Source organism: Phoenix dactylifera, chromosome 1 (assembly GCF_051530095.1).
Source record: "Phoenix dactylifera cultivar Ajwa chromosome 1, Ajwa_hap1_PhDact_Kaust_v1.1, whole genome shotgun sequence".
Classification (NCBI taxonomy): domain Eukaryota; kingdom Viridiplantae; phylum Streptophyta; class Magnoliopsida; order Arecales; family Arecaceae; genus Phoenix; species Phoenix dactylifera.
The window spans coordinates 66,476,910-66,548,998 of record NC_143190.1 but is presented as its reverse complement, the minus strand read 5'-3'; the positions used below and the strand labels follow the sequence as shown (position 1 = coordinate 66,548,998).

Below are 72,089 nucleotides of genomic sequence, written 5' to 3'. Positions count from 1 at the left end.
TGCCCGACCTAGCTCAGATGCCTGATCAAGCTCGGATGCTCCGGTTAAGTCTGGAACACCTCGCCACGTCGATGTCGAGCTCGACCTCGATCTCCATCAAAGATCCCGACCAAGATCGGGATGCCCCGCTGAGTCGACAATGAACCCAAGCTCCCTCGATTTCAGGGAGACCTTCAACGATGGGCTAGTACCTACGCGGACCCCCGTAGTGCACGACCCAGGGGTAGTACCCACGCGGACCCCCTGGTATGCAGGCGCACCCAAAGCGGACTACAGGCCAAAGAGCACCGCTGAAAGCTAACTTTAGAGTAGAGTCGCTTACCTCAACATAAGATGCCCGACTCCGATGGTGCGAGAGGTATATCCTACCCAGCACCTACATCATTGTGCTTACTTGCTTATATTACATGATGGCCAACGAAGCCCCGACTAAGGCCGGGATGCTCTCCTGAATCGATCACGAGCCGAGGTTCCCTTGACCTCGCACGTAATCTCCTGACCGAGTGCGGGGAGCTCCTCACCGTCAATCTCCGGCTCAATCTTGCTCCGGGCTCCCCTGGACGAGGGCTTTGCCAAGTCCGAATGTCGACTCAAGCCGAGACGGCCTGTAACGACGACCTCGAGCTCCGCCCGATGATGCTCTAGCCGAGCTCCAAAGCACCAACTCACTCATCATGAGCCCTAATCCTACCTGCTGGCGCATCGACTGAGTTCGAGATCAAAGGCATGAAAGCTCCAACGATATTCCGACCTCGGCCTATGTTATCTTCGGAGTTCGAGCTCAAAGCTTCGGCAATCTGAAAGCCGAGCCCAAGGACTTGGCGAAATTCTTTCAGAAGATAAACCTAAAGGCCTAGCGGAACTTCTTCGGAGTCCAAGCTCAAAGCTTCGGCAATCTGGAAGCCGAGCCCAAGGACTTGGCGAAATTCTTCCAGAAGATAAAGCTAAAGGCCTAGAGGGACTTCTTCAGAACCCGAGCTTAAAGACTTAGCGAGTTCTCCTAAAGTCTAAACCCAGAGCCTTAACGTGATCCTTCTTAGAGCTAAGTCTAACAACTTGGCGAATTCTACCGGAATCTAAGTCTAGAAACTTAGCCGAGCTTGAAGACTTGAAGAAATTCGCCAAAGAGGAATCCAACTCAAGCAGCCAAAATAAAGGTTTATCCACTACGCAAACAGAAGCAGGCACGAATTTGGAAAAAGGAAGCTCTTCATTGATAAAGGCCCGAAAGCCAAGTACAAAATTGAGGTTTCACCGTATTCAAAGACCGACCTCACTTACAAAAAAGAGAACAAAGAAAAAGAGGAGGCTAAGTCCTAAGAGGCCGCGGCTTCATTGGCACCGACCTCGGGGTCGTCCACGATGATCACTTGGGGGTCCTCGGCAGGAATTGGCTCGGAACCTTCCATGGCGGCCTCAGACAGAGCTTCGCTAGTGGCCTCGGGAACGCCCCCGGCAACTTCCCCAGAAGGAGTCTCTCGAGCCGCATCAGTCTCGGCCTCGGCGGCCTCCTGCTCGGCCTCAAAAATTGCGGGGATATCAAGCTCGCTCTCCGCACCAACCCCCATCCTCGGCCGAATGCCTGTAAGTTCGAGTTGGGGGCAGAACCGTTACATCTGCCTTCGAAAATTCTCGAAGCCGTGGAGGAACCCGTCCACGGCCTCCTCCTCCATCAGGTCACGAAACTCTTTCGACCTCTTGAAGAGTTCCACCGCGTTTTGGGCCTGCTCCAGCGCCCTCTTCTCTTGGGCTTCAAGCTGCTCGACCTTCAGGCGGAGAACCCCGTCCTCATATTTGTGGCCGGCGGCCTCGGCGCGGGCCTCGGCTAGACGCGCCTCGGAGGCGCGCAACTCTGACCTCGCCAGAGTATGTGTTGCCAGATAGACAACCCAAGAGGGGGGGGGGGTGAATTGGGTTTTAAAATAATTTTGCAATTAAAACATTGTGGATGACTAATTAATGCTTTACCAAGATGATTAATTAATTGCTATGTGCTGTGAATGAAATGAGAGTAAAAGAAAGAGACAAACAATCACAAACACAAGGCTTTTATAGTGGTTCGGAGCTAACCCTTGCTCCTACGTCCACTCCCCAAGTCTCACTTGGGAATTCACTATAACCCCTCGGATTACAGCCGGTTGTTTTACAAGCTCACAACCAAACTTGTTGTTTTACGAGCTCACAACGAACTCGGTCGGTTTTTCCTGGCTCACCGACTAGAACCACCCCGATTGTTTTCCCGGGATCACAATCGAACCCTTACACGTTGGTTTTACACTCGGCTCACCAACCAACCTCTACACCCTTGATTCAATCCCCCGATTGAATCAAGCAAAGACAAGATGGAAATAATGACAACAAACAGAAAAACAGAGCTTCTCAAAAGCAGATAAATAACAATATAAACTAGAAAGAAGTTAAGAGCCCTCAAACACGTTTGAGTTGGAGTAGAGTAGGGCTTCTTGAACTTCGGGTCTCCTCTTGAATGTCTGGTCAACTTGAAGGCAGGAGGAGACTTCTTTAATTACTGGGAAGAGGTAGCTGGATGGAGTTAATGGCGCTCTTCCTTCTTTTTCGTTGAAAATCAGGTTGCAGAGATTGAATGCTTGATTTCTTTGAGTGGAATAGTAGTTCTCTGCCTTGCTACAGTCCTCTGGGAATATTTAAGCCATTCTCCACGGAAACTAGCCGTTAGACACCTTTTTCTGCCCGTTCTGCACACTCTGCACAACCTGACAATATGTCCGTTGGGGGTCGGAGTCGACTCGCGCGATCAGGAGTCGACTCGGCTGTAGCGGGAGTCGACTCATGCTTTTCTGGAGTCGACTCGACAACTGTTCTGGATTTGAATTAAAGTGGCCTCTTCGACTGGGAGTCGACTCGCCAACTTCTGGAGCTGACTTGGCATTTTCGGAGTCGGCTCATCCCATGAAGTCCACGGAGCCAATTTTCAACCTGGCCCACTCGAGTCGACTCGACAATCCTGGGAGTCGACTCGGCGCTCAGAGCCCGAACTCCCGATCTTCTGTCTTTTGGCTCGTCCAGTCTTGGAGTCGACTCGGACTGTTCTGGAGTCGACTCGGCTCTCAGTTTCCGAAACATGGCCTTCTGCCTTTTTGGTGTAGCGCTGCCTTGGGGTCGACTCGATCTGTCTGGGAGTCGACTCGGCTCTCAGAGACAATAATTCGGTCTTCTGTCTTTTTGGGGTCGCGCTGTCTCGGAGTCGACTCGCGCATTGTGGGAGTCGACTCGAATCTCAGAGTCCGAAAACTGCTCTCTGACTTTTGCCTTGTGAACCACTGAGAGTCGACTCTCGCTTTCTTTGGAGTCGACCTACCAACCATCGGAGTCGACTCGCGTTCCACAGGAGTCGACTCGAATCTCAGGGTCGAAATTCGCTCTCTGACTTTTCTGTCTGTAACTCCTTGGAGTCGACTCATACTACTCCGGAGTCGACTCGGTAAACATCAGAGTCGACTCGCGCACTTCAGGAGTCGACTCGCTGACAGATTTTGAGTTGATGCTTTCTGCTCGTCTGTCTGTTCTCAGTCGGAGTCGACTCGTAATGATCCGGAGTCGACTCGAGCCCGTGCCAGTGATTCTGATACGCTTGGAGTCGACTCGTAATACTCTGGAGTCGACTCGAGTCTCAGACTTTGGTTCAAACTGACTTCTTAACTTATCCAAAATATTATGAACCAAGTCTAGAAATACTTTAGACAAGATTTTCACTGAAACACTCAATTGAATTCATTAGTAAACAAGAGATATACTCAGATGCTTTGAGCTCATCAAAATCAAATAGGATTATGATCAATCACTCCACAATCTCCCCCTTTTTGATGATGACAAAACATTGAGTATATGTAAAGTGAATTGCTCAATAAACAAGAAAATAAAATCCATAAATGAATTCAAGTGTCTGGTTATTTAATTTATCCAAGCTTGAAAGGTGTGAAACAATAAATTTTGGAATTAAAGCTCCCCCTTTCATTTGGAATTATATAAGCCTTCATATCATGCAATCAATTGTTTGGCTTATATATATTTAATGATTTAGCTTTCTTAAAAGTTCAGATTCTCTCCCTCAACATATGCATTCAACTTTGTTTTGATTCTCTGAATTTTCTTTTAATGCATTGAAGTTTTTGAACTGAAATTTTTGGTTTTTAGAGGAAAAATCTGTCAATTTGTTCTTGAGTAGGATTCAGCTAATTTCTGAATATCCCTTGAATAGATTCTGGAGATTACTCCATTAGGAGCCCCAACAGAGAGATAATGAGCCTCGAGGTACCAAATCCACTAAGAACAAATTATGGTTTAATTTTTGATTCTCATTTTGAGTTCTTTTATGTTGATTCCATTTACATATCTACTAAATATTTCTCCCCCTTTTTGTCATCATATCAAAAAGGAGGTAAGCAGAACAAACAATCACTTAGAGATCAAATTGCACACAATTGAAGAGAATATGTCTACTCATTGTATTGATGTGTATGTAAATACATTTTAGAATACAATAAGTAAAGCAAAAAAGTACATGTCAAAATAACACAAAATGATCTAAGGCTTCCTCGAGGAGGATGCGGGTCCCCGGGGCATGCGCTCTGCAAGTAGTGTGACTGCATTGGTGACGTGCTCGAGCTGTCGGATAATGGCCGAGGTGGCCCTGCTATATGTCGTATCGAGCTCGGTCACCGACTTCTGAAGTGTGTCCAGCTTGTCGATGAGCACATTCGCCAAGCGCTCGGCCCCCTGGGTAGTGGTGCCCATATCCTGTCGGACGTTATCGCGCATCTTCCGAGTGGTGCTCGAGACTTCGCTCATGCTATGGAACTGGGCTTGGACCAGGAACCGTACATTGTCGATCTCTTCCCGCACATGGGCCGTCATCTCAGTCACGGCTGTCAAGGAAGGGACCAACGCTGAAGATGGTGCAGGAGAGGGAGCAGGCACTGAACCCCGGAGCTCCCGAAGTAGATCATCCCGCAGGTCTCTAACTATCTCCTGGCGCAACTCCCGGAGCCGCTCAAGAGCGATCCGGACCTCCATGGGCTGAGGAGCTGAGGAGGAGGGTCCGGCTGAGGTGGTAGGAGCAGAAGTGGAGGGAAAGTCAGGATAATCTGAGTCTGGCTCAGGACTAGGGGAATGTCTGGTGGTATGTGTGGAGGTGGAAGACTTCCTAACCCAGGTCCCCTCTACCTTCCGAAATCCCATCCTGTGTAGGGTCCCCGGACGCATGCGATCTGTCCATCGCAATGCGCGAGAGGGTTCCCCCTCAGGAATAGGGATCTCGGCCTCCCTAAAGATAAGGGTGAACATCATGCCATAGGGGAGGGTGAGCCTAGATCTATCTAGTGGCTCACATAGGTATCTATATATCATCTTGGGAAAGTTTATGGGGGTATCCTGAAGAATGTAGTACATGAGGGCTAGGTCCCTCTCAGACACAAAATCGAACCGTCCGGTCTTTGGGAACAAAGACCGAGAAATGATGCTCAAGAGGAGCCGCATCTCAACTGAAAGTGAGCTGGCGGACACCTCATCTAAAGGGGACTGGGGTGGATGCCCTAGAATGGCCGTAAGGGCCTCAGTCCTATCTTCGGGGTGTGTGGGAGCCACCCCTAACTGTGGAAGATGGAGGATTTGGGCTATGAAATCCTCGGAAATAAACAATGGGACACCGGCTACGGTTCCCTCTATTCCCCCATTCTCCCTATGGACAGTACCATAGAACTCTCTAATTAGGCCAGGGTATGTGGGGAGGTCTAGGGAACAAAAGTACTCTAAACCCTGGGCCCTAAGTCTATCTCCTATAGTGAAGCCCTCCCGGGAGAGATAGTCGAAATCGACGTATCTCCCGGTGGAGACCGCCTTCCCGGCACATGGCCTCGAGGGAACGGCCCTCGGCGGGGAACGAGCCGGAGGTTGTGGCCTCACGGGGTCGTTCCGAGCCTTGGAACGCCGCTCGGCACCGGTCGCGGAATGGGGCCTCTTCCGGCTTGGGACAGTGGCTTTGCGAGGCATGGTTGACCTAGAATGGTATGAAATCCTAATGGACGATGAAGGATCAACGGGAAAAGGACCTAGGGGCGGCCGGAGACGTTCTAGGAGTCGGCTCTAGGGTTTTGAACAGTGGCGGCGGTGAAAATAAGTGTTTTCTAAACGATGGAGTTAGGATTAAAAAGTCAGATCTCGACTGCGAGTCGACTCCACTGAGTCGCGAGTCGACTCGACCTCGAGTCGACTCCAAAATATGCGCGAGTCGACTCTCCTTAGGCACCTGTTGACCTCGAGTCGACTCCTTACTGTATGCGAGTCGACTCCCCCTCTGCTGCTATTGTTTTCGAGTCGACTCCCGTAAATGTGCGAGTCGACTCCCCCTTACGAGCCGACTCTGAAACTTACTCGAGTCGTCTCGAACTCTGGCACGCACCTAAAAATCATGCTATGTTCGTGCCGAATGAGGGAAAACCACTAAGTTATGATCTGATTTGATGATCATTGTAAAGAAACTCTAAATTAACCACAATCTAATCATCAAAATCAATGAACTAGTGGAAAACACCACTAGCATGGATCAATCACTCCTAATCCCCTCCTAAGCACACTAAATCTCTCTTCACTTAGGGGTTTTGTAAAAATGTCAGCTAATTGATCATCAGTACAAACAAATTGTAGTGTCACATCACCATTCAGTACATGATCTCTTATGAAGTGATGTCTTATCTCAATATGTTTAGTTCTTGAATGCTGAATTGGATTCTTAGTTAGATTAATGGCACTTGTATTATTACAATAAATGGATATTTTATCTTGTTTAATGCCATAATCTTCTAATTGTTGTTTGATCCATAAGATTTGAGCACAACAACTCCCGGCTGCAACATATTCAGCTTCAGCAGTAGATAATGCAACCGAGTTTTGTTTCTTGCTAAACCATGAGATTAAGTTTTCTCCTAAAAATTGACAAGACCCGCTGGTACTTTTTCTATCAAGTTTACATCCAGCAAAGTCTGAATCTGTGTATAATTTTAGGCTAGATTCTTTAGAATACCATAAACCTATATTCTTAGTTCCTATTAGGTATTTAAAGATTCTCTTAACTGCAATTAGATGTGATTCCTTAGGATTAGACTGATATCTAGCACACATGCAAACACTAAACATGATATCAGGTCTACTTGCAGTAAGATACAATAAAGATCCTATCATACCTCTATATAGTTTCTGATCTACAGATTTACCTGATTCATCTTGGTCTAATTTGCATGATGAGCTCATGGGGGTGCTGATTGACTTGTTCCCCTCCATATCAAACTTTTTAAGCATCTCCTTGATATATTTGGCTTGATTGATGAAGATGCCTCCTTCAGACTGTTTGATTTGAAGCCCGAGAAAGTAGTTCAGCTCTCCCATCATGCTCATCTCAAATTCACTCTGCATCAAATCAGCAAATTCTTCGCAGAGGCGATTGTTAGTAGCACCGAAAATAATATCATCAACGTAAATCTGCACTAATAACATATCTTTGTTTTGCTTTTTCAGAAATAGTGTTGTATCTACATTACCCCTAGAGAACTCATGTTCTAATAGGAATTTGCTAAGCCTCTCATACCATGCTCTAGGTGCTTGTTTCAAACCATAAAGTGCTTTGTTCAATTTATATACATGATTAGGGTATTGATGATTTTCAAAACCAGGAGGTTGTTCTACATATACCTCCTCATTAATATACCCATTTAAAAATGCACTTTTTACATCCATTTGAAATAGTTTGAAGTCCTTAGAGCATGCATATGCTAATAATAATCTAATAGCCTCAAGTCTAGCTACAGGAGCAAAGGTTTCATCAAAATCTATACCTTCTTCTTGATTATAGCCCTTTGCTACTAGTCTAGCCTTATTCCTTATGACAATTCCATTTTCATCAAGTTTATTTTTATAAATCCATTTGGTACCTATAATTGGATATTCAGAAGGTCTTTCAACTAGATTCCATACTTTGTTTCTAGTAAATTGGTTTAATTCTTCTTGCATTGCATTTATCCAATTTACATCTTTTTCAGCTTCTTCTATGCGTTTAGGCTCAAAATGTGAAACGAAAGCTAGATGATTGTTTAAGTTCCTAAGGGATGCTCTAGTCCTAATAGGTTGAGACGGATCATCTAGAATTAATTCCTTAGGATGCCCGTGAGCATACCTCCAAGCTTTAGTTAGCCCATGATCTACTATAGTCTCTTGGCTTGATGATGCACCTTCAATTAATTTTTGACTGTTATCTTGTAATGTCATCTCGTCAATCTTTTCTTCAAGAATTTCCGTATCATCATCAAAATTAACTCTCTTACTAGAAGAGATATCACTAGAATCATCAAAGACAACATGTATGGATTCTTCTATAACTAGGGTTCTTTTATTAAAGACTCTATATGCTTTACTAGTTGTAGAGTACCCTAAGAATATGCCCTCATCAGATTTAGAATCAAATTTTTCTAGATTATCTTTCCCATTATTATGAACAAAACACCTACATCCAAAGATATGAAAATAGTTTACCTTTGGTTTTCTGTTTTTCCAAAGTTCATAAGGTGTTTTCTTTATAATAGGTCTCAATAAAACTCTATTTAATATATGACAAGAAGTATTAATGGCTTCTCCCCAAAAGTACTTAGGAAGGTTACTTTCACATAACATAGTTCTAGCCATTTTTTCTAGAGTTCTGTTTTTCCTCTCCACAACTCCATTTTGTTGTGGTGTCCTAGGTGCAGAAAAATTGTGTGTTATCCCCTTTTTACTACAAAACTCATCAAATAAATAATTTTCGAATTCGGTACCATGGTCACTTCTAATAGCTATTACTGAAGTATCTCTAGCATTGGTTACTTCTTTATGAAATTTCTTGAAAACTGAAAAAGCTTGATCCTTATGAGCTAAGAACATGACCCAAGTGTATCTAGAATAATTGTTGCCCAAGGTGACAATCCAAGAGGGGGGGGTGAATTGGTTTCTTTTAAACTTTTGGTGCTTTTAAAAACTCTCTTAATTAAGTGTGGTGGATGCTTTCTTAAGCTATTTGAGTGAGTTAAGCTAATGCAATAATAGAAGGTAAAGCAAGTGAAAATAGAGACACAAGCACAATACAAACACCACAATATATAGTGGTTCGGTGCTCTCCTTAGCACCTACGTCCACTCCCCAAGCGTACCCTTGGGATTTCATTATAATCACACGGATTACAGTTGGATTGTTTTCCGGGCTCACAATCCAAAAACCTAGTTGGTTTTACGGGCTCACCAACGAACCTATACACTTGGTTTTGCGGGCTCACCAAGAACCTTGTTGGTTTTGCGGGTTCACCAACGAACCTATACAACTTTGGTTTTACGGGTTCACCAAAAACCTTTGTTGGTTTTGCGGGCTAACCAACGAACCTTTACAAAGTGTTTAAGCAAATGAAAATAAAAGATTTAACTCCTAAATGAGCATATAAGACAATATGAACAACAAAAAAGAGTTTAGAAGGAAGTTATCGCTTTGAAGTTGCTTTGCTCTTCTTTGTCAAGGAAGCTTCACTCTTCAATGGGGGAAGGAGCTCTTGATGCCTCTTTGAATGTGCTCAATCCTTTCCTTTGATTCTTGGATGAAGCTTCTTGATGAAGGAGATTAGGGCTCTTTAGTATTCTTGTGTATTCTTTGATAAACCTCTCAAAAGATATTTCTCTCTGATGAATAGTGCCCTTTAAATAGCCTCCCACCTTCTTTGGTCAAGCCCCATCCGTCAGATTTGAAAAACTAGCCGTTACAAGCCTTGGAAAGGACAAAAAGTACATCTGCAGAACTAGCCGTTACTGTTCAGCCCGTGGTTGGGTCGGCTCATCCTGTCCTTGGGTCGACCCAACTTGACCTTGGGTCGACTCAAACATTCCTTGGGTCGACCCTCTCAGAGAACACAGAAACATGAATTTCAAACTTCCTTCACTTGGGTCGACCCAACCATTCTTTGGGTCGACTCAAAGTCTGCTTGGGTCGACTCAACTTCTTCTTGGGTCGACCCTCTCAGTATTCCCAGAAGATCAATTTTTGTCTGTCTTTCTGTCTTCAATTTGGGTCGACCCTCTCAGAGTTTGGGTCGACTCAAAGTTTACTTGGGTCGACTCAACTTCTTCTTGGGTCGACCCTCTCAGTAATTCCAGAGAACCGATTTCTGTCTGTCTTTCTGTCTTGCCTTTGGGTCGACCCTCTCAGGGTTTGGGTCGACTCAAGCTTGGGTCGACTCAACCACTGTGTGGGTCGACCCTCTCAGTAACTCCAGAGAGCATTTTTCCTTGGCATTTTGAGGTTCTTTGGAGGTTGGGTCGACTCATGCTTACCTTGGGTCGACCCAACTCACTGTTCATTTGTGCTGTTTTTTTGCAGGAGTGTGCCAGATGATTCCTTTAAGTGCCGGGGTCGTCCCAATCAACCTATGGGTCGACTCAATTCACACTTTGCTGCATTCTCAAGGTTAGATCCATTCAAATGAACAAGACCATATATATGTTTTCAATTTAAGCATATGTACTGAGAGTAATAACCTTATAAATGAAGTATCAATTTAACTTATAGCATGCTTTAAATAATAACTTGTTAATCATCAAAATAACACTATCATCCTCAATCTCCCCCTTTTTGATGATTACAAAATAAAGAGTATAAGCCTATTGATACTTGTCTTTAGAACCAGTTTATGAAAGGGATTGAATTTCAGAATTTCAGCTTTTCATATATATAAGTGAAATCTCCCCCTATATCATTCAAATGTTGCCAATTTGACTTTTTGAATTGCTCCCCCTTTCATTTATAATTCATTAGCAATGAAACTTCAAGAATTTGAGATAAAATGTGAGTTTCAGCTTATGTATCGGGGTGCGAGAGGTGCGTGCCAAATTCTGAATTTATATGTGCCAAATTCTGAATTTTGATGGAAATTTCTGATTTAGTCAATTTCATTGTTACAACTTGCTCCCCCTTAGATATATAATCTTTCTTATATGATTTTCAATTTGTTTAGCCCATTTATTTCTCTTTTCTTTTCATAACTTCTTTACTCACTCTTTCTCATAAATGAAATACTCTTTCTTTTCTTAGAGTGAATACTTTATCTTTTCGTCTCCCCCTTTATACTCTTCCTTCTCTTCTCCTTTATATACTCCTTTATATACTGTTTCCTCTTCTCCCTTTATATACTACCCTTTCCTTCATAACTTCTTTTATATACTCTTTCCTCTTCTCTTCTCCCCCTTTTTGTCATCATCAAAAACATAGATATGGGAAAAGATGCAATAACGAAAAAGCTTTAGACTTCATTGATCAAAATAGGAACATTTTTCATACATTAATTCCCAAAATAAGTACAATGTTCCTCAATCAAGAATTAAAGATATGACGGAAAAGCAAGATACATAAGGAAAAAAGCAAGATACATATAAGAAAAGGCAAGATACATTTGAGAACTAGATTTCTAGCCTAGGCTCTAAATATAGATGCTAAGATCAGCCTAGGGAGAATCTAATGGCTGGGATCTAGTCCTCATCCGCCTAGCATAAGTAGCGAGGGGAGGTCGAGCCTGGTGAGACTGGGTCTGGCGTGGAGCACGTCGAGCTGGATGACTCTGTGCCGATATCTCTGACTCAGCAGCCTGTGGCACAGAAGGTCCATGTGTCTCTCTCTCTCTCCTGAGTGCTCCAATCTGCTGCCTCAGATCACTGATATCAGCAGACATGACATCCAAGCGGGCGTCCAATCGGCTCGTGAGCCCGTCAGTAATAGTCCTCGCCTGAGCTGTCATGAGCTCTGTCATCCTGCTCCAGAAGTCATCCGTATCTGTCGGAGGAGCAGATGACGATGGTCCAGCCTCTGAGGGTGCAGTAGGATGATCCATAGGCTCCTCATCCTCACCCTCTGGTGCCTCTCCCTCTGGTGCCTCACCCTGAATGCCTGCACCAGTATGTATCCACTGCCCGTTCACTTTCTCATAACCCATGCGTATGAGTGACCGTGCAGTGTACGTGTCTGTGGGGTGCAGATTCTTGAATGCTTCCTCCTCGAGAGGTAATCCATGCTGACGGAAGATCAGTGTAAGTATCATGCCATAAGGCAATGATACCCTGTTGCTGCTTATCACCTTTCTCATTTGCTTCAATATCATGGCCGAAAGATTTAGGGGAATCCCTCTAATCATGCACTCCATAACTGCAAGATCTTGCTCTGAGATGAGATCAAATCTACCGGTCTTCGGAAATAGAATTCTATTTATCATATTTAGCAACAACCTCATCTCGGCGGAAAGAGAACTAGCTATTACCTTCTGAGAGAAATCGAAGTTCTCATTTTCCATGATCAGCTGAAGAGCTCTCATCTTGTTATCTGATCTTTCCGGAGTAGCTCCTGTGCAAGGTAGGTGTAGTAGCTCACTCAAGCTCTCCTCGGATACCCGGATCCGAACACCTCTAACATCTGAAACAAGCCCTCCCATACCAGTTTTGAGGAAGGCGTAGAACTCTTGGACTAATCCGGGGTATATCACCACATCAAGGGAGCAAAGATACTCCCATCCTTGTCTTTGGATCCATTCCCAAATTCGAAATCCTTCTTGGTTGAAAAACTCCGAATGGATCCTTCTTCCGGTAGTAACCGGCCTCCCCGCAAATCTTGCAAGAAGCACTGAGGGGGAAGGAGGAGGAGGGACCTCCGCACGTGCCTCACGTGGTGGAGACACGGGAGAAGGCTCGGTAGGGCGCCTTTCCTCTTGTTGAACTCGGCTCACTCTTCCGGATCTTTTGGCTACGGCTCGTTTGGGACCCATTTCTCCAAGATCTTAAAGAAATCTACTGTTTGGAGGAGTTTGGTGGAGATTGGAGAGTGGGGACCAAGCTTTTTGGAAGAAGACAAAGGGCAAACAGTGCCCTAGATGTGCTCTCGGGCCCCCTTTTAACAGTGGGGTCCCGACGTTGGGTCGACTCAAGAATTTTCTTGGGTCGACTCAACGTTGGGTCGACCCATGTTCTGGGTTGGGTCGACCCAAGTGCAGAAATTTGTTTTCTCTTCCTTTTTGCTTCTAAAAAGTTTTTCTTGCTTCCAATTCTTATAAGCTCTTTATGGAACAATGATACATGAGTAAGGAATCTATAGATAACAAGTTTGACTCATGTTTCATGGGATTTTTGAAGTTAGAGGAATGTATCATGAGACTACTAACTTCCTTCCATATTCATTCAATAAAAGGATCACATATACCTAATTCCCTTCTGAGCATACAGAATCTATCTTCACTCAGTGGTTTTGTGAATATATCGGCCAATTGTTTTTCCGTGCATATATGCTCAATGCATACATTTCCATTTTGCACATGATCCCTAATGAAATGGTACCTTATTTCTATGTGTTTGGCCTTAGAGTGCTGAACTGGGTTTTTAGTGAGATTGATAGCACTCGTATTATCACACTTGATAGGAATATTATCTAGTTTAACTCCATAATCCTCTAGTTGTTGCTTGAGCCATAATACTTGAGCACAGCAACTACCAGCAGCTATGTATTCAGCTTCGGCTGTGGATAGTGCTACTGAATTCTGCTTTTTACTAAACCATGATACTAAATTGTTTCCTAAGAATTGGCATGTGCCACTTGTGCTCTTTCTATCTAATTTGCATCCGGCAAAATCTGCATCTGAGTATGCAAGCAAATCTAGACATGAGTCTCTCGAGTACCATAATCCAATGGTGGTGGTTCCTCTTAAATATCTAAGGATCCTCTTAACTGCACTTAAATGTGACTCCTTAGGATCCGATTGATATCTAGCACATATCCCTACACTAAAAACAATGTCGGGTCTACTAGCCGTAAGGTAGAGCAAGGATCCAATTAGTCCTCTATAGAGCTTAATATCCACACTTTTCCCTTTTTCATCTTTGTCTAGCTTACTAGTGGGATTCATTGGAGTGCCAATTCCCTTATGATTTTCATTACCAAACTTCTTCAATATTTCCCTTGTATACTTAGTTTGATGAATGAAAATCCCTTCTTTGGTTTGTTTGATTTGTAATCCTAAAAAGAAACTTAGTTCTCCCATCAAACTCATCTCAAATTCTCCATGCATTAAGTTAGCAAATTCTTTGCATAGAGTATCGTTAGTGGCACCAAAGATTATGTCATCTACATATATTTGTACCACTAATAGATTTTTGTCCTTTTTCTTGAGAAATAGAGTTTTATCTACATTTCCTCTACAGAAATCATTATCAATCAGAAATTTACTTAGCCTATCATACCAAGCCCTAGGTGCTTGCTTTAAACCATATAATGCCTTATGTAATTTAAACACATGATTTGGCAATTCATGATTTTCAAATCCTGGAGGTTGTTCTACATATACTTCCTCCTCAATAATGCCATTTAAGAATGCACTCTTCACATCCATTTGATATAACTTAAAGTCCATAAAACAAGCAAATGCTAGAAGTAATCTAATAGCTTCTAATCTAGCTACAGGAGCAAATGTCTCATCATAATCTATTCCTTCTTCCTGATTATATCCCTTAGCTACGAGTCTAGCCTTATTTTTTGTAACTACTCCATTTTCATCTAATTTATTTCTAAATACCCATTTTGTTCCAATTACTGAATTATGCTTTGGTCTTTCAGTTAATGTCCATACATTACTTCTTTTAAATTGATTTAATTCCTCTTGCATGGCATTTATCCAGTTAGTGTCTTTTTCAGCTTCTTCATATGTTTTAGGTTCTAATTGTGAAACAAAAGCAAGATAATCATTTAAATTTCTAAGAGAGGATCGAGTTCTTACCCCTTGAGATGGATCACCAATAATTAAGTCTTGGGGATGTCCATGTACATACCTCCATTCTTTTGGCACGTCTTGGGGTTGTGGTGGCACGCAATCCTCTCCTTTATCTTGATTTGGTGCGTCATCAATTTTTAACTTCTCAAAGTCGATAATTCCTGTATCATCATCAATAGAGTTTTCTTTCCTAGCAGACTCACTATCAGACTCATCAAATATGATATTTACCGACTCTTCCACTACTAAGGTTCTTTTGTTGAATACTCTGTATGCCTTGCTAGATGTGGAGTATCCTAAGAAGATACCTTCATCTGACTTGGCATCAAATTTACTTAAGTCCTCCTTGCCATTATTTAAGATAAAACATCTACAACCAAACACTTTAAAATATTTTGCAGTTGGTTTCTTATTCTTCCAAAGTTCATAAGGAGTTTTCTTAGTTATAGGTCGTATTAAAACTCGATTTAAAATATGGCAAGAGGTGTTTATAGCTTCAGCCCAAAAGTACTTTGGAAGATTTGACTCACACAACATTGTGCGTGCCATTTCTGCCAATGTCCTATTTTTCCTTTCAACAACCCCATTTTGTTGAGGCGTTCTAGGTGCTGAAAATTGATGTGATATTCCGTTATTAGTGCAGAATTCCTCGAAGTGTTGATTTTCAAATTCCGTGCCATGATCACTTCGAATTGCTACCAATGTGGATTTCTTTTCATTTATTATTTTATTATATAATTTCAAGAATTCTGAAAATGCTTCATTTTTATGTGCCAAAAATGAAACCCATGTATACCTTGAAAAATCATCAACACTAACTAGTCCATATTTCTTTCCTCCTAGACTTGTAGTTCTAGTAGGTCCGAATAAATCCATATGTATGAGTTCAAATGGTCTAGTTGTTGATACTACATTCTTCGATTTAAAGGATGATCTAGTTTGTTTTCCTAATGAACATGGTCCACATATTTTGTCTTTTTCAAAAATCAATTTTGGCACATCCTTTATTAATTCCTTCTTAACTAGTTTTGATATTAATTCCATACTAGCATGTCCTAGTCTTCTATGCCAAAGCCAACTAGTTTCATTCTTCTTTTCTTCATTAGTCATTAAACATAAACCATTTTTCTTACCTAATTCATGAAGATCTACTAAATAAATGTTTCTTTGCCTTTGTCCTACAAGTACAATGCTATTATCCTTAGGATTTGTGATAATGCATACAGATGCTTCAAATGTAACTTTAAATCCTTTATCACAAAATTGACTTATACTAAGAAGATTATGTTTCAAACCTTTAACCAATAAAACATTTTCTATAAAAATAGATGGAGCAATGAAAATTTTACCCTTTCCAATGATATGACCTTTACCATTGTCTCCATAGGTAACTACTCCACCTTTCTTTGGTTCCAAAGTGACAAACTGATCTTCGTCACCGGTCATGTGTCTTGAACAGCCACTATCAAGATACCATCGTTTTTCCATTTTATCAGCTGTAAGACACACCTGCAATCAAGATCAAGATGAAACTTTAGGTACCCAAACTAAGTTGGGTCCTTTAGGGTTAGTACTCCATGTTCCTTTTGGAACCCAAACTTTCTTAACCTTTTGTTTATTACTTGATTTGCTTTGACTAGATTTTCTAAAGTTACACTCATATGCTCTATGTCCTATCTTATTGCAACAATAACAAGTAACATTTTCATTTTTAGCTTTCACAAAAATATTCTTTAAGAGTTTTTGTTTTGTATTTGTTCTATAACCTAAACCAGCCTTATTATATACAGCTCTTTGACTATCAAGTATCAAATTCAATTTAGTAGAGCTAAGAGTAAATTTATCTACCAAGGATTTATACTTTTCAGCATCTTCTTTTAACTTAATATTTTCAGCAATTAGATTTTTGGTTTCATTTTCAAATTTCCTACTTAACGTTTCATAGTTATTAGACAATTTTATTTTATCTTTAATAAGAGATTGATTTTCTTCTTTTAGAGCTCTATTTCTATTAATTACTTTCTTATGTTCTTCCATGAGTTCTAAGAAAGCATCATGTAATTCATCAACAGTAAAATCACAGTCAAGTTCAGAATCTACCTCATCGTCATTGGCCATATGACATATTTGGGCCGTGTCTTGATGATCTTCATCCTCTGAACTTGATTCCTCACTCTCACTCCAATCAGCCATAAAATTTTTTCTTTTTCAATTTTCTTGCTATCCACTTCATATCTGGGCAATCTATCTTGTAATGCCCGGGTTTATTACACTCATAGCAAATAGGGGTTTCTTTCTCTTTTTCTTTATCCTTACCCTTTTCTTTATCCTTACCCCTCTCTTTGCTTGAATTTCCTTTAGAGAAGGGCTTCTTTCTATGGAATCTATTTTTACCTCTCATGAATTTTCTGAATTTCCTCCCAAGCACTGCCATCCCTTCCTCATCAATATCTTCATCATCATCTGAATCTTCTGATTCAGATTGTTGTCTAGGGGTGGTAGTCTTTAGTGCTATGGGCTTTCTTCTCTTGACCTCATCTTCTGAGTTTTGCCTCATGGTCAACTCATGGGTCATGAGTGACCCTAGAAGCTCCTCTAGCTGCAGTGCGTTGAGGTCCTTTGCTTCTTGTATGGCGGTTACCTTGGCCTCCCAATTCCTTGGTAGAGACCTGAGAATTTTTCGCACCAAATCAGAGTTAGAATAAGATTTTCCTAAACTTTTAAGCCCATTTATAATATCAGTAAAACGAGTAAACATATCAGTTATGGACTCGGTAGAATCCATTTTAAACAATTCATATTTATGTACTAATATGTTTATCTTTGATTCCTTGACTTGGTTGGTCCCTTCATGTGTGACCTCAAGTCTATCCCAAATTTCTTTGGCAGTGGAGCAAGTGGATATTCTATTGAATTCGTTTACATCTAAAGAGCAATAAAGTATGTTTATTGCTTTTGCATTTAATTGTGCAAGTCTTCTATCATTTTCATTCCAATCCATTTCTGGTTTAGGAATGATAGTGCCTTCTACATTGAGTGTGGGTGTGTGAGGTCCTCTAGTGATTATTTGCCATACCTCATAATCTGAAGCTTGAATGAATATCCTCATTCTAGCTTTCCAATATGCATAGTTTGTGCCATTAAATAGAGGTGGTCTATTTGTGGATTGCCCCTCACTCATTGCACCTCCCACTTGGGTTGCCATGATCTTTAACTCTTGATGGTTAGATCAATGAGCACTATTAGAGCACCTTGCTCTGATACCACTTGTTGCCCAAGGTGACAATCCAAGAGGGGGGGTGAATTGGTTTCTTTTAAACTTTTGGTGCTTTTAAAAACTTTCTTAATTAAGTGTGGTGGATGCTTTCTTAAGCTATTTGAGTGAGTTAAGCTAATGCAATAATAGAAGGTAAAGCAAGTGAAAATAGAGACACAAGCACAATACAAACACCACAATATATAGTGGTTCGGTGCTCTCCTTAGCACCTACGTCCACTCCCCAAGCGTACCCTTGGGATTTCACTATAATCACACGGATTACAGTTGGATTGTTTTCCGGGCTCACAATCCAAAAACCTAGTTGGTTTTACGGGCTCACCAACGAACCTATACACTTGGTTTTGCGGGCTCACCAAGAACCTTGTTGGTTTTGCGGGTTCACCAACGAACCTATACAACTTTGGTTTTACGGGTTCACCAAAAACCTTTGTTGGTTTTGCGGGCTAACCAACGAACCTTTACAAAGTGTTTAAGCAAATGAAAATAAAAGATTTAACTCCTAAATGAGCATATAAGACAATATGAACAACAAAGAAGAGTTTAGAAGGAAGTTATCGCTTTGAAGTTGCTTTGCTCTTCTTTGTCAAGGAAGCTTCACTCTTCAATGGGGGAAGGAGCTCTTGATGCCTCTTTGAATGTGCTCAATCCTTTCCTTTGATTCTTGGATGAAGCTTCTTGATGAAGGAGATTAGGGCTCTTTAGTATTCTTGTGTATTCTTTGATAAACCTCTCAAAAGATATTTCTCTCTGATGAATAGTGCCCTTTAAATAGCCTCCCACCTTCTTTGGTCAAGCCCCATCCGTCAGATTTGAAAAACTAGCCGTTACAAGCCTTGGAAAGAACAAAAAGTACATCTGCAGAACTAGCCGTTACTGTTCAGCCCGTGGTTGGGTCGGCTCATCCTGTCCTTGGGTCGACCCAACTTGACCTTGGGTCGACTCAAACATTCCTTGGGTCGACCCTCTCAGAGAATACAGAAACATGAATTTCAAACTTCCTTCACTTGGGTCGACCCAACCATTCTTTGGGTCGACTCAAAGTCTGCTTGGGTCGACTCAACTTCTTCTTGGGTCGACCCTCTCAGTATTCCCAGAAGATCAATTTTTGTCTGTCTTTCTGTCTTCAATTTGGGTCGACCCTCTCAGAGTTTGGGTCGACTCAAAGTTTACTTGGGTCGACTCAACTTCTTCTTGGGTCGACCCTCTCAGTAATTCCAGAGAACCGATTTCTGTCTGTCTTTCTGTCTTGCCTTTGGGTCGACCCTCTCAGGGTTTGGGTCGACTCAAGCTTGGGTCGACTCAACCACTGTGTGGGTCGACCCTCTCAGTAACTCCAGAGAGCATTTTTCCTTGGCATTTTGAGGTTCTTTGGAGGTTGGGTCGACTCATGCTTACCTTGGGTCGACCCAACTCACTGTTCATTTGTGCTGTTTTTTTGCAGGAGTGTGCCAGATGATTCCTTTAAGTGCCGGGGTCGTCCCAATCAACCTATGGGTCGACTCAATTCACACTTTGCTGCATTCTCAAGGTTAGATCCATTCAAATGAACAAGACCATATATATGTTTTCAATTTAAGCATATGTACTGAGAGTAATAACCTTATAAATGAAGTATCAATTTAACTTATAGCATGCTTTAAATAATAACTTGTTAATCATCAAAATAACACTATCATCCTCAATAATCATCTACAATAACTAGACCATATTTATTTCCACCTAGGCTTGTGGTTCTAGTTGGTCCGAATAGGTCCATGTGTAGTAGTTCTAGAGGTCTAGAGGTTGAGACACAATTTATAGATTTAAAGGAGTTCTTTGATTGTTTGCCAAATTGACATGCTTCACATATTTTATTCTTTTCAAACTTTAATTTTGGCAAACCTATCACCGAATCTCTTTTAACTAGTTTAGATATTGTGTCCATGCTTGCATGACCTAACTTACGGTGCCATAACCAACTAGCATCATTGTCCTTAGTTTCATTAACAACTAAGCATGGGTTGTGTTTGGCAAGATCCTCAAGGTCTACAACATACACATTTCCACGTCTTATTCCTTTAAAAACTAAACTACTGTCATTTGGGTTTGTTACGATGCATAGTGATGGTTTAAACATAACATCATAACCTTTATCACATAATTGACTAATGCTTAATAAATTATGTTTAAGACCGTCAACATATCTAACATTATCAATAAAAGTAGAAGGGGTAATTTGTACTTTACCTATACTAATGATGTGACCTTGGTTGTTGTCTCCAAAAGTCACAGCACCTCCCTTCTTAGCTTCAAGGGTGAAGAATTGATCCTTGTCACCCGTCATGTGTCTTGAACAGCCACTATCCAAGTACCAGCAATTTTTGTTGACCTTGACTGCAAGACACTCCTACACAAGCAGATCATATAATTTTAGGTACCCAAGTTTTTTTGGGTCCTTCATGGTTAGTCATGTTGGTTCCTTTTGGAACCCATACCCTTTTGATTTTTCTTTTAGTTTTCCCTTTCCTATAGTCACATACATTTGCTTTATGTCCTACAGTTCCACAACAAAAACAGGTTATTTTCTTAATTTTACTTTCTCCTGCTTTAACAAAGAAGTTACTAAGAAGTTTTTGCTTGTTTTTAGGTTTGTATCCTAGACCTGCTCTATTGAATACAGCTCGTTGACTATTAAGTATCATATTTAATTTTTCAGAACTATATGTAAATTTTTCAACCAAGGGTTTGTATTTCTCAAGTTCTTTAGTTAGTGTCTGTTTTTCTGCTTTTAGATCATTTAGTTCTTTTGTGATACTCTCATTTATATGTTTATAGTTTTTGGGTTCTAATGTTTCTTTGTTCAGCCTTTCATTTTCTTTAGTTAAGGTATTATTCTTGCTTGTTTTAAGTTCTGCATTTTCTTTGATAAGAACATCTTTATCCTTAACTAATGAATCATACTTACGGAGATGAGTTTGGTTAGTTACTTTTAATTCTTTGTTTTTAACGTTTATCATTTTGTATTCATCCATTAATTCATTGAAAGCATCATACAGTTCATCGAAAGTAAAATCTAAATGTGGTGCGGATGTTACCTCATTTTCATTGGCCATGAAGCAGAAGTTGGCCTTTTCTACTTGTTCCTCATCCGATAAGGATGGTGATGTGTCGGAGTCCGATAGGGTGGTGACAAGGGCTTTCTTCTTCTTGTACTTGCTCCCCTTCTTTAGTAGAGGACACTGAGCTCTGATGTGTCCCGGCTTCTTGCACTCATAGCATCCAATCCCCTTATTTTCCCTTTCTTTACCTTTATCCTTCCGATAGGAATTTGAGGGGCCTCTCCTCTGATGAAAGGTCTTCTTTTGATTGATGAATCTTCTGAATTTGCGCACGAGAAGAGCCTCATCATCGTCTCCCTCATGATTCTCTTCTTCACTGCTGCTACTGCAAGACAAGTCCTTGTTAGATGATGTAGATTTAAGAGCTATTACCTTTTTCTTATGGGAGGACTCTTCTTCGCTGTGCTGCTTCATTGTCAGCTCGTGCGTCATTAGGGATCCAAGAAGCTCTTCAAGTGGAAGTTTGTTCAAGTCCTTAGCTTCTTGGATTGCCGTCACCTTGGCTTCCCATGACCTTAGTAAGCAGCGAAGAATTTTTCTGACAAGATCACTGTTAGTATAGTTTTTGCCAAGGCTTTTTAGGCCATTGACAATGTCAGTGAATCTAGTGAACATGCAAGTGATTGTTTCATTAGGATCCATTTTAAATAGTTCATACTTATGAACCAATATATTTATTTTGGATTCTTTGACTTGATTCGTGCCCTCATGGGTCACTTCAAGTCTATCCCAAATCTCTTTTGCAGAATTGCAAGTAGAGACCCTATTGAATTCATTCCTATCTAATGCACAGTAAAGCACATTCATTGCTTTGGCATTGAGTTGTGCTTTCCTAAAGTCATGGTCATCCCAATCCTTTTCTAGTTTGGGTACATTGACACCCTCTACATAGATGGATGGGATGTATGGTCCATTCACTATGATGGTCCACATCTCATAATCTTGGACTTGGATAAATATCCTCATCCTAGCCTTCCAATATGAGTAATCGGATCCATTAAAGAATGGGGGTCTTTGGGTGGACTGACCCTCGATGTGGGAAGATCCAAATGGGGTTGTCATTTTGATCTTTGACTCTTAGGGTAGAAGAGTTTAGGCTCTCATACCACTTGTTGCCCAGATAGACAACCCAAGAGGAGGGGGGGTGAATTGGGTTTTAAAATAATTTTGCAATTAAAACGTTGTGGATGACTAATTAATGCTTTACCAAGATGATTAATTAATTGCTATGTGCTGTGAATGAAATGAGAGTAAAAGAAAGAGACAAACAATCACAAACACAAGGCTTTTATAGTGGTTCGGAGCTAACCCTTGCTCCTACGTCCACTCCCCAAGTCTCACTTGGAAATTCACTATAACCCCTCGGATTACAGCCGGTTGTTTTACAAGCTCACAACCAAACTTGTTGTTTTACGAGCTCACAACGAACTCGGTCGATTTTCCCTGGCTCACAGACTAGAACCACCCCGATTGTTTTTCCGGGATCACAATCGAACCCTTACACGTTGGTTTTATACTCGGCTCACCAACCACCCTCTACACCCTTGATTCAATCCCCCGATTGAATCAAGCAAAGACAAGATGGAAATAATGACAACAAACAGAAAAACAGAGCTTCTCAAAAGCAGATAAATAATAATATAAACTAGAGAGAAGTTAAGAGCCCTCAAACACGTTTGAGTTGGAGTAGAGTAGGGCTTCTTGAACTTCGGGTCTCCTCTTGAACGTCTGGTCGACTTGAAGGCAGGAGGAGACTCCTTTAATTGCTGGGAAGAGGTAGCTGGATGGAGTTAATGGCGCTCTTCCTTCTTTTTCGTTGAAAATCAGGTTGCAGAGATTGAATGCTTGATTTCTTTGAGTGAAATAGTAGTTCTCTGCCTTGCTACAGTCCTCTGTGACTATTTAAGCCATTCCCCACGGAAACTAGCCGTTAGACACCTTTTTCTGCCTGTTCTGCACACTCTGCACAACCTGACAATATGTCCGTTGGGGGTCGGAGTCGACTCGCGCGATCAGGAGTCGACTCGGCTGTAGCGGGAGTCGACTCATGCTTTTCTGGAGTCGACTCGGCAACTGTTCCGGATTTGAATTAAAGTGGCCTCTTCGACTGGGAGTCGACTTGACTTGACCCGGAGTCGACTCGCCAACTTCTGGAGCTGACTTGGCATTTTCGGAGTCGGCTCATCCCATGAAGTCCACGGAGCCAATTTTCAACCTGGCCCACTCGAGTCGACTCGACAATCCTGGGAGTCGACTCGGCGCTCAGAGCCCGAACTCCCGATCTTCTGTCTTTTGGCTCGTCCAGTCTTGGAGTCGACTCGGACTGTTCTGGAGTCGACTCGGCTCTCAGTTTCCGAAACATGGCCTTCTGCCTTTTTGGTGTAGCGCTGCCTTGGGGTCGACTCGAGCTGTCTGGGAGTCGACTCGGCTCTCAGAGACAATAATTCGGTCTTCTGTCTTTTTGGGGTCGCGCTGTCTCGGAGTCGACTCGCGCATTGCGGGAGTCGACTCGAATCTCAGAGTCCGAAAACTGCTCTCTGACTTTTGCCTTGTGAACCACTGAGAGTCGACTCTCGCTTTCTTTGGAGTCGACCTACCAACCATCGGAGTCGACTCGCGTTCCACAGGAGTCGACTCGAATCTCAGGGTCGAAATTCGCTCTCTGACTTTTCTGTCTGTAACTCCTTGGAGTCGACTCATACTACTCCGGAGTCGACTCGGTAAACATCGGAGTCGACTCGCGCACTTCAGGAGTCGACTCGCTGACAGGTTTTGAGTTGATGCTTTCTGCTCGTCTGTCTGTTCTCAGTCGGAGTCGACTCGTAATGATCCGGAGTCGACTCGAGCCCGTGCCAGTGATTCTGATACGCTTGGAGTCGACTCGTAATACTCTGGAGTCGACTCGAGTCTCAGACTTTGGTTCAAACTGACTTCTTAACTTATCCAAAATATTATGAACCAAGTCTAGAAACACTTTAGACAAGATTTTCACTGAAACACTCAATTGAATTCATTAGTAAACAAGAGATATACTCAGATGCTTTGAGCTCATCAAAATCAAATAGGGTTATGATCAATCACTCCACAGTATGCGAGGCTCTCTCCTCCTCGAATTGGTCGACCGCTGATTGCCGCTCGGCCTCGACAGCCTCCATCCGCGCGATGGCCTCCGCCCGCGCAACCTCAGAGTCGGCAAGCCTCTTCTCAGCCATCTCAGCTGCCTTTGGAATCTCCGAGCCTCATTTTGGCATCCCGAAGCTATGAATACCAGCGTGTCGATCTCATGGAGATGCTGCAGGAAAAATAATGATAAGTGAAAGTGGAGGAAATGCCAATAACCAAAGCAAAATGAGAAGACGACTTATCCGGGCAGCATTGCAGTATTTCTGATCGACAAGATCCCCGAGGTCGATGGCTTCGAACTCGGCCCGGTCAGCTGGGAGCAATGCGCGACGAACTACCTCGCGCGCGACATCGCTATTGCAGAGGGCCGAACTGCCCTCACGGATTGGAGACTATGGGTCGCCAGATCCCCTCTCGGAGCGATCTCCGACCCCCGATGAGCTCGGCCCGCCGGGGCTCACAACGACGAGATGGGATGCGCTCGAGACCCCAGGGCCCCTGCTCGGCTCGGGGCCCGAGCACCGCAGATAGACGACCGATCGACCTGCCCGTTGAGAGACAGGGGCGGGGCAGGCTGGAGGCGCCGAGTCCGACGCCTCTCTGGAATCCGAGCTCGCGTGCTCGGCGGCTGGGGCCCTTTTCCGGACAGACCCGGATGTTTCGGCCCCAGAGCCCCTCGCCTCGGCAGGAGCAGAAGTTGATGCCGACCTGGCCTTCTTCTTGAGCTCGGGAAGAGCCCCGCCAGCCTCGGCCGCCCTCCTCTTCAATCGGGCGAAAAGCGCGGTGTTGCTGGTCACCATGTTGGGAATGTCTGAAAAGAAAAAAAAATCTCTAAGTATCAGATCAGAGAAAGAAAGAAACGAACAAGACAAAGGACAGCAAAATGAAGAAGGAGCAGCGCGACTGCTCTTACCCTCGTGGCGCGCCGAGCTCAAGCCGACGTTCACCAGAGCCTCCTCGCTTAGGAGGTCGATCAGAAGGATATTCCCCCCGAGGCTATGCGGAGCATCAAGAACCCTCTGCTCGTCCGCCGAAAGCTTGTTGAGCCTGTTGAGGGCTTTCAGCCGGGGATGCCCCCACCTTGGGTCAAATCCTCACGAGAGCTCGGAGGAAAGAAAGAAAAATTTTTCCTTTCACTCATGAATAGAGGAAGGGGCACCTCGGAAGAGTGACATACCGTCCCGAAAGGTGAAGTAAAGCCACTCTCCATCCGCCGGGTTCGACTTCAACAAAAAGCACCGGCAGAAGACGTTCACCAAGGTCGGAATCCCGTGCGCAAGGCAAAGGGATAGGAACCCGATGATGGTCCTCCACGAGTTTGGAGCGAGTTGTACTAAGACGAGTTGGTACTCCACCAGCAACTCGTTCACGAACTCGTAAAGAGAAAACTGCAGGCTGGCCCAGAGTGTCTCAATGTACATCCCGATCCGACCCGAAGGAGGTCGCATCATTCGATCCTCCGGCCCCACAGGCTCGAGATGAAACCCGGGCCGAAAGAAGAATCGGGAACGGACCAGCTCTAGTTCCTCCTCAGTCAGGCTAGACTCGACCTCATTTGAACCACGACCCATTTCAAAAAGAAAGGCGGAGAAGAAAACAAAGGACGAAGAAGAAAAAGAAGAAGAAGAAGGGGAATCCTCGAGCCAACGTTGGAAAATGACCTACGGAGGGGTCGCTGGAAATCGCCTCAGGGCACCGCCAGAAAGACTCGGTCGCAACTAAGAAAGAAGGAAAAAGGACAGAAGGAAGAGAGGGGAGCAGCAACAACAAACGACCAAGCAAGACCTTTCTAGGGCTAAGTCAGGGGATTTATATAGACCCTCCCGATGGCCCAGATCGGTGAGACTGGATCCCGCCTTCTGTCCAGATCGCGTCATGTATCAGCCCCAAGAATCGAAGCGACATACCTACCTGGATCGACGCCTTTAAGGCAGAATCGAAGCGGCGTCCCGTCGGATCCCGGAGCCCCATCATGAGCCCACGACGCGGAGCATCCTCGAAAGACGAAAGGACGCCACCCCGTCTTCACCCATTAAAGATGCCCCAAAGCGCGCGAAACAACGAAATAACTCGAAGCCACCTAGCCCCTGCTAATACAATAAATGCAGCTACTTCCTTCGCCCGAGCTCGTAAACGGCTCGAGCTCGGAAGTCGGGGGGTAGTGTTGGGGGAAAAGCAGATCGCCCCAAAAATGCATGAACGCGTCGCCGGCACGTGACGAAGGCGCCCGACCTGGAGGCGTCCAACCTGGAGGTGCTCGACTTGAGGGCATCCGACCTGGCGCCCGACCTGGAGGCGTCCGACTTCAAGATGCCCAATTGGAAGCCCGACCTCAGGGCTCTCGACCTGGTGCCCGGCCAGGCGCTCGACTCTGAGACGCCCGACCTGGGCACCCGACCTCAGCATTCTCGACCTCGGAAGTCCGATCTCGCTATCCACCTGCAGCGGTCACATCCTTCTGCAGCTCGACCGAGGACCACGCCCTGCTACTGCTGTCAACAATTAATGCGCATGGCCTCCGTTGATCTCCGGCTCACTCAACAATTAATGCGCATGGCCTCCACTGATCTCCGGCTCACTCAACAATCAATGCGCATGCTATCTACGGATCTCAAGCCCTCCACGGCAAACAGCTGACCCGCTCGGCTACGTCCGATCAGCCACGACGACTCACTGGCTCCGGCCTAATCTCCTACGGCAATGCATTAATTCACACGACATGCTCAATCATGACGGTAACCCATTCGCCCCGCACATCACAGGTACACCTGTACCCCTCTATAAAAGAAAAATCCCTCCTCCTTAGGAGGGCTGGACTCTGAAACCGCAGAGAATACTTTTCTCTCCCTCTACACATTAGCCCCCTCTGACTTAACCATCGGAGGGCCGACGCCGGAAACCCCAGCCACCAGCTTTTTGCAGGTCCCCTGGAGGACGCCGCCCGCGGACGGACCGCCACCTGCTATCCCGCATCGGAGCTCCTCCTTCTCAGCCACTGGTCGCCCCCGGGTCCAATTTCCAGCAACATTATGTAAGCGTAATTCATTTATAAGCTTTGTCCAGCCATTTGTGTAGAACATCTCTTGGAGGCAAAATATGCAGGCTGAACATCAGGAGCAAGCACCAAATAATAATACAAAATAAGGAGGAAGGAAGGAAAGTTTCGATATATTAGAAAGGATGTGTTGTGGAAATAAAAGGTCCGATCTTAGTCCCACATCGACTAGATAGCGAAAAGGTCTGTTCTTTAAATAGAGGGGGGCTACTCCTTTTTCTTCAGAGGCGCCTCTTGTGGAGCAAAACCGTGCGTTGGAAAGAGACTATGAAACCTCCTTCAAAGCGAATAATACCTCTGAGGAGAAGCAGTCGCCTCCGCTGTCTAAGACCGGTGGGGATGAGGTCAGAGGGCGGCAGATCTCCCTGTAGCGCTGGATGCGCGGGCCAGAGGCCGACCTTCCTTGACCTCATCAATGGTGCTTTCATTGAGAGCCCTTGACCCCGGCACAAATCCCTCCGCTGGGAGGGCTATGTTGTGGGAATAAAGGGTCCGATCTTAATTCCACATCAACTAGATAGCAGAGAAGTCTGTTGCTTAAATGGAGGGGGCTACCTCTTTCTCTTCATAAGCGCCTTTTATGGGGTAAAACCGTGCGTTGGAAAGAGACTATGAAACCCCCTTCAAAGCGGACAAGACCTCTGAGGAGAAGCAGTCGCCTCCGCTGTCTGAGACTGATGGGGATGAAATCGGAGGGCGGCAGATCTTTCCATAGTGCTGGACATGCAGGCCGGAGGCTGACCTCTCTTGGCCTCATCAGGATGCCTAACAGAAGGTGAGAACGTGCTCATGTTTCGAATATATTTTCTTATTTCCTTATCCGCTAACGATTACGTATCTCCGTCATGTCTTTATCCCCCTCTTTCGCGTTCAAGTTTTGAATAGCAAGTACAACATTGAATATGCTATGCGGATTGCTTAACGTGGGCGACAGGCGACCAATTCTTGTGCCGGCCTTTCAAACGTCACTGGCTTTTGCAGCTAATATCACCGATGGTTGTGGCCGCTAGAATGCTATCATGCAGCCTAATCCTTGTAGCATCGTTTCTTTGTGCACTTTTTTACGAAAAGAATAGCACATGTATTTGAACAAATACATGGACGGTTCTATGCATCTTATTGGTTTATTCTATTGTGTCAGATTTTGATCGCCAGCTACTAAACATATGGATGTTGCAGCTGGCTCTGGTGGCCTTTGGATGAGGATTGTAACTTGTTCAAGAAGAAATTATTTTAAAACAGCTAGCATGGAATGACAAAGATATCTTAGTCCGGTCAATATATATATATATATATATATATATATATATATATATATATATATATATATATTTGTTGAAATTTTAATTAAAAAAATAAAACTTCTTATTCTCTAATTTTTAATTATTTTAAGTATCTTAAAATATATTTTTGTAAGACGTCTTTTTCAAAAGAGTTGTGACTATGAACATTGGTTTTCGAAAAGATATGATATTTCCAAAACATTACGTATCTTCGGAACCATCCCATATCTTGGGTCTTCGGATAGAGTATATAAGTAGACTCATCCAACATTAATCCTAATTCAATCCAATCTCTCTCTTTTTCTCACTCATACTCTGTTTTCTGAGAATTTCTTCCACGGATAGAGTTCTTCCACTTTTCAATTTTTAATTTTTAATTTTTTTTATTTTTTCTTCTTTTGGGGGTAACTGGAGGAGTTGGTCAGGTCAAGCCTCCCAACAATCATGCTCATTAGAGAAGGATCAGGCTAAGTCGGGTTATTGTACCTTGGAGACGAGATCGCCGCAAACCTGCATGTAGAGGGCGAATCACGTTCTTAGAGCAGTGTATATCACACGCCTTGATACGGTCAAACTCTTTTCAGTCTTTTGAATTTATTTTAGTGAATTATTTTTTTTATAATACTATCATAAAATAACGATATAATCGTTTCTACGCAATTTATTTCCAACAGCCTAAGAACGTGAGCTTGATTGTATTAAAAATTACTATTTGATCGTTTATCAAATTTTGTTCAATTGCATAGGACTAAATTTGGTTTTAATTATACAGAATTAGAAAGTTATAAAAGTTTTTTTTCCATCTTCTTACAAAAATCAGTCCTTTTAAGAAAATCATATTGCTCTGAAAATTGTAAAAATAGATTTCTGTAACTTTAAAAACCGTACAATTTTTTTTGGTATATTTAGAATCTTTGCAGAATTTTCTGCATCTTTAAAGGCAGTGCAGAAATTTTCTGTAGATTAAAATTTGTATAAAAATTATTGTAACTTTAAAATCCATGCAAATTTTCTACGGAATTAAATTCTATGCAATCTTTAATTTTTGTGCAGAATTTTTTTTATCTTTAAAATCTGTGCAGAAATTATATTACAAAGTTATATTACTTGCTATATTTTTTAGTGTGGTTATCTAATTTTATTGATATTATTGCTCTTTATTGCATTTATTTTAAAACTTAGAATCTAACTTAAAATCTTACGAATTAAAAGAGTATTAACAAAACGATGAACCAGCATATTCGGATTCATCGTAAATTTGTAAGACAACTCAAAAAGAGTAATGTTATTTTCTTGAAATCTGTCGAGTATGCGAAAAAACTTGGCAGATGAATTAACCAAGGGTTTGTCTAGAAGTAGAGTTATAGAATCATCGAGGAAGATGGGGCTTAAGCCCACTATTTAGGCCCTGTTTGGGGGAGCTGTTGGCAGTAGAGCTGTTGGAAGTAGAGCTGTCTGAAGTAGAGCTGTTATAAAAAGCTGTTTGTTGTTTGGTAACTATATTTTTAAAGTGCTGTGGCACTTTAACATATGTTTGGTAAACAAACTGAGAAAGTACTTTTATATGACAAAATTACCATAAAGGACATTGCATAGTATTATACAATAGAGCATGATAAAACATAACATATATTAATACATAATATACGATATAGTATAATATTACTGTAATATAAAATATTATTATTATAATATAGTAATATGATATTGCATAGCATAGCATAATGGTAATATAATTATTAGTATTAATTAATTTCTCATAATATAACATAATATTAAATTATTTAAAATAACATATTAATGTATTATGATATAAGGTAATATAATATAATATGTATAGTATAATACAATAATAAAGGTATAAAATAATATATTATTAGTATAAATTAATTTTTCATAATATAACATAATATTAAATTATTTAACATTACATATTAATGTATTATGATATAATGTAATATAATAATATATTTATAGTATAATACAACAATAAATAACTATTTATCTGTTTAATAGATTATCTTTTTACTTAACTATTTGCAATGGCGACAAATTCACCGTACTTATCAATATCATAAGGATCAGATTATTTGCCACTCACTCATTATTTTTCTTTATATTTATTTATTTATACGTTCATTCGTATATATATTTTTATTTATGCATTTATTTATTTATTATTTTATCCATTGAAATATATTTATTTATTATCTTATTTATTTATTCATTCATTCATTCATTTATATAAATATTTATTTATTTATTTAGTTATTCTTTTTTTTCTTTTCTTTTCTTTTATTTTATTTCCTTTTCTTCTTTTTTTTTCTTTTCTTTTTTTCTTCTCTTCTTCTCCTTCCTTCCTCTGCCCCCTTCTCTGTTCTTCTCCTCCCGTGCACCCGACAGCACCGGAAGGGGGCCAGGCCACGGCGGCCGCGGGAGGGGGCCGGGCCGTGGCTGGCGGCAGTCTCGGTGGCCGACGGCGTCGGAGGGGGTGCGGCCCTACGGCGGCGGGGGAGAGGGACGGGGTTCAGCGGCGGGGGAGAGGGAGTGGGTGCGGCGGCGGGGGAGAGGGAGGGGGTGCGGCACTGCAGCGGGGAGACACTGCAGCGGCGGGGGAGAGGGAGGGGGTGCGGCGGCGGGGGAGAGGGAGGGGGTGCGCGGCACTGTAGCAGCGGGGGAGAGGGAGGGGGTGCGGCGGCGGGGCACTGCAGCGGCGGGGAAGAGGGAGGGGGTGCGGCGACGGGGGAGAGGGACGGGGTGCGGCGGCGAGGGAGAGGGAGGCACAGCAGCGGCAGCGGCGGCGGTGATGCGGGGGGGAGGGGTGGGGGTGCGGGTGGGTTGGGAGGTGGTTTGGGAGAGGAACAGGGCCGGGGGGAGGGGGGCGGGTCGGTTGGGAGAGGAACAGGCGGTGAGGAACCTTTTTTGGGGAGGAATTTTTTTTTTACATGGGGGTATTTTGGTCAAAAATACAGCTTTCCGAAAAAGCTGAAAACAGCATTTTCGAAAAGCTCCAAATTAGAGCTTCCTTCCAAAAGCTGTTTTCAGCTTCCCGCAAAAGCTGAAACAGCTTTTCAAAAAATTTACCAAACACCATTTTTTAGCTAAAAGTACTTTTGGAGGGCCAGAAAGTGCTTTTTGGCCCTCCAAAAGCTCCCCTTAGGCCCTGTTTGGGGGAGCTGTTGGCAGTAGAGCTGTTGGAAGTAGAGCTGTTGGAAGTAGAGCTGTCTGAAGTAGAGCTGTTATAAAAAGCTGTTTGCTGTTTGGTAACTACATTCGTAAAGTGCTGTGGTACTTTGTTTTGTGTTTGGTAAACAAACTGAGAAAGTACTTTTGTATGACAAAATTACCATAAAGGACATTGCATAGTATTATACAACAGAACATAATAAAACATAACATAAATTAATACATAAATATACGATATAGTATAATATTATTGTAATATAAAATAATGTTATGTTAATATAGCATAATAGTAATATAATTATTAGAGTAAATTAATATTTGGTAATATAACATAATATTAAATTATTTAACATAACATATTAATGTATTATGATATAATGTAATATATATTATATTTATAGTATAATACAATAATAAAAGTATAAAATATTATAATTATTAGTATAAATTAATTTCTCATAATATAACATAATATTAAATTATTTAAAATAACATATTAATGTATTATAATGTAATGTAAGATAATATAATATAATATTTATAGTATAATACAATAATAAAGGTATAAAATATTATAATTATTAGTATTAATTAATTTTCCATAATATAACATAATATTAAATTATTTAAAATAACATATTAATGTATTATAATGTAATGTAATATAATATAATATTTATAGTATAATACAATAATAAAGGTATAAAATATTATAATTATTAGTATAAATTAATTTTTCATAATATAACATAATATTAAATTATTTAAAATAACATATTAATGTATTATAATGTAATATAATATAATATAATATTTATAGTATAATATAATAATAAAGGTATAAAATATTATAATTATTAGTATAAATTAATTTTTCATAATATAACATAATATTAAATTATTTAACATAACATATTAATGTATTATGATATAACGTATTATAATATTATATTTATAGTAGGTGATAACGTATTATGGTATCTCTCTAACAATTTTTCTAGTTAGGTGATAAAATTGATTAAATGATTACTAGATGTTTAGACGAGAATCACATAGATGAAAAATTATTTAGCATATTCTACGTGCATACTTTAATAAGGCTTGGAATATACTTCATATAGCCTGGCACACAGTTTAGCCTTTCTAACACACAATTAAGGATTGGACACAATTAATCTAGCATGGTATACATATATCTTAGCACATAGTTAATCAAGGATTGCACATAGTTAATATCCATCCTCTCTAACTTTACCTTGTTCATACTTTTTTACATTGTTGACGTAGTAGCAACAAAAATACAACGAACATTCATGTTTGGTCAAATACAAAATAAAACAACATGTGGAATTGCACTGCACTCAAAAGTCAACGAGCTATAAGTTGAGAAGCAATATGATCACGCAGAATATCCATCTCACGGTTACCCAATATTTGGCTTTGCTCTGCACTCAGTTCTTCCTGTGGTTCATTAATCTCTAAACAATCAGAAGGGAGTATATCCTCATTATCATCATAAGGCTGAAACTCCAAATCTTTGATTGCATGATTTCTAATAAAATTATGAATAGCCATGGAAGCCACCACAATTTGGACTTGTTTATGATAAGAAAAGTTGGGCATGGTACTCAACATTCTCCATCTACTTTTCCAGCATCCGAATGTCCTCTCAATAGTGCATCTCAGGGAGGAATGTGCATGATTAAAGATTTCATGCATACCCTTTGGTTGACTTCCACGTCGAAAATCTGGTAAATGATACCTCTCCCCTTTGTAAGGCCCCATATATCCCAACATGTGAGGATATCCTGCATCCACCAAATAATATTTACCTGCATATATATATATATATATGAGTTAGTATTTTAATATATTTAATGAAAGTTTAAAAAGTATACTTGCGATCATAATATATTTAATTAATATGCATACGTCTATATTATAATATATTTAATTAAAATGCATACCTCTAGGTGGGTGTGGAAATTGGAGCTCTTTTCTGTGTATAGCATCTAAAAAAATACGAGTATCATGAGCAGTACCTTCCCATCCAGCACAAACAAAAGTGAAACGCATATCAAAATCACAACAAGCCATAACATTTTGTGTAGGAATCCCTTTTCGGCCAATATATGGTACTTGTTTGGATGGAGAAATTTTCACTAGTATATGGGTGCCATCAATTGCTCCAATGCAGTCCTTAAAATAAGGCCACCAACGATGATCATCGCGGATTTTACTTGGAATATTTTTAAACTCTTTATCCAGCGGGGTAATAATATCCTTGGACATCCTTAAAACAGCATTTAAAACATGGGTGAAATATCTACTAACTGTTTCTCCGGAATGTTGAAATCTTTCTTGAACCATCCTATTCCCAAACCCATGTCCTAGAATCATCAAAAACATAGACACCAGCTCCTCAACAGGAATATATCTAGAAGCCTTTAAACCATATTTGATTTTCAATTCCATGCACAGATTAATAAATACATGTTTTTCCATTCGAAATTGTTGTTGGCATCTATATGAATTGCCATGTAAAATTTCTGATACAAACTTGTATCCGGTTTGATAAGAGGTCCTACAAGGCTCCTTTTCAATATATTTTGTGTAATATTCAGTAACCATACCAACAGTTGCAGTTAGTAGAATATTATAATTATCATTATCAACTATCTCATCTTCACTGGAATAATTCTCCTCAGAACTATTGTCAATGCTGCCCATACCTGTAGAAAACATATTATGCAAAAAATAAAACATCTGTAGCAAATAAAACAAATGATATATAAACATATAATGCAAATACATATAATATCACAAAATCATAACATCTATAATATCCATAAAATCAATAGCATCCACGATACATTATCCAAGAGATACCACAAATACATATAGTCCATCATCATTCTATAATAGAAGTTCATAATTAAAACTACAAAACATATTGCCATAATAGTATGTTAACAACTACTTATGTAAGTTTGACATTCGCTTGAGCCATTCAATTCGAAGATTGGTATCTCGGAGTGCCATAAACATCTCTCGATGTTCTCTTTTAAGGAGCACCTCAGCAGCAATCAAAAGCAGTTCAGGTTGTGCTACCATCTCAGGCATCATATGCACTACGTCCATCACCTCATCGATACTACGTCCAGGTTTATCAATCATCTTGGATGGCACTGTACTTTTCTTCTCCACTGCATCAATAAGACGACTCAATTGCTGAGATAGTTGTGCAGCACCCCCAACCTTCTTGCATTTCTTATCATGCAAAGTAGAGCTAACTCTTTTCTTTCCTCTCTCTTGGATAGCATCAGATGCAAGAGTAAGGTTAACATTAAAATTATCAGTGGGAACATCATCAATTTTATATGCAATCATATGATGGTCCTCATCTGAGTCACCTAAGCCCTCAAATGTATCATTATTAACCCCATCCAACCTCTCATATACTTCAATTGTGTCCTCAACATCCTCCTGCAACAGTAAAGCTGGTGCCCAGGCCCCCTCCCCAGTGGCACTAGTACCTCTAAATAACCTATCCAATTTTATGGCATGTTGTAGACCACGTTCTCGAAACTTAGCTGCATCAGGAATCTCCTGCAAGTTAACAATATATAGTTGTCAATAGTAGTTTATAGGTTAGTATAAAAAATCTTACAAATATTAAACTAGTGGCACGTGTACCTGCAATTTTTTTTCCCACCATGCATCTGGTGCATCTATTGTATTTCTAACAGGATCCCATCCAAGTCCTGTTTCCTTTCCCACCAATTTCATCCAAATGCTCCAATTTGCTTTCAGGTTATCCCACTTATTTTTAAATTTTTTGTAGTCATATTGATTTCCAGTCTTCTCATTGAATTTCTTAATTATATTGGCCCACCCTAACCTATTGAAATGTGTTCCTGGGCGATTACCAGCTTCAACTTCACCAATACATATATCGATAAACTCCTCTATCAATTTTTCATTCCAAATGGCCTTCCTCTTCTTCTCATCTTGGGTTGATGGACCAGCAAGGGTATGTTGGCTCTTCTTAGACATTTGTTCTTCTTACAATGCAACAACAAAGACATGAAACATTTTGTCAATCATAAGTCATGATTTCATCCATATGAATAAAACACCTTGTAAAGCATATTAGAAAAACAATGAGATATTAGACAAGGCATGCAATAAGAGGCAATTATTTGATAGAACTATAAGCATTTTGTTGCTTGCACTATAAACCTGTGCCTAACTGCACTTTGTTGCTTGCACTAACTACGCTCAGGCCAAAACATATTACATTGTCAAGTTCCCAATATTAGCCAAATACGATGTTGAGTACCCAATATCTTCTTGGCAATATTGGAAGTATTAGTAACAATAGTATGCACCACTAAAATGACAATAAGGTGTAAGATCTTTTAATTAAAACATGCTTCAATATTCATTAAATGTCCATTCTTGGAATCACTAGCAGTGAATTTTGTTGAAGAATGATAATGTAAGTAGTAATTTGGACTTTAAGTCAAAAGTATAAGCATAAAATATTTTGGCTAATTAAGAATAAAAGGAGTATTCTTACTTCTTAAAGCTTCAAAGTGCAATGGAGATTGCAAATTTCTGAGCCACTAGGTGATAGTACCTGACAGAAAATGATCCAATCATAAGTTAGAAGGCAACAATAATATTACCAAACTCCATTAAAATTCTAAATACAAATCTATCTTTCTCTCTGTAACAGAGAGAGGAAAAATTTGGTCCACCCGAAGAGAGAGGAAAAATTTGGTCCACCCGAACCACAGAGGGAAATCTCTCTCTCTGTAACAGAGATTTCTCTCTCTGTTCTCTCTCTCTCTCTCCCTCTGTAACAGAGAGGGAAAAGAGCTCGCCGTCCACGAGAACTTCCTCCCTGCAACAGAGAGAGGATCTCGCGGTCCACCGTGGACCGCGAGATCATTAAGCATACAGAGATCCTCTCTCTCTGTGTTATAGAGAGAGATCCTCTCTCTCTGTAACAGAGAGAGATCCTCTCTCTCTGTAACAGAGAGAGATCCTCTCTCTCTGTAAGGGGAGGCACCGTGGACCGTGGTGGTGCGGTCCACGGTGTCGCAGCTTGATCAGAGGGAGGATCTCTCTCTGTTACAGAGAGAGATCCTCCCTCTGTCTCACCCGTGGCGAGAGAGGAGGCATCGTGGACCGCAATGCTGCGGTCCACGGTGTCGCGGCCACAGCCTGGACCGCGATGCCGTGGTCCAGGGGGTTCTTCGTGGTCCATGATCGAGGAGGACGGGCCGCGAGGTGATGATTAAAAAAAAAAAACAACACATTGGTTTTGGAAGGTGCAGAGAAGGATTAAATTTTTTTTATTTTAAAATATTGGTCAAGGAATGCATACAAAAATTAAAAAAAAATACCTTCTCTTACGGAAAGAACTCTGACGGCTAGGGTTCTTGGCTCAACCAGATTTTTTAGGTTTATAAAGGGGCAAGCTATGTAATTATTAGATTTTAATGGGGGCATTTTTGTCAAAAAAAGAGCTTTCCGAAAAAGCTGAAACAGCTTCCTCCCAAAAGCTCCAAATTGGAGCTTCTGCCAAAAAGCTGTTTTCAGCTTCCCGCAAAAGCTGAAACAGCTTCTTGGAAATTTTACCAAACACACTTTTTTCCCCAAAAGTACTTTTGGAGGGCCAGAAAGTGCTTTTTGGCCCTCCAAAAGCTCCCCCAAATAGGGCCTTAGTCATTGAGAGTAGATACCCAATTTCTATAATTGGAGATCCCATGAAGGAGGTTCAATGTAGTAGAAATGAAGTTGATTGAGTGATTGTGTCCGAGCTCATTTTTTGAAGTATATCTTCCCCCATCCTTATGATGAATGCGCTTATCAGTGACAAAAATTATACTGAAAAAGTTGAGTTATACTCTTAATAAGTCCAAGATAGAAAATTTGTAGGGTATTAGGTCACAAATACCCTTAGAGCTAGGTACGCCGAACCGATACCGATCGGCATACCGTTGGGAACCAGTACCGGTTCGGCATTAAATGCTACTCTAGAGTATTAAATGGCCCACCCGGATTGTCCCGCGTGGGCTCGCTGCCCCTGCGCGTGGAACACGCACGGGCGCGAGCTGGGCGCATGATTCCCCGCTCGCGCTCGCACGGGCACTCCCTTTCTTTTCTTTTCTTTTCTTTTTCTTCTCTCCTTCCTTCTTCCCGAGCGTTCTCTCCTTCCTTCTTCTTTCTTCCCGTCTCTCCTCCTCTCTTCTCCTCTCTTTCCATGTTCTCCTGCGAGCAAGGAAGGAAAAGAAACCACGAGCAAGGGGGGTGATCCTCATCCGGGGTGCTCGAGAGGAGGTCGGCCCGAGGCCCAATGCGAACCGGTACTCTTTTTCTTCTTCTCCTCTTTCTCTTCTTTCTTTCTCTTCTTTCCTCTTCTTTCCTCTTCTTTCCTATTCTTTTTCCTACCGGTACAAACCATTTTCAAAAGTTGTACCGTACTAATCCTGGGCAGTACCAATACAGTATGGGCTAAACCGGCCGGTACCTGCCTTGGAGGACTTACCTATGTGAGAAGTGTTGTATAGGCCGTGACTAGGAGTTTGGCTAACCCTAATAAACTTCTCATAAAAAATTAAAGTACTAAGCGCAGAGCCTTTAAATGGCGTTGACCGCATAAAGACCCAATTGATCCGTACTGTATATGATCAGTAGAAGTCTGAGTCAAATGATTTAATTAAAGGTCTAATCCACTATGGTTCCATCAGATAAATACTATCAACACTAAGTGAGGTTCAAGTCCATGGGACACTTCACCCATTACACAGTATATGTTGCCCAGAATTCTACTATATGATTTTTAAAAAAATTAAATCTTTTGTGGGGGATTGTTGGAGTTTTAATTTAAAAAAAGATTTAAATTTTTCTTATCTCCTAACCTTTAGTTATTTTAAATGTTTTCAAATACTTTTTTGTGAGATGCCTCTTTCATTGCATCTCTTCGGTCTTCCGATAGAGTCTATAAATAGACTCCTCGATCGAATCTCTCTCTTTCTTTCTCACTGATACTGTTTTCCGAGAGTTTCTTCCACAAATAGAATTTTTTTCACTTTTCAACTTTCAACTTTCTATTTTTTCTTCTTTTTTATCTTTTTTCTTTTTGGGCAACTGAAGGAGTCGGTTGGATCAAGCTTCCCAGCGATCATGATCGTTAGAGGAGGATCGGACTGAGCCGAGTTGTTGTACCTTGGGGACGAGATCGCCACAAACTTGTATGTAGGGGCAAATCATGGTCTTAGGACAGTGTATATCACACGCCTTGATCCAAGCATGCTCTTTTCAATCTTTTGAATTTATTTTAGTAAATTATTCTTTTTATAATACTATTATAAAATAATAATATAATAGTTTTTAAGCAATTTATTTCCAACAATATTAAAAATATTAAAAGCAAATTAATTTTTGTTTGACTATTTTAATCGAAATAAAATAATAAGAAATATGGACAATATATTAGCTAGATGATAGCGTTCGATGATTTTGGGTGGGGCAGACCTAAGCAATTCGATCTGTAAATTATAGGGCATGGACTTGATCAGGATTAAGGTCGTTTAACATAGTTCATCATCAGTAGGTTTCATGGACACTTGACAAAGTCGGATGATCGGTCCAATAGGCGACTCGGGCACCAGGATGGTTCAAGGTCTCTTTTTAGATATCAACTCAAGTTTGTAGATAAGGTCGACAGAACCTGATACTGAGTGCCATAGATCTTCTAGAGAGACAAAGTAGAAAGAGAAGAGGGAAGAGAGAAAGTAGAGAGAGGAGAGAGAAAGTATAGAAAATAGAGAGAAAGTAGAGAGAGGAGAGAGAAAGTAGGGAGAAGAGAAGAGGAAATAATCCTTCTTTCTGTCTCTCTTCTTGCTTCCCTCTCGCTGGCAACAACAGCATGTGGCAGATACGATGACCCAACTTCCCTTGCCGACTGCGACCTCCGGAAGGACTGTTTTGAGGATGAGTAATTCCTGGATCCGCTCGTTTTCTTCCTTCGCGTACTTAGTTTAGTACAATGGAAACCTTTTTTTTACTTTTTTTAGGAATCGTTTCAACAAACGAGATATTTCACAATTGACATGAGACCCAAGACTTAACCTAATAAGTATTTTATTGGATTGGAAACTTCAAGTAAGAAATTTCAAAACTATCAAATTAAATTACTAGATTTAATCTACTCCCATTAAAAAAAATGGAAATAAAATTTATATAAAACCTGTGAAACTCGGCGAAACTCGGTGAAACTCGGTGGATGGCGGTGCTAAAACCTGGTGGAAGAAATCGAAATAGGGGTGCTTCTGTTTCAGAAGAGACTTCGGCGATTGGCGGCTCAAAATCGAGGAATCCAAAGCCCAAAACACAAAAGAAGGAAGAGAAGAAGATGGAGAGCTCGTACCTAGGTCCGGCGACCTTTTCCGATGGAAAATAGTGGAAGAACCTTGAGAACAAAGCTTGAAATCGGGAGAACTCTAGCCCTATTCCTTGAGGGATGTCAAAGGAGAATGGAGAATTTTAAATAGGCAATAACCTGAGCTCTTCGGAGTTCGGATAAACTTGGAACTTCATTATTTTGATTGCGATCGGAATCAGGGAAAAAGTAGACTTCCAGTCGGAGTTCTCCTCTCTCGATTCATCATATATGAGGCAAGTGAAGGGCCGGGCGAGCCTCTTCGGGCCGGCCCGCAAGCCCAAATCAAGTGTGGGCCGGTTAGTGGACCAGGCCTCACAAGCCTTGCATTGTGCGGAGGAGGACTGCGAGTACTCAGTTGGGAAGTGTCGATCGCTTGAACCAGGATGCGGTGTACTTAATTCCTTTATCAAATTCATGTTCCTCCTGAGATGGAATATGCAGATACAAGAGTAAAGATATGCTAGCTACATCTATTAGGAAAAAAGGCTGAACTAAAAAAGTTACTCTCAGATACAGTTCAGATTTTTTGTATCCTTTGCTGAAATTAACACCTAGTTTCTCTTCTTGCCGACACCTTCATTTCCCTTGATAAAATAAACCAAAAGACATTGCTAGTTGTTTTGTCGAGCGGAATCTTGTAAGGAAGTAAACCTTTTTTTTTTTTGTGTGTGTGTGTGTGTGTGTGTCGCCTCAAAATAATTGATAAGATGGCAAGCATGGCGCCCTAGTGGACCTCCATATGTCTCTTCTCCTCCTCGCTTCATCAGGAAGAGCTGCAATCAATATAAAATGTATGAAAGTTCCGCCTCATTGTACTTCAGTTTATCAATACAAATAAGCCAATTAATCCTGACATTCCCTTACCTCATCAAAAGCTTCAAATATGTCGACGCTAGGCTGGTGAATGGTGCACACAACCGTCCTCCCGGTGTCCACGGTGCTCCTTACGGTCCTCACGACGATTTTGCTGCAGCCCGTGCATCAAGTCCGGAGGTTGGCTCATCCATGAATATTAGAGATGGGTTAGCAACAAGCTCCACAGCAATCGTCAGCCGCTTGTCAACATTTCTTGTAGCAGAATCAATCTCAGAGGACAATCGAAGCCATGCAGCGTATACAAGAGACTCGTGGACTGTCACATACGGAGAGTGGATATCATTTTGTTCACAATATCCTGATACACGAGCAAAAGTTTCTTGCTTCTTTGGATAGCCAGATATGGTGATGCTTCACTCTATGTATCCACCTATTTTTCTCCCAGCCAATACGCCAATCAATGTTGTCTTACCGGCTCTACTAACACCCATCAGGACTATCTGCATACATGAAAATGGCAATAAGATGAAACCTGTCGAGAGGAAGTCAACTTACCTTAACTATGCTGGCTAGACTTGCTTCCAGACGTGAAATGATTTCCGGAGCTGCTTCCTCCGGATGATGATTCTAATACTTCCCCGTCTAAATTTGCATGTCTTTCCTTTAATGTTTCTTCAGACATAGGTGGGCGAGCTTTCCCAAATGCTGCAAACGGGAGGCGATGCTCAGAATAAAGTTCTCAATCTGAGAGTTTTAAGCCATAATTTGTAATATTTTGCATTTTTTCCACAAGATGCTGTCGTAGCTAGGATTTATACTCAGGATTGAGATAGGTGAGTGTAACAACCCAGGACCTCACCCAAAATGACTAGCCGGAAGGTATTATTTGGGTTCTTTGATCCTGTATAAGTACCCAAGATCTACCCAGCGAATAACCGATGTGGGACTAAACACACGCCCGCACGGGTTCTCACATACTCCCCTCGTTCAAGCCCTGACGTCCTCGTCAGGCTAAGGATTCATATCTAATCACAAACACCACGATTGGCCCGTGGTCAGCCCCAATGGATCCGTGCTGCAGTGTCCCCTAGTCCACATAGGTTATGGGCCGGGTCCGCTCTGATACCATTTGTAACAACCCAGGATCTCACCCAAAATGGCTAGCCGGAAGGTATTATTTGGGTTCTTTGATCCTGTATAAGTACCCAAGATCTACCCAGCGAATAACCGATGTGGGACTAAACACACGCCCGCACGGGTTCTCACAGTGAGAGCCACCGTGAAAAGAGAATTGAATAGCAATATGTATCCAACCAAGGCACCAAAACCAATCCGGCACCATTTTGCCTCAGGAAAGACACCACGAGACTTCAAGACGACCACTCCTAGTTGGCTCTGTTGATCCGTGAAGAATCTACAAGACCATATTGAGCACAGATATCAGCTATTCTTTCCTCAAATCATGCATTTTCTTCTCCTATCAAGTTAGAGATGCCCTTACTTGGCTCCAACTTTTGCCTAGAAATTTGTTTGTTGAGCTTGCATTCTGTGAGTCCATGCATCAAAGGCTCGTTTGGTTTGCGGAAAAAAGCGGAAAAGTATGGTCAATGGAAAAGTAACGAGATGCCTTTTGTTTGGTTAGAGTTTTTCAAAGAAGAAAGACGGAAAAGTTATATTCCTATGAAAATATGATTCCTATATTTCATGGAAAAATCTTTCCCATAAGAAACATGGAAAAGTTACTTTCCCATAAGCCAAAAATCACTCTATTTTTATTTTTTTTCCAAAAAAGCCCTTCAGTATTAAAGAGGCATTAAATACCTAATTTTATTAAGGGTATAATAAAAATTACACATAACTTTCCCAAAAAAGTGGATGGTCAACCAAATATAAGCACTCTGTAAATCTGTCACATTTTCATGGTCAACCAAATATGCCAAAAGTACTTTCTCAGGTACCCTCTTCTTAAAAATCTACTTTTTAGAAATAATATTTTTAGAAAGAAAAATACTTTTGGCGAACCAGACAAGCCTCAAGTTTGAGGGTCCAGTAACCCCATACCCACCATTTCTTCACATTCTCTGTCAATAGAATAGAGATAGTGGTGTATTTTGCAAACCATTATTGCAGGCGGTTGAGACGAAGAGCGAGATCTCCAACAGCTTATGGTAAGATCAAGAGGAAAGCAAGTGATTGGAGCGTACCTCTCGATAAGACATACCCACCCAGCATGAAAACAATAGGCAACGCAAAGGATCCAAAGGTATTCGCGATGGCCACCAATGAATCGGAGGAGTGCCGATGCCATCTGATTGACCGCTAAGAGCTGCACATACTGCCGGAACAGCCGGTTAAGGAGACAAGTACGCACTTATTTTGAAGAACCCGAAATGGAAGGTGTTGCTGAAAATTGGACCCGAGGGCGACAGCGGACCGAGGAGGAGCTCCAGCTGGTGATGTGGTGGCGGACGGTTTTCTCCGGCAGACCTGCAAGAAGCCTGTAGTCGGGGGTTCCGGTGTAGGCCCTCCGATGCTTAAGTCAGAGAGGGATTTTTTATAGAGAAATAATGGAGAGATATTTTTGAGCCGGAGGAGAAGAAAAAAGAGGTTCCCCACCTAGAGCTTCCCCTCCTTTTTATTGGGAGAGGTTACCTGCAATCGAGCGTGATTGTGTAAATCAATGAGTTACTGTAAACGGCCCGAGATTTCAGGCTAGCTGGCGATTCGTTGAGATTGTGTGAATTCAAACGTTGACAGCCGTTGGGGTGAAGATCGCGGGATTTGATCCCAGATATAGAGGACTTGATTTTCGGTGGAGTGGGGGTCGGTTTCTCCCTTCGATTGAGTCTTTCTTGGCCTTGAGATCGATCAGGCTTAACTCAGCTGAGACCATGCCTGCCAAGGTCATGCCGAGATCGAGGTCGTGAGCTCTGGGGTCGTCGGTGCCGAGATCGAGCGCTCTGAGGTCGTCGGTGCCATGGTTGAACGCTCTGAGGTCGGGCGCTGAGGTCGTGACTGCTTAGAGCATGCTTGCTGTCGTCATGTACGTCACCAGGCTTCGGTGATTTGACCATGTGCTTCGAGTGTTCCATTTTTCCCCCAACAAAAGGATCGGGCTGTAATGAGACAGAAACAAAGTCAACCATCTTAATTACCTTCCTACGTTCGGATCAAATCCGATGACATAGTACGTTATGAACACCCAGACACCAACTTGTATAAATGAAATGGGAATCTTCAAAATCCATCTTGGAAGCGTATACGTCCATGCGGGATAACAGAGCAGATCTCTTTGTTTGAAGAAGATCCAGGAAGCTTCAGAACGGTCGTCGGTAGCTCCGAGAGCCAACCATACAAGATAAACACCATTCCAAAGAAAATTTACCGAGTCACGGTGTCTCTCCATGCGCGGGAAGACTGTCATTGTGATGATAGCCATGGCTGCGAATACTGAAAAATTCGAAATTACAAGATTTCAATTTGTCGAGTTCGAGCCTTCTCGCTTCGTTAATGGTGGATATCACTCACCTCGATTGCCTTGAAAATATACGTAAATGAATTTCGTTTCATCAGCAAGAGTTCTCTTGCAAGATTAGCTTTCAAAAGTTCCTACTTGCTGATGCCATATTTTGATGCTGTCAGGGAGGCAGGGTGGCTCTTTGGCTTGTGATCAAAAGCTTCAAGCTACACTTCGGTGGATATCTTTCATGACCAACTCTAAATAGAGTTTTAGCTTGCAACGTTAACTTCCAGCAACCAAGCAGAATTGATCTAGATCTAACATAATACAACTTTAACAAGTCAAATTAAAGAATCCCTTGCAATAGATATATGCTGAGGTTTGAAATCAGAGATACGATCTGTGATTGAAGTCCATATGACAAAAATGGTGCTCATATCATGCTAGCACATCTTTTTCATCTTTTTCCAAGCTTATATGAAAGCATTCCAATACTTCCAAGTAACGCATTGCAGAGGAAATTATATCAAGTAATAAGCTTACAAGACTGCATCACAATTAAACAAGTTTCTGATTTTCATGTGACAGTTTGTTTTAAAATAGGTAATTAACTGCACACACTTGCATCCAATAAGCAAATTCGGAAGGAGATTTGCTGTACATAAGTTCTTACGCCAGAAATCCATGCTTCCCATTCTTGTCTCCTGTTTTGGCACCAACTACATGAGTTTCCAACACTAACAAAATTTCTAATCTTAATACAATTAAACACTTTACACAAGAGAGAGAGAGAGAGAATCAAACTTTTGAAAGAATTTTAGGAAACCACCATGCCACATTAATATTACATCAAAACATCATTTGTCAGCAAGATTCCAGCCACAATGCACAACATTGGCTAACTACTGCCGCCATATTCAAAAAGTACCCTGCGATTGCCAAAAACCTGAAAGGTTACAGAAATTGTGGTAGTTTTAAGTTTTGAAATTTTGCGAGTGCTAAAAATTAGGATTCATGTTCAACACCATCAATTAGCTGTGACTATTATACTAGTTGAAATAGCAACTGCACCCAGCTTTGGTCTTATAGGTGCAACATCCTTTTCATCACCAAAAATAGTACAAAATATCTCCCAATATGCCGATAACCACCATTAGTAAAATGCGACTCTTTGAACCGTTGCGTATTTGAAATTGCCGCTGAAGCCTTCACAACGTCCCCAAGTTGCGTCTCCATATGAAATTTGCCTCTTTGTAACATAAAAGATTGATGCTTTTCTCATTATGCAGGAAAGCATGAGAATACTCAGTAAGAACAAAATGAATTTCATGATTGAATCATTTGGCTGGATCGTAGTCACCAAATCCCTTCTTGAAACCTTCTACCATCTGCAATTCCTCATCCTTGTTGAGCTTGCAATTCCTCCAATCAGCTCGTTCTGGAACACTTAACAGGCCTGCTAGCACCTGTAAAATTTCGAACAATTTTAACATCTCAATGAAACGACAATGATCATGGCTGGCAGAGTATTGAAAGCTACAATCAGATCTAACATGATAAGCTTTTAGGTTTAGGGGTCCAGCCTATGTCATTCCAAGAGACAAGAAACAAATAACTCAAGGATCAAGAATGAACTGTTCAGAAATTACCTCACGCCCAAACTGGACTGGGAACTTCTCTTTGTCATCAACAAGATGCAACAGTATTGTACCTTCAGGGAGTTCTACATAAAATAAACTTGATTTGCCATCAAATTGAGACCTCAATAATTTTCTACCTTCACTAGAATCATTGTCTGCAAAAGGATCAAGAGATTATCAATGTTGCATGTTGAAGAATGCTAAAGATTTTGACAAAACTTGCAAATTAGAGAAGCCCTTTTGGTCCATTTTATATAAAACATCTGTGCATTTCAACTGAGAAAACAGAGTTCAGAAAGTTGCTCAAGGACCTCTCCCCCACCAATTCATAACAGGGGGACAGATAGCAGAGATATTCAGAGAAGATATGTCAGAAAGATCATAACTAAATTATAGCATTCAAGCTATAATCTGATGCATTTGCAGATAGCAATAGTTTGCTCGTGCTCATCAGTTCTTTTTTAAAAAATACATTTTAATGGAGGTGTGAGCTTAAACAAATTTGAAATCATCATTCAGCTTCTGTCTTGTAAGCTATATAAATCCCACATTTGCCATGGTTTCTCTTCCAATGACTATTTATCAGACCTAGGAAAATATAATGTGCCATTCAAAGTTTGTCAAACCATCCCAAACCACATGGTTAAAGGCATATCAAACAGAATTGATGCAGAACCAGGATGATTAAAAATCTGAAGATGTTAGAGGAAATTTACAAATGAGAGTCAAAGTTACATATATGACATGTGCCTAAACTAACAATTCCACACCAGCATGGGAAAAGGAAACCTAAATTTTGACACTGACTGTCTGACATGAAAGTTAACACCATTTTCTAATAGTGAAAACAGGGTATCATCAACAATGCGAAAAACGATCTACTTCAAATCCTAAGCAAATAATTTAAACCGTTTATCATGAATATGTATCACTGAAATTCCAATTCTTCCCTTTGTTCGATGGTATTATCATTCTACCCATGTCTACTATAGCATCTATGCACAGATAAACATAAGGACATTTCACGAACAACATACCTGGGTTCACCATTGCAAATTCAAATCCTAATTTCTTGGCAGCTAAATTGAAAATCCGCTGAACATTGGATGCTTTAGATAATGGAATGGGAACAGCCTGTTCAGAACATTTGCAAGAATATTAATCAACAAACAAAGTAACTCACAACATGCAACTAGTAGGATCGTCATGCATTGGACCTTTTGATCATCAACCGCAGCATTGGCGTACATGGTGCTCTTGCATGCTAAGAAAGCACTGCACATATGCAGCGCCTCTCATCGGCTCTACTTGAGGCCACATCTCAAGGTGCGATGCAAGATGTGTGGCTATCTGTTTGACGATCCAAAGGCCTAATGCATATTGGACCCAGCCAGCTTTCAGGACATACAATACTGATTATGAAATAATCATAGATCAAACTAACACAGCATTCACAGTTTCCACATTGGTAATGAAATTCTTTATTAGGAAAACATTTATTAGAAAAATATATTGTTGCAGTAACATACAAAAATCATAAAGCAGATGTATTCATCAAGACCATAAGTTACAAGAGAGAGAGAGATTTGCATTCTAAAACTCGGGAAACATCAAGAAAAGTTGGTATTAGCTACAATTAATAGGCTAGCTGCAGCTACAGCTTTTAGTCAAAGCAAAAAAGAGCCCGATTCTTTGTTGATGCGTGCCTTTTAAGAAGCTACTCTGGAATTCTTGTCGGTTCATTTTTTATGCAATCGAGACATATTAAAGATAAGATAGCAATGCAAGTTAATGAATTAGAAAAAAAAAAAAATCAAATAGATCTTATAAAAGAGACAAGCTCTAACTCTGTTAATTTATGCCTATATAATACGTAATTATTAAATCCTCGAGGAGAAATCCTTCCTACCTGAAGGTTAGCATGAGGACTGTGTTGAAATATCCACTCAAAAAAGACAACTTCCTTTGCCTGGTTTTTGTAATACACATTGAGAGCATTTTTATATTTTTCAAGCTCCATGTCTGTATCTGAAGGCATCATAAGAGTATTAGGGCAGTGCTCAATTGGTACCAGCAGTACATGGTTCTGCACAAGCGCGCCCTTAGCAAGTGTGCAGTAGTAACTTTCTCCTATGCTTATTACGAGGTGTGACTCAACATTTGGGCTTGACAAGCAGAACCAACAATTTTTCCCTGAGCTCTTCCGATCACTAAAAGTTGACAAAATCACGACATTGAAGGTTAATATCCAAAGGGAGCATCAGCAAAATGGACGCATCCAGAACTCATACAAAAAATTACATAAAAGAACACTGAAACTATGGAAGTCATGGTTCTCCATCTGGTATATGTGAGATATGGTCTAAATCATCAAACACTGGCTTGTAAGGAGATTGACACATTGTACGTGTTGAGAAGCCAACAGTACTTTATTGAGGAAAAAATATAAAGCATATTTCACAAAGTACTTAACTCACCTATGAGATTTTGCATTCTGAGAGAAACTAGCCCCATCGTCAGAGAGGCTGTGGTTAAAATTGCAATCAGAACCTCGTTCACATTTTCCTTTGTTAAGAAAATCAAAGCATACATTTTTTAGATATTGGTCCCTCGCATCCGCATCATGTCGATAATTACATTTCTCCCCTCGAGAACAGGATCCTGAAGATGTAAACTTGAAGCACAATTTATCCCCACCTGCCCCTCCCCGTTTTTGCCTCTTTGAAACATCAAATCGCCAGTATTGCGTATCAATATCACTATTGGCAGGACGTTTAGTAGCTTCTCTTGCAGGACTGGTTATCTCTGCAATGATATATGGTGATAAGGTGGTGTTTGGTGGTCTTGTGCGAATCTCAGCAGTTGACATCATAGATGCTGGAGTAGGAGAAATCGCATGAATAAACTTCTGGGAAGCATGTATGGCATACAAACAGTTATATAATGCCTAAAAGCTATAGTCAGATCAATGCAATATAGATTAACATGAACAAAAATTTTACTTCTTAATAGGAACTATCAGCAAAATTTGACTATTTCAACACCTGCATTTGCATTATTGTCATATTATGTAACATGTAGAACTGTGAAAGTCAGAAATATAGTATCCCATTTAATGAGTACGAACCACTGATTTCAAGAACTTTCACACAAGATGTCATTTCTTAAAGACAGTTGGGACCAATGAAATTCACATAATTCAGTTCTATAAAATTAGCTAATATTTAAATTTAAAACTACAAGCATGGCTGATAGGAGTATTGAATTACAAAAAACATAGAATAATAGAAAAAAGTCAAATGAAAAAAAAAATCTTAGCTTTACCATTTGATAATCACATAAAGATGAACAATCTAACTCTACCAAATACTGATTTAAGAAAATGCAGCATAAAGCAAAATACAACAACTTATACAGCCTTTCTTTTCTTTTCTAGTTAGTAAAAACAGCATCAGAATAACATGAATGTTAAGACAATATTGTAACATTGTTGAAAATTGAACTTTCAATACAGTATTCCAAATTTTTAAAAAAAAATACATGGTAAAATTTTGGAGACTAGTGCCATACTGCCATAACAAACATTAAGCAAATGAATTGAACCTGAAAATGTGTACTTAAAAATAATTCGTGTAAGATGGGTAAGTACTTGTTAGTGCCAAAAAAGAAGGATTTCTACAAAAGAACATGGAACAGAAAAGAATAGTAATGGAAGAGAAGTTATTTTCTATAAAGGAGATATCCTCATTCCACAAAAAAGCATATAAGCTAACAGCATGAAGAGCCAAAACATCATTTTTTGCAACGTGTGTCTACAATCAAATATGATACATGCATGTGAATATGCGTATGTGTGCATAAATTTAGATGGAGAGACGGATAACACAGACAGAGATAATGACACCTCTGTTTGATGTAGAAAATACGACACCTCTGTTTGATGTAGAACATAATTAATTTAGATAAATATTTGACTCTGAAAAACAGCAAAGTAACATTTACCTAAAAAAGGTACAAAATACGAAAATAAAAAAGTGCAAAGAAAATAAAGATGTAGCATGGAACATAAATCATAAAAAACTAAATGCTTAGGTACAGTTCTTGTGCTAAGAAAACAACTAGACCTGTTTCTCTTTATTCCCTACAGCCGCGAGTCCAATAAAACGGGTAATGTGTTCAGCTTCTTTGTTACAATAGGGCTCACGTGCATAGTATACACCTTTAGTACCTGCAATATGATACCTACAGAAAATAGATAGCAGGCCCCAGCATCAGCATCATCCTATACGAAGTCAGATAAAACTCCAATGCTTGTCAAACAGTTAGTTCCACAATTTATTCAACACAGCATTCATAAGCCTCTAAACTATAAACCAGTGTTCAAACTTGGAATTAATGCCCACCTCCAACCATAAAAAGAATCTCGTTCATGAAGCTTGAACCAAATGAACATAACAGCAAATCAAGCATAGTCAAGTAGAAGAGGTAATTGTCCTCATAGCTATATTATGCATAACTAGATCCTACAATGCCTACTGACATCTTATTCTTGACATACTAAAAGTGCCTAAAGTACACAATTCTTGATTCTCCAAATAAGACAACAATATGAAAAGAAAAGAGAAAGGGGACATTGATTTAAGACATCCAACAGAGGGATGCAGATAAACCTCATGCAGATTGCATACCACTACTCCTAACAGGTCTGAATTACGGGAATAATTTGTCTGACTACAGATGCATAATGTGCTATTAAATAAATGCTAATATTCAAAAGGGACCTACCTTGGCTTGATCTCTGCAACTAATTCCGATACAATGGGATCATATCCTGAAGGATCTGAAACACCCGGTGGAGTATTGGAAGTATCAGCTCCATTAGAGACCCCACTTGGCCATTCATTAGTAAAACATGATTAAGGAAAAAGGCCAAGCAGAATTCCTTAAGAATCAGTGTGGGTAGAAAAAAATCCATGTAAAATTTACTCCTTTTCTTGACAAAAAAAAAAAGTGAATTAAGGATATGTCAAAAACATATCAACTATCCCCGGCTCTTCTGCCAGGGCTCTCAATGCATCAACATCATCCTCGGTGTACACTCCATAGCCCCCAGCGTCTTGTGAACGCCTACCAGATAAATAAGCCACCGATAACCCTGTAATCGTTACAGATACTTTAATGATCAAGCGCAATACCCTAATAATTCAAGTAAAGAAACAGGAGATTAAAGTTAGAAATAATCTAATGATCCAAGATTGCGAGAGATTAGAGTTACAAGAAGAAGTAAGTAAGTCCATGTATTCAAGAAAACTAGGGCATTGGGGAGACAGAGAGATAGGAGACGCTGACCGTGGAGGGAGAACTTGCCGCTGCCCTTGAGCCAGTAGAGGTTGGAGCAGAGCTGGACGCCGTCGGTCTTGAAGCCGAGGTTGGAGGGGAGCTTGGAGGCGGCAGAGAGGAACCGCGCGGCGCCAACGCCGTAGTCGCCGGTGAAGTAGGTGGGGATGGGGACGGCAGCGCGGCCGTCGAGGTAGTCGGAGAGCTCGTCGGGGCGGTCAGCGGAGTCCGGGAAGAACTGACCGACGCAGAAGAGGGCGTCGAAGGGCCCGCTCGATTTGTTCACCTGAACAAGAGATTCGAAAAAATTTAGGGTTTTAGGTTTCGATCTTGGCCGGAGCGAAGGGAGAAGGAAACCTAGTAACAGGATGGATCGGAGGGGGAGGAAGAGACCGTCTGAACTCGCTTGAAGAGCTGGTGTAGGTGGCCGAGGACGTCGCCGCAGAAAAGGATTCTTGGAGTTGAAATCGTCGCCATGGAGGGGATGTGAGAGCGGGGAAGAGAGGAGCTGATGAGATGGATGCAATTCGAGAGAAGCGACGGGACTGGACCTATCTTGCAAACAAAGTCGGCAAATCGTGCCGTTGCCCGACTTTACATTTTGCCGACTTTGCTGCTTTATTCAAGCCAACCGTCCCATATTCAGAAAGAAGAGCTTTAAAATATATAATATATTGATTGACCATTTAATACATATATCAAGTTTAGTTTTTCGCTTTTCAAATTTAGATTCATAGATAAAATTGCAGAGAGGTGTATGAATGAATATCATTATACAAAAATATAAAAGTGAGGTCTAACTTTTCTTGTAAAATCAATAGCAATAATAATTTTTTAGTATCAATTATTTATTGTTTAAATAATATGGTTCATTTTTTTAATTCGTTGTTTAAGATACACATCTAGTGTTACAGCTTTGATGCGAGATGACTTAAATTAAAATGCAATATTTTTAAAGTAGTTATCTTCCAGGATTCATATTCGGCTAATTACTTCGATATCCTCATTTAGATACTTAACAAAATTATCTTGACGTTGCCTTTGTAATGCGATATCAGTTATGGCCCCTTCATCCATGACTTGCATTTATGTGAAATAGTGAAGGAAGACTTGAAATTCATTCCCATGATATCTATTTTAAAAAAAACCAAGATACGAAGTGCATTATATCACCTTCAACATAGAAACCCTATATAAATAATTGATCCCTATTTAACTCTCCTTTTAATTCAAAACAGTGAATTCAAACAAATGTAACCATAGCTAATTAGTTGCAAGGCAGTTGCTATATAAACAATCTGAAATACAGCTTAAAGCTCTAAGAAAATAATTATTAATGTCCCCGAGATTGAAATTTAATTTAATAAAGTATAAGAAGAATGACACTCTTGGAAAGAATAAAAGAAACTATCCAACCACAAAAAAAGAAACTTTAGGCAGTGAATCCCATATATTTGAAAAACCTTAGCTAATTTGTGTATGGTGGCGTCTCCTTTTTTTTACCAATAAAAGAAAAAAATAAAGAAAGTTCAAGAACAACAATAAGTTCTATTGGTTATTGTGGTGGAAAAACAAAATATTTATCCATGTGATTATATAAAAAAATAAAATATCAATTCAGCAACATATATATATATATATATATATATATATATATATATATATATATATATATGTATGTATGTATGTATGTATGTATGTATGTGTGTGTGTGTGTATGTGTGTGTGGTGTAGTTGTGCACATACTATGATTTGTTGTTTCTAGGTTATATTTTTATGATATTGTTACATAAGTAGATATATTTTTATGCCACATGTGATGATATAATCATATTCATATGATGATTTGAAGTTGCAATCCATGATTTGAAGTTGCTAAGTGAGATGCACGTGTATCTTAGTTACGTAATAATAGCAAAGATGGGCAAAGACAACTGTTTGGTCGTGACGGTGCCAACTAATTGAGTTGGTAAGACAGTAGTAGCATTTGGGTTCAATCCCACCCTCTTCCCATAAAGATGAGCAAAGACAACTGTGTGGTCATGAAGGTGCCAACTAATTGAGTTGGTATAGTCGGTATCATTTGGGTTCGATCCCATCCTTTCCTCAATTTTGGTTGATTAAAAAAAAAAACGGTGCTCCCTTCGGTCAAACCAACCCAAAAAAAAAAATGGTGCTCCCATAACTGTTATTAGAAAAATTATATGATTACATAATTCATTTTTGTAACCACATTAACACATCGTGACATGTATGCATTTCATCCCAACATACACACAAGAATGCAATCGATTTACTGAGAAGTTCCTCAAAAGGCATGCTCTTCTTAAACGTTTTTCCAGCCTCGGGCAAAAGCAGAGGCCAAAGAAGTCCCTTTTGGTGGCCCACTGGCTCCCCGACTTCATTGCTTGAGAGGCACGTTTGTCTTTGTTTGCCAACTTAAAGAACCTCGCCAAGGAGGTCCCAGTGTATTTAGAGAGGCCAACAGAATTATTGACTGAGTGACTACTTTCATGGCTAATTATTCAGAATATACCTTCTAGTTAAAAGAGAAGGAACTGTCTCGGACACTTTGTGAGTTTGTATTCTCCGATTTTATTGAGTGTATTCGTACACGCATTGTATGATGAAAAAAAAAATAATAAAAAAAAAGTCACAGTGGGGCCAAGAGGCAGGCACTGTGACTATTGGACAATTGAATGAAGTGCGAAAGGGATGCTTAGTTCTGTGGTGCCTGGCAGGAAACATAGATCACATGCAGTGTGGGGCCTTCTTGATGTTTACATATAAATAACACTGGATGGCTTCTGCACGCTTCAGACAAAACCAGAATAGTTCACCATTGATAGATCAGCAAGACTGGCCTATCCATCCATCATATTCCTCTCAATGAAGGAGCTCATGGTAATACCCCACAATGAAAAGTTTCATGTATCCATCTAAAGTGACACCAAAGAGAGATTGGAGTATTGATAGCAATTTTTTACATGCTAACTTGACTCGGAGGACATCAAGTATCAAATGTCAATCTCAAGACCCAACTATAAATCTAGAGAAATCATTGCCTATGCCGCATGCACTATGTGGCCATGCATGCTAGTGTAGACAATAATTTCTCGTAAATCAAAGTACCTGCATCCAAATTAATATATAGATAGCATATATCATCTAATTCTTGGTAACATTGCCAAGGAAATCTAACTACACTGATACTTGATGGCAGATTAAGGAGTTACGTGTAGAGCATGAGATTTAGTGGTGCTACTTCTAAGATAAGATCAATGCTAATGGATAAATTTCGTGACAAGTGCGTCGTACTAGTCACAATCTGAAGGATGCCACCATGGATGCCATTGAGATCTCCGATGTTTGAATTGACTCAGACTACATCCCCGGCCACTAGCCTTGGTGCGGGGGGGCCCGGCAAAACTTTAAGTGCCGAGCCCACTTGCAGAAGCTTTCAATTGCTTGCTTGACTCTGTATCTATAGCTTTGAATTAGCTTCACCTCTCTGACCAGCCAAACAAACAGAAAGTGCCTATTGATTGGATTCGAGAAATTATAACCATATGGCGGTGCACCATGTTAATCACGTGTTTGGTTTATGTGAACCCCATGCATCATGCGTCTTTGGTGCACCATTGATGTGGTGCACTGCTGATGTCGTGCACATGGTGCAGGGTATAATTTCTCTACCGGTATTTGCCATGCTTTAGCTTTAGCCATTGGATTCTCTGGCTCATCTTTCCTTGGAGTGGTGGTCCCAATGTGGAAGTTTTCTGGGTGCTAGTCAAATGCGATGGGGACTACACAACCTCTTCATAAAATGTTGGGTGTTATTAGAGAGAGGAAGGAGGATCTTGAATGATGTCCTGTAGCGGGACTGTCAAAGCCTGCATCATGTACTCCAAGTACTAACATAATATTCTCTACTTACCATCAAAAGTTTGATCAGCAGAATGATCTGGTTATTAGTCCACAAAATGATGAAGAATTCATGAGCAATCACCAACTTATTCATTTTGCTACCATCTTCATTGCCTTGATATTCATCTTTGTATGCACTTGTATATGTTTGTTTCCCTAATTTCTAACAGAAAATTCTGATTTTCAGAGGCTGAAAAAGAGAGAACTAATGCCATACTTTAGAACATCTTGATGCCAATAGATAACAACATCCATAAGCACAGTATCATCTGATTATTTCGAGGTATTCAAAAGAATGACAAATGAAGCCTTCTACCTGATTCCACTTGTGACTTGAGTCAGGAGATAAATACAAAAGAAGTGCAATGGTTAAATTAGGTGCATCATGACCTAATCGAGCCAAATTGCCTTGCTGCCAAAAAAAACAAAATAAAATGAAACAAAAGAACAATTTGTCCTTGCAAACCATCTGTTTCAGCCTGTCCATCAATGATCTACCCAAGAGACGGTGCAAACTGGCACATCAGCTGAGAATCCACTTAAACTAATGCAATTTCTACTGCACCCCACCACAAGCAACCAAGAAGCCCTCATTAAACAAAGCCAAGAGCAGTCCACAGCTTAAACTTCCAAGATCAGCCTGTCAAACAGCTAATGATTCCACAAACCATTGCCTCTTCTGACCACCCCAAACCATCTCCCCTAGCCCCAGTTTAGTCCCACACTCCATAATGACAGTTTAAGATGGGAAGTGGGAGCAAGGAATTGAGAATCTAATGGAAGCCAAAGGGTGCAAAGGTTGGTCCCTCACCATTTAATAAAGCCCACCTGATAGCCTTGAATCTTGATTTAAGACCTTTCCTCCACCCAAACATCCACCTTTATTGGTTGAAGACTGAGATAGATATGAAGAATCTAGTGTGAGAGAAGGGTGTAGGATTTGGCCTCTCCCCACTAAAGAAAGCCAGCTTGGAACCCTCAGCCAAAGTCTAAAGGCCTTGCGCTTGTTTTTCTTTATTCCTCTTCAGAACCTTTTCCTCCAATTCACCAAAGACTGGCGGTGGAGCTATACCATACTGTCCTCTGCGCATCTCTCTCTCTCTCTCTCTCTAAAGAGATATCTTTTTAGGTTTTTGTTCATCATGGCAACGGAAGCCATCCTTTCTTGGCATGGGGATTTCCTCTGAAAAACGTTTGATCGTTTTCTCTGCTGTCTCGTGCTGTTCTTTTATATCAAGATCGCTACTTTCCGACATGGTTTTGCTTAAATCTGTCGTCTTTGGCGTTGCCCATATCTTACTCCTGGTGGGTACTTCGGCTCTGTCCTTTTCTAGGTTCTCCGGGTTCTGTGTTTCATCTGATATGGGTTTTTTGGAGTGGAGGAAGGCGTAGAGGTGGGTACGAGGAGCTTTTGTTGAGCGATTCGATCTAGGGTTTGTGTTATGAGTGAGAGGGAAGCGGTAGGATGGGGCGATGGCGAAAGACTCCTCGCCCATGGGTTCTCTGCGTCGTGGTTGTTCTTCTGGTCATCCATGGATCGATAGGTAAAACAATTCATAGCAGAAGTGTTTGAAAATTATATGTTTTGAATGCTTTACCTGTGATATTATTTATGAAAACAAGCAAAACTTGGGAGGATTTCCTCCTTCTTTTGTCTTGCTGCCATCTCCCTTTCTCATTTGAATCCGGGAAAGGGACAGATGTTTTGTAAAGTTCAGGTTACGGCTTAGAGAGAGTTTCTTGATGATTTTTGATTCGAATCTATGCGGGCAAAAAAAAATTAGAAGAAGCAACAAAAAACTATTTGCTTTAGAATGTTCTTTTATTCGAAGAGAACATGTTATTAAAGTCATCAAGACATCTACAGAAATTTGAGACAATTATTCTGAAAGCTTTGTTTTCAGAAGAAAATGGTTCAAATTTTCTAGATTTAATCCTAAATTTCATTGAATTGCATTCACCTAGTATCCAGACTTGCTCTAAAGGGCCCATTTTTTCCATCAAGAGAAGTATGCTTAATGATGCTTTTGCCATCTGATCTTTCTTCTATACTTTCATACATTTCTTATATTCCATGACGTTTTTCATGTGGTATGGTGCAAAAATATTCCCTATATAGGTCACTTTTTGTTGTTTTTTTTTTCCAGCATTGATTCTTCGAGGAAGGTAAGATAGGTACCTGAGTTAGAATAGGTTGATCATTAACCATTTCAAGTGAAAAACTTCGTGGCAAATGGTCTCTTATTACCATTTTAGATTTTGTTCTTCTTGGTGTTTGCAAGCTCCATTTTGTTCTTTTGCGTGAAAGCTCCTTCTCTGACCATAAAAAAATGATACTAAAATTGTTTTTGGTAAACAAAGTGAAATTCTTAATATCAAGAATGGCATATGTGATAATATCTTTCTTTGCTCACTCTAGATGAAATACTGGACAGGGTCATGTTTTTCTTTTTGGGAAAAAAAACATTGCGCGAATGTGATATAACTTAATTGTGAGGGTTTTTCACTCTTCTTTTTCTTGCTGCTACCTCCCTTTCTAATTTGGAGTTGAGGAAGTGATGGATTGTAAAACTCAGGTTAGAGCTAAGGGAACTTTTCTTGATGATTTTTTATTCGAATTTATATAGGCAAAGAAAGGAGGTAGTTATGTGATTTGAGTTTCTCATATAGTTTGAAAGAGCAGAAAACATTTTTCTTTAGATAGTTCTTAGACTCTTAGAGAACATGTTATTAAAATTGTCAAGACATCTACACGATTTTAAGACAATTCATCTGCAAGCTTTGTTTTTGGAAGAAACTGTTTCAAATTTTCTAGATTTAATCCTAAACCTCATTGAACTGCATTCACTTTATCCAGACTTGCTCTAGATGGCCCATCCTTTCCATCAAGAAAACTATGCTTAGATGATGCTTTTATCATCGAAAGTTATAATCTGATATATCCAGAAAAAATATATGACTTGGTTGATCGTTTGTCATGGTGTTTGGGGAAGGCAGCAGAGGAGTTGCAAAGGTCAAATGGGTAGAGAAACGATCTTTATGACAGATAAGATGTTGTATGAGGTCTTTGACCAGCAAAGATCTTACGAATGTTTCATTTACATACCAACCCTTTCTTCATGGATATGATTAATGTTCTTGGTTTCACTAGATAAATCCAACTCCTCTATTACCATTAAAAGAAGAATGCTCTTATATGCTATGCAACGGTTAATCTCCAGACTATATGAAAAGAAATGAAATCATTGTTCCACAGTCAATTGGATTACCTGGTTCACTATATCTACGTGGTTGTGCAGATAAATATATTCTACATGGGATGTTAAAAAACATATAGCCCATTACTATATGTTGCATGCACCAAGTGTTGGCAAGTTATATGAGCTATTATGCAAGGTCCCCTTACAAAGTGAATTAGTTGCGTACACACCTTGTCTAGGCTTCCAACTTCACAAGAAAATGTAGATCTAGTAGATCTAGCATTCCTCACCACATCACACAGTTATCTCATTACACTTTAAATTGGAAGCAAAATATCTTCGCTGTCTTTCAATTTTCTGTCACTTTAATTAATAGGCTTAATGCAGAACTTTAATGACTAGATGTATTGAGAACATGCTGCAAATTTTGCTATATAATGTCAGTTATTTTAACAGAATGTCCTGCAGTTTGTGTTATGCTCTGCTTTATCAAGGATTTCTTTTTAGTTGTTAATTCTGACAATAGACAACAAGTTTTTATGGAGATATGTCTGTATCTGGAGAAGAAGCTAACATCGTGCTAATAGTGGCCTTTTTCAATTGGCTGTGTATGTGACTTTTCTAATGCTTTCATATCTCTGCATCCTTTAATACACATATATCCCTTAGAGAGAGATGCCTATGTGAGGGCAAATAGAAGCAAGCAGCAAGCGATGGAATTTAAAACTTCAAAGCATAGACCTTTAATTTCTTTGATACTATGAGACCTTTTTATTTATTATTTTCCTTCCTAGAGTGGATAGCATCACTTTTAGTTATTATTCATTGAAATTTATGACTACAGCATGAATATGCTAAAATTAAGTTGATATTTTAAATCACACCAACTTACTTACTGTTATGCTAAATGCACATTTCGAGGTGATGAGATGATGAGATAAATAAGTGAAACCACATATCGAAAATAAATTTTAAAAAAAGATGAAAGATAAAGATAGAGAAAAAAGACTATGGAGAACTAGGAGCTATATTTTAGAAATTCTTGGTCTTTTGATTTAATATGGAAACGAAAGCTCTTAGTCTGCATATGTTTATCTTTCATCTTCGCTAAGTTGCTGCTTCAATAATTAGAGCTACTGAAGCTCCCACCTGTCCCCCCACCAAAAACAAAGAAAAAGAAAACAAAAACCAGGGTGAAGAAAAATAAAAGAAATCTAAAGTGGTTCTGGTCAGTGATCCTATCTTTGGATACTTAAAATTTATCATATAGATGAATACCAAATTTTTCTTAAATTAGTAGCAGTTGCATCTAATGTGGATTAACCATTTATTGTATTCCGAACATTGTTCAGAATTACAATGACATGCATATTTGAGTAGCATATGATCTGTTTCCCCTGTGAGTGCTCTAACAACAACTTCATGTGACATTATGGGAAATGGTTGGCTCTATATGTCTGATTTGTATTGTTTAGAAGTACACTTTAGTCTACCTTCACGGCATGGCTATGAGCTTACACTAACACTTCTTTTATAGGTCCAATTTCAAATTTTGTACAGCAACTACCAAAACCATCACATGTACATCCATGGGCTCACAGAACACTGCTATCAGCAACATCTGGGCCTCCACCCAATGACATGGACACGAAGCTTCAGCTCTCAAGCATGCTGGCTCCATCCATTCCTTCACAGCTTGAACCACCAAGTACAGGTTAAAATTTATGATTGAGTTGATTTGAGTTCCCACATAATAACATTGGATATAAGTGCTTTTGTTCTCATGCTGGGTTTCATCTATTCCCTTCAGACATATCGCCTGCACTTGTACATGTCAAAGAGAAAGGACCTACTCCTGCATATCTTCCAAAATCACAAAGTGAATATGCACATAGTCAAATAATGGTCCCTGAAGGTAGCCTTGTTGTACTCATCATGTATTGAGTTTCTCCTTGAAACAATTTGCTAAACTGTTAATCTTATATACTAGGAGCTGTCTTGCATCCCCCAGTGATAATGCCACCTAAGCCTGAGGTTTTGCCACCTTCGCCTGAGGTTTTACCACCTTCCACCCCAGCAGTGATACCATTCATGCAGCCTAGTGCTCCACCTGAACATGTAACTACGAAACACGGACCAGTAATAATATCTCCATCTATACAAGGTATATCACCAACTTTTTCGGTTTGGGAAGGTAAATTTCCATCAATAAATTATTCCCACAATGTTCTCGGAATTAGTGAATTCAGATTTTTAATTACATTCTACAGATCATGATCCTTCTCCATCCTATATGAGCCCTCCACTATCACATGCTGGAATGGGAGTGCCTGAGGCTGGGGTTCATGAAAAAGCAACCAATAGTAATTCTCCAGTTCCAGTACCACATACACAAGGTAAGGCTAATTAATAACACATTCACTTGGTTGCCAATGAATGACAATTTTTTATGAATCTGATATATATGTTACTGCACAAGTTTCACTATCTCCAAGAAAATTTCCACTTGAATCACCTACTATCCTCCTACTACAAATTTCAAGTGTAAGCATTTTAGCTGTTTTACACTCTCTTCTTCCTCCTCCTCCTCCCAGCCAACCAGCCAGCCAGATGACCTATGTTCTGTTGGCATCTCAGTGGTCCTTCAGGATTTCTTGCTTAATGTATCATGTTAACTTGGACTGTTACGTGGCTTATAGTTCTTTTAAGTTTAGTTGATCATGCATTTATGGTGACGAATGATGTGCAGGGCAAGATGTTCCTCCCAAATCAATTTCTTTTCCTGTCATTCATGGGAATGGATATGGCACACCTACTGCTGCACCACCAAAGGAATTATCCAATCATTTGACACCAGCAAATGATGTGCCATATCCATTCCCTGAAGGTATTTTTCTCCTTAGCAGAAAAATACTGGATCTGAAATATAAGTGACTAATTCCAAGTCTGGTCTTTTTGAAGTTGATCATGCATTTGTGGCAATATATTTTGTGTAGGACCTGCTGTTTCTCCAACATCAATTACTTTTCCTACCATCCATGGGCATGGATACAGCATGCCAGTTGCTACACCCCCAAAGGAATCAACTAGGCATTTATCCCCTCTAACTTATTCACATACAAAAGGTATCCATTCTTCTTTTTAGCGAAAGATACTGGAATGAGATAGCTAAACAGACTAAATCCATGACTGATCTTCTCTATATTCATTTGCGGCAATATATGATGTCCAGTGCCTGCTGTTTCTCCAACATCAATCACTTCTCCTGCTAATCATGGAAATAGGTATCGCATGCCGGTTGCTGTACCTCCAACAGATTCATCCAGCAATTTATACCCTGTAAACTATTCACATCCAAAAGGTATTCCTTCTTCTTTTTAGTGAAACATATTGGAATGAGAAAATTAAACAGACTAGGCCCATGACTTATCTTCCTTACATTCATTGCGCATTTGTGGCGATTTATGATGTACAGGGCCTGCCATTTCTCCGACTTCAATCACTTCTCCGGCCAACCATGAGAACAGGCATGGCATGCCAGTTGCTGCAACTCCAACAGAATCATCCAGCCATTTATCTCCCGTAAATTATTCACATCCAAAAGGTATTCATTCTTCCCTTTAGTGAAAGATATTGGAATGAGAGTGAAACAGACAAAGTCCATGACTGATGTTCTTTAGATTCATTTTGCACTTATGGCAAAATATGATGTGCAGGGCCTACTATTTCTCCAACATCAATCACTTCTCCAGCCAACCGTGGGAATAGGTATGACAGGCCAGTTGCTGCACCGTCAACAGAATCATCCAGCCATTTGTCCCCTGTAAATCATTCACTCCCCAAAGGTATTCTTCTTCTCAGTGAAAAACAAGATGTCAGAAGAAGAGGACCACTGTCATGATGGATCTTTTATGTATTGATCGTGCACATTCTATGATGTTCAGTGTCTACTATTTCTCCTACATCAATTACTTCTCCTGGAACCCCTCAGAATGGGCATGGCATGCCGGTTGCTGCACCTCCAAAGGAATTTTCTAGACATTTGTCCCCTGTAAACTATTCACATCCAAAAAGTACTTTTCTCCTTAGTGAAGAATGTTGAAATGATAAACATACTGATTCTGTGATTGATCTTTACACGCTGATAGTGCATTTATGGCAACATATGATGTGCAGGGCCTGCTGTTTCTCCAGCACCCACCACACCTCCTGCTAACTATGGGAGATATGGCATGCCAGTTCCTGTACCGCCAAAAGATATATCCAGCCCTTTATCCCCCCAAAATTATTCGCACAAAAATGGTACTTATATCCTCCATGAAAATGTTTGAATGAGAAGTTATAAATACTAATCCAATGTCTAATCTTTTCTACAGGCTCTTTTCCTGTTATAAGCCCTGCTCCACATGAGGCTGGTAGACCCTCATATTCAATAGATTCTCCTTTCGCTTCACATCCCCAACCTCCAGTGCAAAGAATATTTCACAGCACTGCACCAGCACCTGTAGTTTCATTTCGCCAGCTGACAACTAGGCAAAGAACCGGAAGCCCTGCATCTGCTCCTTCTCCACAATCCCGTAATCCAGGTTGGAATAATATACCTGAAAATGTTATATTGATCCCTCATTGAGTTTTAATAAGAGACAGGTGTTTTTTCCAGCTTCTTCAAATCCTCCAGCAGTACTCCCAAAGCATAATAGAGAGCATCATGCTCCACTACCCTATATCCAAGGTTGTAACCTTATTAAATAACATATAGACTAACACCTTTCCTGTCAATAATGTACCCATCTACTCAAAATAAATTTATACTTAAGTGCATCTGATTGCTACTCTTATTCTAATACATGTTTCTCCTTTCTTATAATACTACTTGTTATTGGTTTTTGATCATGCTCATTCCTACAGGGCCTGTCCAATCTCCTGTACTTTCTCCTTTGGCATCTACCTCAGGAAAGCCACGGGCACCACAACTTCAACCTTTCCATTCATTACCACCTCCACCGCCTAGACATTCATCCCCTAAAAACCATGCACATCCAAAAAGTATTCTTCTTAGTGACAAATGTTGAAATGATAAACATACCAATTCCGTGACTGATCTTTATGTGCTTATAGTGCATTTATGGCAACATATGATGTGCAGAGCCTGCTGTTTCTCCAGCACCCGCGACACCTCCTGCCAACTATGGGAGATATGGCATGCCAGTTCCTGCACCACCAAAAGATATATCCAGTCCTTTAATCCCCAAAAATTATTCGCACACAAAAGGTACTTATATTCTCCATGAAAAATGTTTGAATGGGAAATTATAAACACTAATCCAATGTCTATTCTTTTCTACAGGCTCTTTTCCTGTTATAAGCCCTGCTCCACATGAGGCTGGTAGACCCTCATATTCAGTACATTCTCCTTTCGCTTCACATCCCCAACCTCCAATACAAAGAATATTTCGCAGCCCTGCACCAGCACCTGTAGTTTCATTTCGCCAGCCGATAGGTAGGCAAAGAACCGGAAGCCCTTCATCTGCTCCTCCACAATCCCGTAATCCAGGTAGGAATAATATACTTGAAAATATTATATTGACCCCTCATTGAGTTTTAATAACAGGCAGGTGTTTTTTCCAGCTTCTTCAAATCCTCCAGCAGTACTCCCAAAGCATAATCGAGAGCATCATGCTCCACTACCCTATATTCAAGGTTGTAACCTTACTAAATAACATATAGACTTACACCTTCCCCATCAATAATGTTACCATCTACTCAAAATAAATTTCCACTAAAGTGCATCTAATTGCTACTCTTATTCTAATACATGTTTCTCCTTCCTTATAATACTACTTGTTATTGGTTTTTGATCATGCTCATTCCTACAGGGCCTGTTCAATCTCCTGTACTTTCTCCTTCGACATCTGCCTCAGGAAAGCCACGAGCACCACAGCTTCAACCTTTCCATTCATTACCACCTCCACCGCCTAGACATTCATCCCCTATAAAGCATGCACATCCAAAAAGTACTCTTCTTAGTGAAGAATGTTGAAATGATAAACATACTAATTCCGTGACTGATCTTTATGTGCTTATCGTGCATTTATGGCAACATATGATGTGCAGTTTCTCCAGCACCCGCCACACCTCCTGCCAACTATGGGAGATATAGCATGCCAGTTCCTGCACCACCAAAAGATATATCCAGTCCTTTATCCCCCAAAAATTATTCGCACACAAAAGGTACTTATATCCTCCATGAAAAATGTTCGAATGCTTGAATGAGAAATTAGAAATACTAATCCAATGTCTAATCTATTCTACAGGCTCTTTTCCTGTTATAAGCCCTGCTCCACATGAGTCTGGTAGACCCTCATATCCAGTACATTCTCCTTTCGCTTCACATCCCCAACCTCCAGTACAAAGAATATTTCACAGCCCTGCACCAGCACCTGTAGTTTCATTTCACCAGCCAACGGCTAGGCAAAGAACTGGAAGCCCTGCATCTGCTCCTTCTCCACAATCCCGTAATCCAGGTTGGAATAATATACCTGAAAATGTTACATTGACCCCTCATTGAGTTTTAATAAGAGGCAGGTGTTTTCTCCAGCTCCTTCACATTCTCCAACAGTACTCCCAAAGCATAGTCGAGAGCATCATGCTCCACCACCTTATCTTCAAGGTTGGAACCTTATTAAATAACATATAGATTATACAGGTATATTATTTCTTTAACTCTTGACCCGCTTTCTTTTTCTTCAGGCCCTTCAGTTTCCCAAGCTCCTTTTCATTCAGCAGGTAATGAAGGAACCCTACGCCTTCCCCATCACTAATGTTCCCATCTACCCAAAATAAACGTGTATTTAAGTGCTTTTAATTGTCACTCTTGTTCTGACACATGTTTCTCCTTTTTCATAATACTAGTCGTCATTGGTTTTTGATTGTGCTCATTCCTACAGGGCCTATTCAATCTCCTGTACTTTCTCCTTCTGCGTCTGCCTCTGGAAAGCCAAGGGCATCACAACTTCAACCTTTCCATTCATTACCACCTCCACCACCTAATCAAGGTAGGTATGGAGTATCATTATTTTATCAATATGTTGTTGTCAAATTCTGTGATATTCCCATTGCATTGTTCTAAGATTCTCCAAGTCTAGCTGAATATACAATTACAATCACTATTTATTTGGTTTGTCTGCAGACTGTACAACCCCGTTATCTTGCCCAGAGCCTTTTACAAGTAGCCCTCCAGGATCATCATGTGCTTGTGTGATGCCGATAAGAGTTGGACTTCGTCTAAGCATTGCACTATTCACATTCTTCCCTTTAGTCTCTGAGCTTGCCCAAGAAATTGCATCTGGGGTTTTCATGAAACAAAGTCAGGTCCGCATCATGGGAGCAAATGCTACGACTGAGGAATATGACAAAACTATTGTGCTCATTGACCTGGTGCCTCTCGGAGGCAAATTCGATAGCACTACAGCATTTTCAGTCTATGAGAAGTTCTGGGACAAGCAGGTTTTCATAAACCCCTCATTTTTTGGGGATTATGATGTATTATATGTTATCTATCCAGGTTAGAATAATTGTTTCAGTGATATTCCTCATGTTAGTCAATGCATTTTTTATGTTGCCCATGCAAAGTGCATAGTGTAAGATGGAGTAGCCCCTTATTTCTTCCATTATTGTTTTTGATGGGTGATTTGAACCATCCACTAACTGGCCCAAAATACTGACTGTTAGCATCTTAAAAAAAGATAGGATCTAAGAATGTGTTATTCTTATAACATCCTTGGCATGTGTGATGCATGTAAGAGGCATGATTAAGCATATGTTATTATCATATATTTCGATATATAAACTCCTAGTTTTGCAAGGCACGCTTCTCTTGTAAGGGCAAGAATCGAACTACACAAGGTTTATATGTCTGATATAGTAATAGCTATGGGGTGGTGGAGCCTCATGAATTGGTGTCTTTCAGACAATGAGGCACTTTGGAGTGTGGCATGTGTGATGGATGTCAGAGGTAGTATGGATGGTTATGATTCCCGAATTTATTAATGTTATTTTGAAAAATAAACTCCCACCATTGAAAAGGTTTGCTTCTCTCTCTCAAAACATGAACTAAACTAGGTGGAGTTTTTTTTATTTATGATGGGATCAGTTACAGTATTGAGAGTGAGAGATGTTAAGAAGAATGACCTGGAGCAAGGTTTGTTTTATTGATACGCCATATGTCCTCATACCGGCACGTATGGCCTCATACCGGCGTGTACGCTGAACCAACTAGTCTAGTACGCTGAACCAACTAGTCTAGTACGCTGAACCAACCCCTATATACCAAGTATACCAACATTGTACCGGCATGGTCCAGTATTGAGATGGCAAACCTTGACCTAGAGCCTCACAAACTGAGGCATTTCGGAGTTTGCATTTGATAGAAGAAGTCTTGAACAGATATATTGCTGATCCGTACTGTGATTAGGTGTGGATCCCTTGCTATGGTACCCTTTTATTTAGAATACAGAAAAGGTAACATGCTGTTTTGTTGATGAATTGGAAAAGCATGGAGGTTTAGGATCTCTCATTGATATGATGTTTTGGCTAATGAAATGTCATGGACATGGCCAGTTAAATGGAAGTTTAAGAGTTCAAAGCATCCATTACTTACATGATGCATGGAGAGAAATCATATTGATATTCTGTTGAAAGTTTGTTTCTGGTAGTGCACACTTTGACTCCTGTCTTGCTCGATTTGTCTTGATTTTTTTTAAAAATATTATATATGCAGGGCTTCCTCCATCACCACCTATGGCACCTGGAAGTGATAATGGGGCTTATGGTAATGACAATAATAGGACGATACATCCTCTTGCAGCTGATGTCAGAAAGCAAAAGCAAAAACAAAATGGCACTGTGATAGCTATCATAGTTCTTTCAGCTGTTATAGCATTGGTATTATGTGCTGGAGCGGCATGGGTTTTCTTGTTGAAACATAGAGAACTTTCTCATTTGCCAATAATAACCCCACAGATGTCACTACCTCCATTTTCAAAGGCATCAGGTATTCCTATTATATTTGTCTGATTGTGATTTTTTCAGAATTTATTAGGAAGGACCATAATAAACTGACACATCTTCAAATCTAAATAACATTGTTCTAGTCATTATTATGTTCCACTTACTAATCCAGTTTATTTTGTATGTACAAACTTTAGCAACTTGATAACTGGTAATAATAGAATAAAAAGTTCAACATGGAATATTTATACGGCTCCTGGTGTATCCCCAGATTCAGAAAAATGGTCTCGCTCATGTTAATAAAAGGAGTTTCTAAAAGCACCTTTGATTAATGTGAAAAGCATAAATTCATTTTTAGCATCTAGTATAGACCATGGTTGCCGTTGGAAAGGACAAATCTGTAGGTGCACTTTTTTTTCTTCTTTCAAACAATAAAACTTAGCCTTTCATGTGTTGTTTGATAATATGAGAGAAGTTTGCATAGCTCACATTTGAAGTAGGGGGAGGAACTCTTGTTTTGCTTGTTTTAAGGTTCACCATACCAGTGTCTACCATCCCGTATGGGGCAAACTGTACCATACCTGTACCAAAATGGTACTCTATATGGGTGGTGTACCTAGAGGACCACCAAACCAACCCATCCAACACTATACCAATATGGTGCCAGTACGGGTACTGAAACTGATATTGTGAACCTTGGTTTGATCCTTTAAGAACTCCTTTTTGAGGAATTAGAAGATTTTTCCCCCCAATGTGTAATTTTTATAGTGTAATATCTCCTTTTTGATGTGTCAAAAAAGTTGCAGGGGGTGTACCTACAAGACCTGGAAGTAGGCCCGGTTCTGCCTCAGCATCCTTCAACTCTAGCATTGCAACATGTGCAGGATCAGCAAAAACATTCAGCCTAGCTGAGATGGAAAGAGCTACAAGCAAATTTAATGATTCAAGAATTATTGGTGAAGGTGGTTTCGGACGCGTGTATGAAGGTACTCTTGAAGATACAAGAAGAGTGGCCATCAAGGTGCTCAAGAGAGATGATCAGCAGGGTAGCCGAGAATTCTTGGCCGAGGTTGAGATGCTGAGCCGCTTGCATCACAGAAACTTGGTAAAGTTGATTGGTATATGCACAGAGGAGCATATCCGCTGTCTGGTCTATGAACTTGTTCCAAATGGTAGCGTGGAATCTCATCTTTATGGTAAGTACTGGTACTAGTCCCTGAACGTTACTTGGCTCTGCATATTTTTGCTTAACAATTCAGTCAATTCATGAAATACCATCCATAATGCACATTTATTTCGACCAGCAACTCCATTGTTGACTACGTCACTGTCTAAATGCTTCCAGTTACTCAGTCTCTTGAGTTGTTTAAACATCATAAAGTTTGCTTTGTGGCTTAATCTTCGGCCTTTTTGCCGGTACAGAGTTTACTAGTTCAGGCTTAGGTTGATGAAAATTTATACATTAGTTGCATCATGCTGTTTTAATTATGTTCCTTGTATTAATTTCAAGCTGCTTTTAAGAAATGATTTGAACTGTGTTTTCTACACAGGAGCAGACAAGCAAAGTGCTCCACTTGATTGGAATGCCAGGCTGAAGATTGCGCTTGGTGCTGCTCGAGGTCTAGCATATCTGCATGAAGATTCAAGCCCTCGTGTCATACATCGTGATTTCAAAGCCAGCAACATCTTGTTGGAAGACGACCTCACTCCCAAAGTGTCTGATTTTGGCCTGGCCAGAACAGCTCTAGATGAGGGAAATGGGCACATTTCAACACGCGTCATGGGAACTTTCGGGTATATAACTCTAAACTATAATTATTATCTTTTTGCTTATAACTCAATGTGATGCTGTAAATGATAAAAAAATGTGCTCTTTTTTTTTTTTTTAAAGTTATGTAGCTCCAGAATATGCAATGACGGGGCATCTCCTTGTCAAGAGCGATGTTTACAGCTATGGTGTTGTCCTCCTCGAGCTCCTAACAGGAAGGAAGCCAGTGGACATGCTGCGACCTCCAGGGCAAGAAAATTTAGTGACATGGGCTCGTCCACTTCTTACTAGTAAGGATGGATTGGAGACTATCGTAGATCCATCTCTTGGCACCATTCCATTTGATAGAGTCGCAAAGGTAGCAGCCATTGCTTCAATGTGCGTTCAGCCTGAAGTAGATCAGCGTCCATTTATGGGCGAGGTAGTTCAAGCCTTAAAATTGGTCTGCAATGAGGGCAATGAATATAGAGGATCAGGAAGCTTCAGCCAGGAGGAGATATCTACACAGGATACAGAAGAAAGGATCAGTACAGTGTTGGATCTGGAGCTGGAGAGGGTGATATCAGCATCCGATATATTCAGTACTTCAGCGAGGTTTACAAGGGATGTTTCTGGATCTTTCCGGAGGTATTCAAGGTCGGGCCCTCTTAGAACAAGTAGAAGCTGGCAATCTTGGCATAGAGCGAGAGGCTTGTCATCAGGAAGTGCAAGCGAGCGTAGGAAAGTTGGCACAGGTTTGGAGAATGGTGATTAGTGGCTGCAGGAATACTTGGTCCCCTTTCATCTGCTGAAGAGATCCGTTGTCAATCAACATAATCAGCATGGCAGCTCACCATGCTGTAAGGCAAGTGAGGTTCAAGGAGTCCAAGAAGGTTCAGAAGGCTCTTATACAGCAAAAGTGAAGCAGGAATCCCTAAGAAATTGAAAAAGTTCTTAGTGGGGATGGAAGATTGGGATATTTTGCAGCTCATCCTCTTGAAATAAAACATGATTGAAGCAAGAAGGGTTGTTCTTTTGGGCATAAATGAAATTCTGACTAATGAAGTTGCTATTCTCAAAGAAGCTTCATTGGTTATTCCAATGATTGTCCAATGCCTATGACATTATTTTTGCAGTTTTGCTTCTCCTGATAGGAGTTCTGAATTTTTGGTTAACGAGAATCCTTCCATAGTTGGAATTGAAATGAAACCGCTACTCCAATCAAAGAACTGTTTTTGACTCTTCTGTAAGTTTAGCTCTCTTCAGATTAATCCATTCAATTGTCATTATTGCCATGTGTAATTTCTTATTCTTGCTATACAATCCTTGTAACCTTGGATTTCTGCTCGATAATGCTGTTCAGATTTCCAATAATCTTAATGCCATGCTCTCTGCTGCTGCTCCTGTGAATCGTTCTCATCTTTTTCTTTAGTTGCAGAGACTGATTGGCTACAAAGTATTTGATTATTAGACTCGCCAACATGGAGGCTGCTTGTATTAAACCATGATCCCCACAAGAAACCTTTTCTTTTTCTACCCCTTTTTTGTTTCTGCAGAGTGTAAGACTGCTATCATGTAAGCCTGTCCTCCATGATCAGACCTGAGTCTTCTGGCTGGGGTTGCTCTAGACAAGCTTTTTGGCTCTCTGCCTGACCAAAACTCCATTATCTCCGATGCTTATATTGGTCTTCTTGTTGTGCAAAAGCTTGGAGGGACACAACCACAATTTTTGTAGAATACTTATAACTGTTTTAAATGATTAAAACGCTCCCACATGGATGTCATGCGTTTGCTCAACTGCTTGCCCATAGGTCATTGATTGCTTGATGATTGGTTCAACATTAAGCACAGATTTGCTGCAGAGAGCAATTTGCAAGAGGCTGCGTACGTGGAATAAGATGTTTAACTAACTAATAAAAACCAAAGAGATAATAATGAATTATATTAATGCGAGTCGTTGGATTTGGCTGGCTGCACCTCTGGGTCCATTAGGCAAAGCTAGCGTTAAGTTGTCTAAAACATTTGAAGGGTTTTTGTATCAAGTCATGGTTCATACTTCATGCAAACCTGCGTCATTTTCTCTTGTGCTTTTGTTTCTTGATTTGTGGGTATTGCCTCATGATTTTGACTTGAACAACAAACTTCTTGTGTTTTTTTGTTTTCATTTTAATCTTTTATGAAGTGTTTGGCGGATTTTAATTTTAAAATGATAAAAACATATATTAGTGTTTTTCTGTAGCATCGTGGAACATTAAGACTCAGGTATCGCTAGATGTTGTTTAAAATCAAAGGAAACAATGTGATGAGGGAGAAAGAAAAATTGCTGTGCTGTTTTTTGAGAGCAAATTGATTCCTTTTGAAGGATCCTTAATGTCTTCGAAAAATACTGCACTCGAATATGTATTCTTTCTGAACAAATGTTTTTATGAAATGATATCTTCTCTCATAAATGATGTCTTGTATTTGCACCCTAAATCAAGTTTTAGGACAGTATTCCTTTCTTTTGTTCATGTTTTTGTTGCACCTAGTTATTTATTTATTTTGAAAGACCAAGGCAGATAAATCTACCCATGATATAATTACCAAATACAAATATTTGGAGATGTTATCCAAGACCCTAACCAGGACCTCC

At 40.3% G+C, this 72,089-nt stretch overlaps 3 protein-coding genes across 30 annotated transcripts; 1 reads left to right on the top strand and 2 right to left on the bottom strand.

The window, feature by feature from the left end:
* Positions 1–34,839: 34,839 nt before the first annotated feature.
* LOC120106037 (L10-interacting MYB domain-containing protein-like) lies at positions 34,840–36,405 on the bottom strand. Its single transcript, XM_039118880.3, has 2 exons — positions 35,560–36,405; positions 34,840–35,472 (listed from the first exon to the last, which is right to left on the bottom strand). The coding sequence occupies exons 1-2, from the start codon at positions 35,917–35,919 to the stop codon at positions 34,840–34,842; spliced, it is 993 nt and encodes a 330-aa protein (XP_038974808.3). The 5' UTR covers positions 35,920–36,405.
* A 9,007-nt stretch (positions 36,406–45,412) lies between these two features.
* On the bottom strand, positions 45,413–52,159 carry LOC103711163 (CwfJ-like family protein / zinc finger (CCCH-type) family protein). The gene is made up of 10 exons (XM_088710165.1): positions 51,968–52,159; positions 51,587–51,860; positions 51,265–51,392; positions 51,023–51,144; positions 50,362–50,479; positions 48,715–49,145; positions 48,147–48,447; positions 47,275–47,371; positions 46,247–46,392; positions 45,413–46,063 (listed from the first exon to the last, which is right to left on the bottom strand). Exons 1-10 carry the CDS (start codon positions 52,049–52,051, stop codon positions 45,935–45,937), a joined length of 1,830 nt encoding a protein of 609 aa, XP_088566291.1. The 5' UTR covers positions 52,052–52,159; the 3' UTR covers positions 45,413–45,934.
* Positions 52,160–56,030: 3,871 nt separating this feature from the next.
* LOC103711161 (uncharacterized) lies at positions 56,031–70,831 on the top strand. 28 transcript variants are annotated; one of them, XM_088710065.1, is made up of 30 exons: positions 56,543–56,806; positions 56,888–57,045; positions 60,239–60,415; positions 60,512–60,616; positions 60,692–60,865; positions 60,972–61,097; positions 61,451–61,588; positions 61,698–61,826; positions 61,934–62,062; positions 62,177–62,305; positions 62,418–62,546; positions 62,646–62,774; positions 62,878–63,003; positions 63,078–63,287; positions 63,362–63,433; positions 63,610–63,747; positions 63,848–63,973; positions 64,049–64,255; positions 64,330–64,401; positions 64,578–64,715; positions 64,816–64,932; positions 65,016–65,225; positions 65,300–65,371; positions 65,452–65,487; positions 65,649–65,756; positions 65,891–66,265; positions 67,481–67,753; positions 68,511–68,906; positions 69,261–69,504; positions 69,602–70,831. In XM_088710065.1, the coding sequence occupies exons 2-30, from the start codon at positions 56,967–56,969 to the stop codon at positions 70,230–70,232; spliced, it is 4,995 nt and encodes a 1,664-aa protein (XP_088566191.1). In that variant the 5' UTR covers positions 56,543–56,806; positions 56,888–56,966; the 3' UTR covers positions 70,233–70,831. The 28 variants fall into 28 exon arrangements, with proteins under 28 accessions (XP_038981259.2, XP_038981260.2, XP_008795424.3 ...); XM_088710110.1 differs by having other exon boundaries at positions 56,299–57,045; positions 68,595–68,906; positions 69,267–69,504; XM_088710102.1 differs by having other exon boundaries at positions 56,299–57,045; positions 68,595–68,906.
* Positions 70,832–72,089: the final 1,258 nt, after the last annotated feature.

Coding starts and splice junctions, on each gene's coding strand:
- LOC103711163 (XM_088710165.1), bottom strand. CDS start 52,051: ATGGCGACGATTTCAACTCCAAGAATCCTTTTCTGCGGCGACGTCCTC. Junction 51,393..51,586: donor CGGCAAGTTCTCCCTCCACG/GTCAGCGTCTCC, acceptor TAACGATTACAG/GGTTATCGGTGGCTTATTTA. Junction 46,393..47,274: donor ATTTGCAATGGTGAACCCAG/GTATGTTGTTCG, acceptor ATCCTTTTGCAG/ACAATGATTCTAGTGAAGGT.
- LOC103711161 (XM_088710062.1), top strand. CDS start 56,967: ATGGGGCGATGGCGAAAGACTCCTCGCCCATGGGTTCTCTGCGTCGTG. Junction 64,402..64,577: donor TCCACTACCCTATATTCAAG/GTTGTAACCTTA, acceptor TCATTCCTACAG/GGCCTGTTCAATCTCCTGTA. Junction 66,266..67,480: donor ATTATATGTTATCTATCCAG/GTTAGAATAATT, acceptor TTATATATGCAG/GGCTTCCTCCATCACCACCT.
- LOC120106037 (XM_039118880.3), bottom strand. CDS start 35,919: ATGTCTAAGAAGAGCCAACATACCCTTGCTGGTCCATCAACCCAAGAT. Junction 35,473..35,559: donor GGTGGGAAAAAAAATTGCAG/GTACACGTGCCA, acceptor GTTAACTTGCAG/GAGATTCCTGATGCAGCTAA.